We start from the raw sequence: 72,089 nt of genomic DNA on the forward strand, positions 1-72,089 counted from the left end.
TCACAAATCACATATTTTATTTTCAATAAAACTCTATCACACTAGAAAAAGATATAATATTTAAAGAGTTTCTATACAATTTTAACACAAATTTCCTTTTTATATATTTATTAAGAGTTTTTTAATAAAAGGAAATATAATTAGACAAGTATTATTAATATAAAAAATTATTTATTAATTGATCTAAAAAGAGGTTTTAAAAGAGTTTCTATAAAATTCTAACACAAATTACCTATTTATCTATTTATTATGAGTTTTTTAATAAAAGGAAATCTAATTAGACAAGTATTATTAAGATAAAATATTATTTATTAATTAATATAAAAAGAGGTTTGAAAAGAGTTTTTAAAAAACTCTGACATTAATTACCTATTTATCTTTTTATTATGAGTTTTTTAAGAAAAGAAAATCTAATTAGAGAAAAATTATTAATATAAAAAATTATTTATTAATTAATGTAAAAAGCGTTTTTTAAAGAGTTTCTATTAAACTGTAACACAAATTACCTATTTATTTATTTATTATAAATAGATTTCCAGAAAATAAAATAAATTTTATAAGACTACCACAAATTATCTAGTTTATTTTCTTTAAAACTGTATCACGTATAACTTCTTTTTATCTATTTATTATGAGTTTTTTAATTAAGGAAATTTGATTAGAGAACGATATATTTAAAGAAAATAAAATATTTTTTTTTTAAAGAGTTTATATAAAACTCTAATACAAATTACCTATTTATATATTTATTATGAGTTTTTTTAATAAAATATAATATAACTAGACAAGAATTATTAATATAAAAAAATATTTAATAATTGATATAAAAAATAAAATAATTTTTCTAAAACTCTACCACAAATTATCTTTTATTATGAGTTTTTTAATTAAAAAAAATCTAAGTAGAAAAAGGATATATATGTTTAAAGAAAATAAATAATTTATATAAAATTCTACCACAAATTACCTATTTTATTTGCAATGAAACTCTATCACATTAGACAATGATATATTTAAAGTGTTTTTATAAAACTCTAACACAAATTACCAAAACTTTAGCACAAATTAACTATTTTTTTTCTCTTTAAAACTCTATCACGTATAACTTGTATTTATCTATTTATTATGAGTTTTCTAATAAAATAAAATCTAATTAAATAAGGATTTATTTAAAGAAAATAAAACAATTTCTATAACTCTATCACATTAGAGAAGGATATATTTAAAGAAAATATATAATAATATAATAATACATATAAATAAAGTATAAATGTTAAAGAATTTGAACATTTCAGGATTTATTTTTTAATATTAAAAATATTTATTAATTAGTATAAAAAGAGAACTCTATCACATATAAGTATATAACCTTGTATTTATCTATTTATTGTGAATTTTTTAATAAAAGAAAATCTAATTTTACAAAGATATATCTAAATAAATTAAAATAATTTCTATAAAATTATATCACAAATTACCTATTTAAAGAATATAAAATATAACTTAGGGTCTTTCAAAAACCACAAACTCCATATAATAAATTTTTATATCAATTTCAATCTAACGTATGATTAGTGTAATTGAATTTCTATTTTAAAATTTAATTAAAAATTAATATAATTGAATTTCTATTGTAAATTAAAAATTATTCTAAATTTTAAATTACCTAATAAAATTCAAATTACAAATTACCTAATAAAATTCAAATTACCTAAACGAATTTGTTAATTTGCAAAACTCAAATATTTCACTATTAAACTAAAAAAATATTAATTAATAAAAAATAAAATATACATATTTTAGTATTAATATAAAAACATAAAAGAATTTATTAATTTACGAAGCCTTATCACCAATTTCAAAATATTTCAGTATTTATTTATTAATATAAAATAAATATTTATTAATCAATATAAAAAGAGTTACAAAAAATTATAATTTATTTGTAACGTTTATTGTTACAAGGTTTGAATCAACAATTAGAAAAAAAATAAAATAAAGTAAAAACAAAAATTTTATAAATTACAAAACATTCCCCACATGTATCGCACCTGTCTTTCCCTAATTATATATAATCACACCTTCACAGCCTTAGTTCATGCATCTATAGTGCCTGTGTGGCATAAGAAGGTACATCATTCCATCATTGTGACGTTGTACATGCCTATAGAGCCTTCCTCTGAAGGACACCCATGGAGTGTATATAAAAAAGGCAACCCCCAACAATACGGCGTTACACAGCGGCGCAACTAAACAATCAAGCAGAAAGTGCTTTGAGTGAGCAAAGAGAGGTAGAGATGGAGAGCAAAATGAAGAGCAGTAGTAGTAGTGTAAGCTTCTTTCAGATGCCCCTACACTACCCTAGATACACCAAGAAGGACTACCAAGACATGCCGGAGTGGAAGCTTGACAGCCTCCTTGCCGAATATGGCTTATCCGCGCATGGGGACTTGGCATACAAGAGAAAGTTCGCAATGGGTGCCTTCCTCTGGCCCAGCTCCTCCCATTGCACCTCCCAAGATTTTCACTTCTCAAAAGAATGTCTAAATAGCTAGCTAGCAGTTTCGGTTTGAGTATCAAAGAATAGTCTGTTCCATCAATAACAATGTTTGAGGTTCTCTACTTCTATATCTATTAGATCCCTGCAGTACTAAATTATGCATGACATTATATAGATCCTCTAGTACTAAATTATGATTCATTTTATTTATCTTTCAATATTTGTGTTGTTTTTCAATCATAAAAAAAATAAATAAGTAGGAATGAAATTCTCATTTGCACCTCACTTGCATTTTGTTATATATGGCATATCGAGTCATTGCATTTAAAAAAAAAATTAAAGTGAGTGTTTGCATTCACATTCGTATCGTATATTTCTTTCTTTATTCTGGCGCACTTGAGACTCTCGAACCCAGCTCGTCACTCGTCACTCTCCTTTGTAAAGTCATATTATCTGTCATTCTCACTTTACTAAAAGAATAAATAAATAAATAAGTAAGATTTTTATTTATTTTTTTATTTCAAACCTTAATCTCACTTGCACAGAGTTTCTCCACTACTCCCACCTTAATGCCAACAGTTCTTTTGGGTGTTTGATTGACCAGAGCAAACCATGTACCCCTTCTAGCTTCAAATCACCCCCTACCTATATATAGGCCTCTTATCTACACTCTTACAACCTTCTGCATAAGCATCATAATTATTTACACTCTACAAAACCCTTTACTATTCTAAAATCTTCTTTATGCTCTACAGTACATGTCTACAACTCTTCAACATTATAGAATTTTTCAACTCTCTCCAACACTCCAGAATCCTCTCCTGTAACCTCACTGCAAACTTGCGGGCAACGCGAAAACAAATGACCAATTTATTAATCTCCATCTATCATAGAACGATCAAATGAACTTCTAAACATATTCCGAACAGAAAGGGCAATGCAGAAGGCAAAGGCAAAAATTTCATCCTCAAGGAAAACATTATATAACTTTATCCACCATCAAGTTAAACCAAGAAACACTATATAAACATGCTATGCACACTAAGGTTTTTGCCCATAACATTGTTATGTTCACTATATCCACCACTGCATGCACCTGACAACGGGATCCATTGATTCCCCTGCAGCCCCAACTGGTGCTAGATCTAGCACAGAAAAGCTGCTACCACTTATCTTCCTATTCAACAGTTGACTTCTCATCCACTGATGCAGTTGTTTCCAGCAGCTCAGACAACAATCCACTGATGCAGTTGTTTCCAGCCGCTCAGACAACAACAAAGGGCAGTTCTCTTCTAAATATTCTGACTGTATAGCGACTGCAAAAATAGCAGAAAATACTTTATGTTTATGCCCATATTAATCTGAAAAAGTAGCAAATTTGCAAAAATATGGAGATCGGAAGGATCACAATAATATAAGTACTTATGATCATTCAAGAAATTGCTAAAATCCATCCCTAAAATCTTAAACCAGAAGTATTTATCATTCAACGTATTGCTAAAATTGGTCCAAAATTTGTGATGAATGCAACTGTGATAAACTAAACAAAAAAGAGGTGACTACTTATACTGAATCACCATATTCTTCCAGAATAACATAAAATTAAATAAAATGAAAACCATATATTTACAGTATCAAAGATTTTTCAACCCTTTCCAATTCTCTACCAACCAAACAAGCAGTTAAAACTTCATAATTGATGCTGATAATACAACAGCTGTACAAAGATGTATACTCTATTCTACAAAAGGCAGGCCTAGATTTGTGTTTAATCCGAAGTCAAACCAATTCAAATTTACAATCTGTAAAAATCCTAATTTCACAACTGTGACAATTCTAGTCATAATATGATGGCAAAACATTAAAATCAAATTTTAGATATTATCAGGAAGAAACTCCAATATATCAAACTCCATTTAAATAACTATACTCATCCCAAACTCTTAACTACCTAAAACCCCAGGTTTCTCTTTGAGGCATGTAGCAAGGGATGTCAACGGGATGCGTATGGAATGGAGTTCTCCTATTTTAGTAATCCGTTCCACCAAGAAAATCAAATTACCAAACCCGTCTCGCTTTGAAGCGGGAAGGGTTCAAAGTGCCCCGCTATGTATAGTTTAAATAAATACAAACAATCTTAACCATATTTAAGACACAATTTTTTAGAAAAAAAAAAAAATTATAATAAAATATTAAATAATAAATAATAAAATATCTGCTTATATATATATATATATATATTCTTGAAACTAAACCAGGCAAAGTTTGGAGTAAAACAAAATTTGACTTTTGTTATCAAACATGCTCCTAACCCGAGATTAAATGAGGAAATAAATAAATAAATAAATAAAACCTTTCCATTAGGAGAGGGGCGGGGGGTCTTGACATCCTACTTATGGCCATCGTCAACTACCACATACAAAAAAGTCTATATCAAAAGGTTAATTATATATTAGGGTGGTAAAATAGGTCAGAAACCATTAGCCCGCCTATATTCATTTGTTTTTTAATAATTATGGGTGAATCATATTTAATTTAAGAGTCAAGATGGATTGAGTAATTTTTAACTACTTAATTTGAGGGTCAAGATAGGTTAAATATGGTTAATCATATTCAACCCATATTTCACCAATTACATAATAAACACACAACACACATCAATTCTATATCACACTTAACTCATTTCTCTATCTAAAATTCTCTCACTCACAATCCTCTCTCTCTAAATTTTGCCTCTCATCAATTCTCTCTCTAAGTTTCTCGCTCTAGAAATTTCTTCTAAAAAAAAAAAAATTTAAATATTAATTTTTAAAATTTTAAAAATAATAATTTAAATAATCTCAAAAAATTTAAAATAAAAAAAATTAAAACCTTTAGAAAAAAATAATTTAAAAATAAAAAATAATTAAATTTTTTAAAAAAAAAATAAAATTTTTTAAAAAAAAATTAAAATTTTTTTTAGAATAAATAAAATAATTTAAAATTTTAAAAAATAAAAAATAATAATTAATGAATCCACGGGTCATAACTGGTTGACCTTGCCCATTTTCAACCGGTCCATTTTTTATCCGTTCTGAACGGGTTGAAAATGAGTTTTGACCCATGTTGACCTGCCTATTTTTAACCCAACCCAAACCAGGTCCAACCCGCCCATTTGCCACCCCTAATTATACATTTGACTCAAACAATTTTGAAGCATTTATTTATGACATTATCTTTTCTGTTATGGCTAATATTGCATAATTTAAAGGCTTCTACTCTTGTTTAATGTAAAAATGCATATAAAGTATATGTTCCTCTGCTTGATGCAGACCATATTAAGAACATCTCATGCAAAAGCAAATTGAAATAAGGGAAAGACTTGAACTTGGGACCTCATAGATTTAAGTTTTAGGTGACATGCGCATCACATGTTACTTATTAGTTGAACTTAAAAAAATGTATATATTTTTTGCTTACTAATATTATTAATTAAGCAAAAGAACGGAAATAAGCCCGCCGGGCACAAATGTACAAACAGCACAACATAAGCCTGTTAGGATACAACAGATCTATAAGTATGAAAAGCTAGTTATCTCTTAACAGGTATAGTATAAGGAGGAGTTTCAAGCTAGAAAAGTAAATGTTTTAGTTTAGCCTACAACTCAAAGAATTTAAATGAGATGTTCTATAACTGAGATCACTCACAAATTGTTTATTAAATTTATGGCTTAAGCAGCACCAAAATTAATACTAATTATTATCCAGATTGATGGGAATTTTTTTTGGTTATGATAAAATCAATCCATAGGCAAAGCAAATAACAGCTATGAACCAGAAAACATGTACTACTCCATAAGTAAATATAATTTCTGAATTTTCCAATTACTTCTCAAATTAGACAAGAATATGACCGCAGTGCAAGACTTTCTAAACATGAAAAGTTGTATACGCTACGGTGCAATTTTTGCGAAGATCTACCATGATGACTTCCTACCTAGTTAATCTCAAGTCGGTTATTTTGGTTGATTTGAAAATGAGTCTGAATTGGCTGAATTTCACCGAATCAATAGCAATGTGATTGGGGCATCTTCTTTGATGCTATAAATTTAAACTCTTCTAAATTTGGCTGAATGTTTCAAATTAATTGCAGACCAATTTCTGGAACCTTAGGCATAAACTAAGCAAACTTGAAATCAAGGTAAAAGCTTGAAAATGCACCTTGTTTGAAGATGCACTCTTGTCTTGATTTACAATGTCCGCACATTTTATCTGTATCCAACAATGGATGCCAAATTATAATTTACGCAATAATAGCACCAAACAATGGTCCTAAAGAGTCGACAGCAACGATAAAACGACAAAGCACCAACGTCCCTCCAAGAAGACAGCCAAGAAACTGAAGCATTGAAGAGGATGGTAGCAAGCAATAGCTGATGAAGCATGTATGCATATGCAATGGATCAGTGAACAAGGCTTTAGTTATAACCTACTGATTTTGAGAGTTGAGAACAGCCCACTGTAATCAATCCATCATTAACGGTATAACTTCTCCTCCCTCAAATGGGAGGTGAGGGATTCGGTGTCAGGATTCGGTAAATTTTGGTGTTGCAGCAATTTTCAACACTATTATACTTATTTTCAACACTTACTTTTTTTTCAAATAGATATAATGTGTTGAAAAACAGATGTAACATGTTGAAAAATAGATATAACGTGTTGAAAAATGTACAACACCACTAGAGGAGGGGGATAACAAGTTTACAACAGAGAATCCAAACTCGAGGAATTTGAAACCGTAGTGGACAATTTGTGAAATGTGAATGTGCGTAACCTAGAGAACTGCTCCCGACAATAAGCACAGCCTTCTTGCAAATGCCCTCGAAGCCCATTTTTATGTCAACAAAGCTTGGATTATGGATAATCCCTGATGAGCACTGAAAAGTGCGTATTTAAACTCGTTAAGCTTAAGCATTCTAGTACCTTTATCTATCTTACTTTGCCGTTTTAGACTTATTACGTGTTATTTATATTTTCAGGCACTAATCCCAAAATTGAGCTAACTTAGCCAAATAAGAGCTTAATTGAAGCAATCTTGAGATAAACCAAAGGAGGGAGCAAAGTGGAGAAAGAAATGAGCAAAAAGGAATCAAAGTTGTGCAGCTGAAAAGTTCGATCGATCGAACATCTATGATCGATCACAGTACTTCTCGATAGATCTAACATTGGCCTTTGCTGAAATTCCAAGTTCGATCGATCCAACATCACCTTCGATCGATCGAACCCTATTTTGTCCTATTCAAATGATTGATCTTATCCACAGCTGTACGCCTACCAACCACTTTTGTCCTTTTCCCCATAAATATCTTCGAAATATCTCAGCCTTGTCCTTATCCGGAGGAGTCAGACCACTTCGATCGATCCAAGATGCAGTTCGATCGATCGAACCCATCTTCGATCGATCCAAGTTAAGGTTCGATCGATCAAACTTCCTCCAGCGAGAAAAAGTTAAAGTCCAGCTCATTTATTCCGTCCTTCACCCAATCATTGGAGAATATGCCTTGCACGACCACAGCTCATCATAGGGTGTATTTGACCTACCTATATAAGGAATATGATACACTTTTTGGAGGGGAGTCTAGAGTCTCTTGTCACACATTGAAAATCATCTTGGAGGCTATTCTTGGAGAGGAGGAAGGAGGGAAGCTAGAGCACCATTGGAGGAGATCTTCACCAACAAGGAGCAGCCATGGAGTTAGCCCTTGAGGGTTGGATCATCACTACCATGAGTGTCTAGACATCCCTTGGGGCTAGAGTTAGCCCCAAGCATGCTTTCTATACTCTAATCTTATGTATTATTGAGGGATTAGTGTTGTATGATACATCTTGATGTTCATGTATATATAAATCTTGATTATTTCATGATTTGTATGGTTTAATGCTTCCAATTGACTATTCTATTCTGCCCATATGTCTATGTATGCTAGAGTAGGATATTCATGTGCTTATCTCTAGATTTAGTGTTTTTGATGCATGTCTATGTGTATTGATGCTATAGATCTAGAGATTATTTAGATGATATGCTTAATGAATGCTATTTTGGTTCATTTGATGGTTTATGCCTATTCTTGATGGCTTGTGCCTCTCCCCTAGTCTAGATAGCTTTATTTTCATGCTAGTAATGTAGATTTAGTGTAGTGGTAGTATAATGTTAGATGGGAGGACAATCTACTCTTGATGTTTGATGTTCCATGCTTGTGAGTCCAAATGGCATATTCCTCTAATATTGTGTTGCATGTGGATTGTGAGCTTAATGAATGATTAATGACTAGTTATGATATGTTGTATCTTTCACATGTGTTTAGACAATTTATTCCTCTCCCAATAGATAAATTGTGGCCTCTCACATGATGTTTAGATAATGCATGTTTAACTAAGTCATCCTTATGGATTGCTTGGACTATGAGCTTAATGAAAGGTTCAATGACTTGATTTGATATTTTGTTCTCTTCACATGATGTCTAGACAATATATTCCTCTACCAATAGATGTATTGTGGCCTCACACATGTTGATTGAGACAATTTGCACTTGTTGAGTCACCCTTACCAATTGAATGTCTTTTATACACACAACATTGTTGCAACACATTCATTTCCCTCATTAGTCACTTGATTATGGTTTGGAATAGTATTATTTGGTGGTGATCTCTACACCCCAAGACCTTTCCTTCTTACTTACTCTTTATCTTATTACATTTTAATTAATTCTTTTCTAGAAGTAATCAACCAACCCAATTCTCTTTTGCAATCATTTGGTACGCTAGAGTCGAAGTTAAAATTCCAACACGTATAATCCCTTGGGACGATTCCTACTCACTCTTGCTACGTTAGTAGTAGTGTTGGTAGTGGTTTTTATAAATTTAAATTTGACATAAAAGGCTTTTCTTGAACCACACATTCACTACATTCAGTTTGGCGTATTGGAACGGCCGTCGTCAATCCCATAAATCAACAAACAAGTTATGGACACTAAGAGCAGTTCCATTAGTGCTCTGTTTGGCGAAAATGGAGTAGCTTTTGGAGATTGTATGCTCCAATGGAATATGGAAAAAGTAGGCCTCAAATTTAGGCTTTCCATGGAGGTCGCCAGAAAGGGTGATTGGGCTCACTTTTTGTGGGACCATTTTTGTTTTCTTTTATTTTTTAAATTAAGGTTAGAATACTGTACGGGCCTAAAACACTGTTCCTAAGGGCATGTTTAGCTGAAATAAAAGCTAAAACTCAAATTTTTGGCTTACTTTGATCTTTTTTTTTTTTCCTCAAAATAATTGAACCAAAGAGCTGTTAACAGTGCCTTAAAGGCTTTTTTGGGCAAAAAAAATGTTTTAAAAAATTGAAAAAAAGTTTTAATTGAAATTTATTTTAAAATATGATTTTTTTTATTAAAAAAAAAATGTCTCTGTTTTCGCTATAAATTAATAAATCAAATAATATTAGATATTATATTGTTTACAAGATTTCATACATATTGACTAAATAATTTAATCATTGAGTCAATAACGTTATCTAATGAAGATGATGATAAAGAAGATGAAGAATTAGAGTCTGACAAAGGAAAAAATTGTGATGAGGCACCCATTGGAATTTTGAGATTGTAAGAAATGTGAATTGATATTTTGGTAGAACTAGTTGAGATGAATGTAATAATGATAAGATAAACAAATGGTTGTTTATATAATATAAAAAATATAGCCGTTAGGAAAAAGTTAAAAAATAAATTTTATTTTAAAATTTAAAAATATTAAAATATTAATATTTTTTTAGAGCAAAAATTCACCATTGTAGTACATGCGATAGCTAAAATTTGGAGACTCTAAAATGCTGACGTGGTTATGAAAAATGTTGATGTGGCTATTGAAAAATGCTGATGTGACAAATTCGAAGAGCCTAATTTGAAAGAGTCTATTGGAGATGCTCTAAACCATTCAAAATTTTGATTAGAATTTTCTTGCCTACCTTGGGTTGGAAGGCTTGATTAAAATCCTGGTTTGTATGACGTCCGTACCCCTGTTGGAAACAGGCAGATGTAACAACACACACCATTTCAAGCAATGAATCAGTCCTAGCACAGTTTATAATCAGAACAGCATGTAAGATGATAAAAACTATACTCATTTATTCCATAGATTATACAAAACTAGACTTCTGTGCAATATGGCTGTCTTTCTCGTTAATCGGAGTAGTGTTTATCGACATATGATCCCATTATACAAAATACTATTAATATTATTGATGTGATTCTTATTTAACTTGTAGACATATGATGCGACTGTTCAAGCATATGAAAATAAATGTACAATATATGTATATGTTTTCAATATTGAATCAGATTCATTGCACCTTTATCCCAATTTCAGAAAAACTCCTTCCCAGACTGGTCCATGGTATAAAAATAAAAATAAATATACAATATATGATATATGTTTTCTGCATAAATAAATTTGCGACAAGCTCTACAACGCAGTCACATAATTTTTCTTTAGAATGTGGCTAGGATAAGTTAGTTTTGAATTTTTGTGGGTTGTCTAATTTCGTGATTTGCCACTTATTTGCAATTTTTCTAATTTATAGAGATCATTTGCTACTAAAAAAATTTCTAGAATTTTTTTAGCCATAGATAGCTATAAATTGTAACGGTCATTTCTTTTGCAACATTTTCTTTCTTGTAAATACTATCACAAGAGACGGCATATCTTTTACTCTAAAAAAATATATATCTAGAAATTTATTTTTGAAGTTGTTATCAAATATGGGTCGAATTGGAGTTTATGAGAATAAGAAAAAAATAATGACAAGAAAATAAATAGGCACACACAAACGAGATACACCTTTACAAATAAGATTACGTCCACGGGCGATGATGATTCGTATCACTATAAAGAAGAAGATTACAAACTGAAGAACATTTTGGTTTTTCCTCACAATAATGTCTCTTCTCACACCACTCACTCACCAACAAAAAAAATTCACTCAACATTCAAGAAATACCCCAAATAGTATATGGTTTACACAAAGAGAAAACCCACCCAAATACAAACTTCAACTCTCTCTTGAAGATTGTACACAAAAAAAAAAAAAAAAGATTTTCTCACACACACAAAACTAATATACTCTCTTGATCCGAATATTGTCTTACTCTTGGATGCCTCTAGGATGTTTTTCATCTAATGAATACAAGGCTATTTATAGCCAAAAATATACTTGGTGTCCAAGTATATTACAAAGCTTCCTTTGAAATCCAAATAGCACTTGTTGCCCAAGAATTTCAAAGCTTCTTTGGAAGCTAATTTGAAAGCTTCACCATCACATTTCTGTAGTCAATAAATTTTTGTCATGTAATAAATGAATTTTAGATAAATTTCTAACAAAAGTCCTACTCAAACATTTGTTACACAATGTATACATTTGGTCAGAATCCAAGTGGTTCTTGCAAGAAATTTTCTAAACAAATATAACTAAGATTTTTTTTTTTTTTTTTTTTTGAAAATATAATTAAGAAATTGAAACCCAAGATATTAAATAGAAAATTGAGAGAGAATTCCATCACTAAGAGTTGGTATAATTTCCACATCCAATACAGGGATTCTAGACATATCATATACGGAGTATATGACAATGATGTTAAAGACTTTTATGATAATCAACACCGGAATATGCGCATCCCCTTCACTTTTCCGAGCCACGGCGTGGATTGTGGGGTGTCACCTAACCAAGTGGGCTAACTGGTCAAGCTACCATTAACTCGGTGTCCAATTGTCTAGTAAATCAGTTAATGTCATGACAATGAATTAGGTTGGCTTTTTATGCTTAACGCATTAAAATCAAAGAAGAAAACAGTTTCAACTTTAAATTCTTATGATAGCACATGGTGGTGACTTGTATTGTAATGTCTGTAATTTAAAAGAAAAAGAAAAAGAGAAAAGAAAAGAAAAAAATAGGTGGGACCCACTAATGTTTAAGTGGTCATAAGACCACGTTTTTGAAAGCTCTGTAATCTCATTCTCTCTTCTCCCGTCTCTGTCTGTATCTCTCTCGGCTTTTTGTTTTTTTTGTTTTAGTTTACAAATTCAAGTCTTGATTAATCCCTCATCTCTTATCGGATTAAGGTGCCGTTTGAGGCAAAACGAAGCCCACGACGAGCTCTACACATCCATACCATCAATTTCAGTTTTTGTGCACCCTTTGGATTTCGAAATTCAAGACCTATTTCAAGGGTTTTGTGCAATTTTGAGGTAGGGGCTTCTTAATTCACATTTTTCTTGCACCCTTGTGAGTTTTCTACTTTATATGTGATATAGCATGCTTAATTGTATTAGTTGTTGTTTTGAATGCCATGATTAGTACCTATGTGAATATGTGGAAGCTTGTTTTAATGTTGTTATATGAGAAACATGTTGTACCATGAGTTTATGTGTATTGCATTGTTCTTACGCTATAAATGATGTAGGAAAGCATGCTCTAGTGTGTTTTATGATAATCCCTCATTGATTTAACATTAAAGGCATGAGCTATACATGTGAATCATGGGGTTGCATGATGGAAAAATGTTTTGAAATGGAAACGGGGAATTTTGGGGATGTGTTTTTGATGAAATGGTTTTATGCAAACCCGATCGCTGCGGGGTTACCAACGGGCCGGAGGTTAATATAGCCTAGAGGGGATTAGGAAGTCGCCCTAGTGTGGTTGGGCTAGCTGGGCCCCATAATGATGCCGCGGGGTTACCAAGGGTCAGGGACACTAGCCAATCCTCTTCTCGTGTCGCTGCGGGGTCACCAAAGGACGGGCTGTATTAACAGTTTGAAAGTGATGATGTTGAATTTGAAAATGGGGAGCGACATCAACATACATTTGCATCACCAAAGGACGGGCTGTATTAACAGTTTTAAAGTTGGGGAGAATGTAAAGTTTTTGACTTTATCTATATATATAATTAGTAAACAATGACTTTTTCCACTGTGAGGCCTACCTGTGATATAAGGGTCATTACAGACCCATTTAGTTTCCAATTTGCTTTCTCTCTCGGATAGCTTAAGTCTCTCTCTCTCGCTGCTTCTGTCTTTTCCTTTTCTTTTTCTTTTTCAACTTCAATCCTTGATTTCTCTCTCAATTCTTGGCGGATTAAGGTGCCGTTTGAGGCAAAACAAAGCCCACTACGAGCTCTACGCATCCATACGAACAATTCCAGATTTGGTGCCCTCCTTGGAATTCAAAATTCAAGACCCATTTTAAGGGTTTTGTGTAAAATTTGAGGTAGGGACACCTTAATCCACTACCGTCTTGTTCCATTGTGAGTTATACTCCTTTGTTGTGTCAAGCATGCTTAATTAGAAGTTAATTGTATCAATGATTATTTTAAATGTTGTCTAGAGAAATTCATGTGTATGAATGTGAGTTGTTTTATGTGTAAAACATGCTTAAATGTATTTTGTTGTATCTTAATGTGTTAATAATTACTTGGGAGATGTTGAATATGTTGAATGTTTAATTTTATAGTGTAGAATTTTAAATGCCATGACATTGAATGTATAGAACATATATACATCCATGCACATGTCATTGGGAAGTATGAAATGGGAGAATTTGTCTTGAAATGAAAATGGGGGAAATTTTGGGAGAAGAGTTTTGTTAAATAATTTTGATCAACCCGGTCGCTGCGGGGTTACCAACGGGCCGAAGGTTAATATAGCCTAGAAGGGACTAGGGAGTCGCCCTAGCGTGGTTGAGCTATTCTGGCCCCTCGATGACGCTGTGGGGTTACCAAAGGTCTAGGGTCGATAGTCAATCCTCCTCTTGTGTCGCGGCGGGGTTACCAAAGGGCGGGCTGTATTAACATTTGAAAGTGATGGTTTTATGAATGAAAATGGGGAGTGACATTAGCATGCATTGCATTTCATTGCACTGCATGGTTTATAATTGGAATTAACGTGCATATTGTTTTAATTCCCTATATTGCATGATCCCTATTTCCCATTGGCCTATGCTTTGTTTGGATTCACAAGGACATAAGAATTGTGTCTTAAATGTAACCTACTGAGCTTTATGCTCACCCAACTATTTATATTATTTTTTTTCAGGTCTTGAAAATGAACCGGTGGACAACAATCCACCTCAAGCTTGAAAGTTGTTAGAAGGTTGTTTGCTATTTTGTATTTTGACCATTCTATGTATACTCATAGTTGTGGAAATGTAACTAAGTTAATATTCATGGCCTTGTAACTTAAGAACGAATTTATCTTTTGTTTGATGTAAATGAAACTAATGGAATTGTGGTATATATTTTCATGCAATTGTATCATGTAACGTTGTAAGACAGGGACTTTAGATCTTAACTATGTATTTTAGGACTGTAATTATGATAAGTTAGATTAATTGGTGTATGGATGTTCCACCATGAGAGGAACTATGTTGAGGTATAATGAACGGATGAATGGAATGCTGGATTATACTATGTGTTTTGTGTATTGGGACAGGTTGTTGAAGGACCATTTTTAGGGGAGGTTATGCCGATTTTTTTTAAAATTTTGGCATCAGCTTAGGTCGTTCCAAATTTGGTATCAGAGCCCATGGTTCGAAAACCATTAGGACGACGGGTAGAGGCCCACATAGGATTGCGTGGGATGTTGATTTCATTGTGTATTTGACTATTTGCTACTTGTTTATTACTTGAGCAAGCATGCTTAACTGCTTATGTGCTTACGTGCTTAAATGTCTATGGTAAAATGTTTCTTGCATGGTTTTCCATGCTAAGTGTCATTACAGCATCATTTCACGTTGAGTCGTCTATAGTGGACTTTAACGTCTTTTCTCCCGTCTCTGTCTGTATCTCTCTCGGCTTTTTGTTTTTTTTTTTTTAGTTTACAAATTCAAGTCTTGATTAATCCCTCATCTCTTATCGGATTAAGGTGCCGTTTGAGGCAAAACGAAGCCCACGACGAGCTCTACGCATCCATACCATCAATTTCAATTTTTATGCACCATTTGGATTTCGAAATTCAAGACCCATTTCAAGGGTTTTGTGAAATCTTGAGGTAGGGGCTTCCTAATTCACATTTTTCTTGCACCCTTGTGAGTTTTCTACTTTATTTGTGATATAGCATGCTTAATTGTGTTAGTTGTTATTTTGAATGCCATGATTAGTACCTATGTGAATATGTGGAAGCTTGTTTTAATGTTGTTATATGAAAAACATGCTGTACCATGAGTTTATGCGTATTATATTGTTCTTATGCTATAAATGATGTAGGAAAGCATGCTCTAGTGTGTTTTATGATAATCCCTCATTGATTTAACATTAAAGGCATGAGCTATACATGTGAATCATGGGGTTGCATGATGGAAAAATGTTTTGAAATGGAAACGGGGAATTTTGGGGATGTGTTTTTGATGAAATGGTTTTATACAAACCCAGTCGATACGGGGTTACCAATGGGCCGGAGGTTAATATAGCCTAGAGGGGACTAGGAAGTCGCCCTAGTGTGGTTGAGCTAGCTGGACCCCATAATGATGTCGCGGGGTTACCAAGGGTCAGGGACACTAGCCAATCCTTCTCTCGTGTCGCTGCGGGGTCACCAAAGGGCGGGCTGTATTAACAGTTTGAAAGTGATGATCTTAAATTTGAAAATGGGGAGCGACATCGGCATGCATTTGCATCTCCATTGCATCTTGTCATTTGTGTTGAGATTGGTAACCATGTTGTATCCTTCCCCAACGTTGTATGATCCCTATTCCCATTGGTCTATGCTTTGTTTGGATTCACGGGACTTCAAGAGATGCGTCTTAAGCGTCACCTACTGAGCATATTTGCTCACCCTACTATTTATATTACTTTTTCAGGTCTTGGAAATGAACCGGTGGATGACAATCCACCTCAAGTTTGAAATTTGTTAGAAGGTTGTTTACTATTTTGTATTTTAACCATTCTATGTATACTCATAGTTGTGAAAATGTAACTAAATTAGTATTCATGGCCTTGTAACTTAAAAACGAATTTATCTTTTGTTTGATGTAAATGAAACTAATGGAATTATGGTATATATTTCCATGCAATTGTATCATGTAACGTTGTAAGACAGGGACTTTAGATCTTAACCATGTATTTTGGGACTGTAATTATGATAAGTTGATTAATTGGTGTGTGGATGTTCCACCATGAGAGAAACTATGTTGAGGTATAATGAACGGATGAATGGGATGCTGGATTATACTATGTGTTTTGTGTATTGGGACAGGTTGTTAAAGGACCATTTTTAGGGGAGGTTATGCCGAAATTTTTTTAAATTTTGGCATCAGCTTGGGTCGTTACATTTATGTTCTTGAAGTCTCCAGTGTCCTATGCAAATTGTCTTTTAAAATGGTTACCTGTACGCGGCTGCAATATAATAAGATTGTGTGTGTGTGTATATAATATACTCAAGTTTTGTATAGTAGTGGTTGTATATACTGATTGTGGCTAGTTGTTTTAAACTGATGTCTAAATAAGAATTTTAACTTTATTTTTTATAACAAGGTAAAACGTATGTGAATATGTAAGTTCCATTTCAATCTCCTTTTTATCTTTTGTTTTGTTTTTCAGTTTAAAACATCTGTCAATATTAAAAAGGAGATTGAAATGGAACTTACATATTCACATACGTTTTACCTTATTATAAAAAATACTCTGTTGTACATTATTAGAAATATATATAACTTAAAGTATATAATATTATCAATCAATTAAACAAAAATCTCATTTTGTCAATATATACTTTACCCCAAATTTTATTAATTGATTCTCCGATTTGGTTCCAACTTGCAAAATCAAAAAAATCTCTCACACTTTTAAGTTGAAATCAAAAGTGAGTAATGAATAAGTCAGATTCTCAAATACCGTATAAATTACTCAATCTGTCCTAAAATAGTTGTCTGCTTTGGAAATTATACTATTTTGGGACGGATGGAATATATAATCATATTTTTTTATACATATAATATATGTATTTTTTAAAAAAAATCAACATTTAATTTTTTAATGTTGCAATTCATACTTATTTTTATGTAGCTCGAAATATGAGACTGGTAATTGGTTCAAACGTAGTCTTTGCTCATATTTGACGAAGATTGGTGTAAAGGACCTCTGAATTAGAGACTTCACTTTTAAATTATTCTCTTTATACAATTGTACTATTATTTGATAATTGAAAATAATGAAAGATTGATAGTTTAATATGTATTATACATAATGTGTTTCAGTTTTTGCTAGATTATTAATTTGCATTATTATTACATTAAATTTGTATTTGTTTATAAATTAATGTCTAGTTGTTTATTTGAAACTTCTGTAAATTTTGGCTTAAATCTTATTTGTGTTAGGGAAGTTTGATAAAAATAAAAAACCTTCTTTAAATTGCTTTCTTTTTCTTCATTTTTTTTTTAGATATATATATTTGTATGTATAATGAATAGTAAAAAAAAAAATTAAAAAAATGGCTTGAATTAATTTTACAGTTGCTTCAAAGTTTGGCCCCCAACTACAAAATCCTGGCCCCCCGTGTATATAATATATATGAAAGGTTGATGAGATTGGATATAATGTATTAGTAAACATTTCTACGAAGACATGGAAATTAAAACCAAGACTTTTCAAAGGAAATCAGTGAGTCCAGCAATAAGCTCATAGTCATAGGCGTGGTGGAATGATATAGATAGGTGGGTGCGTCTTGTCGATTGCTTAATTTCCATGGATGATGGATTCATGGATTGACCCGGCAGTAGACTTGTTGGAGTCCCCATCATTTACTTCTCTACTGCAACTCCTATCCTTAATTTCCACATACACACACAATCTCTCTCTCTCACTATTTATATATATATATGTATAGACACATACATCAAGTGTTAACTATATCTCCAAACTATCACAGCTTCTTCTCCATGGCTACTAAGAACCATTCTGTTATTGGCTTAGTCCTTGTGGTTGCTCTGCTAGTGGTTAGCCTGAAATCTGCAGGTCTCTCTCACTCTCTCCCTTCCCCCATTTTTGTGGTATCATTGCTCTGAGTTTAGTACTATTGACACCATTTCAGTGGCTTTGCTTTAATGCCAAATTTGTAGGATCATATTTTGGACCTCTTTTTTTTTTTTTTTTTTTAACGAACACTAGATGGCCTTTTGGGTCTTTTTTAGGGTCTGTTTAGTTTAGTTTTCATATAAAGTTTTCTATACGGACTGAACTAAGAATCAGAAAATAGTACAAATATATATTTGGTAGTTAATAGTTTTCTGAAAACCAAGTTAAAAAAAATATCAGTAAAGTAGTCTTTTATAGTTTTATAAATACTGTTTTTTTTGTTTTTTATTTTAGTTTTATACAAGAAAATTTCCACCCGACTTAAGAATTTGAGTATCAGTTGTGCGTAGGTTGGAAAGTTTATGTAAAAGTTTGGGTGGCATGGGTCGGACTTGCATTGCATGTTTTATACCTTAGATTGAGCATGCGTTGACCCTTCCATCACACCAACTTAAACCATTCTAGTTTAGATACAGATTTTAATTTTATCATGCTATATATAGATTTCAAAGATACCTCCAACAAAACACTTGCAACTCTCTGTTTAAAGCATGTTCTAATTGTTTAATTTCACCCCTGTTTAAACATCATGTTCTTTTTTGTTGGAAAATTTCTCAAAACTGAAAAATCAGCAATATTTGTGTGAAAAAAATACAATAAGTTGATGTTTAATGAGTTGAATCCAATGCAGATGCCCAAATAGGAGTTTGTTATGGAATGCTAGGTGATGGACTACCACCCAACCGAGAAGTTGTGGCACTTTACATGCAGAACAACATCCGAAGAATGCGACTCTATGATTCGGACCAAGCTGCTCTTCAAGCACTTGGAGGCTCCAACATTGAGGTCATTTTAGGTGTCCCAAACACCGAGCTTCAAAATCTTGTTTCAAGCCAAGCCAATGCCGATTCATGGGTCCAAAGGAATGTAAAAAGCTATCCTACCGTCATATTCAAGTACATCGCGGTAGGAAATGAAGTCGATCCCAGTTTCCACTGCCATTGACACTACTCTCATTCAAGACTCGTACCCTGCATCCAAAACAATTTTCAAGCCCGATGTTCGATCATTTATTGATCCCATCATTGGGTTCCTAGCGAACAATGGTGCCCCGTTACTTGTTAACTTGTACCCATATTTTGCTTACACAGACAACCCCAGGGACGTTAACCTCGATTATGCTCTTTTTAGAGCACCTTCTGGAGGGTACCCTAATCTTTTTGATGCCCTGTTGGATGCTGTTTATTTTGCACTTGAAAAGGCCGGCGGCGCTTCCCTGAGAATTGTAGTGTCGGAGACCGGTTGGCCTTCAGCTGGTGACGAAGCGGCCACGATTGATAATGCAAGGACTTATAACAACAATTTGATTCAGCATGTCAAGGGAGGCACTCCTAAAAAGCCTGGTGACCCTATAGAGACTTGTGTGTTTGCTATGTTTGATGAGAGTCGAAAGAGCCCAGAATTTGAGAAGCATTGGGGACTTTTTCTTCCAAATAAGCAACCCAAGTACCCAATTAATTTCGAAGACAGCTATTTTCCGACGAAGGTAAGAATGATCTATTTGCAATGTTTGGTGCATTGAGTCACAGTTTTCAAAATAGACAACTATTTTAAAACGGAAAGAGTATTCTCTTTGTAATGTTTGATGCGCCCGCAGGAAAATTTGATATGGGAAAATAGTTTTAGTGTGTGTTCCACTGTATGGAATTGGAGTATTAGAATTAAAATTTAAAACAAGAGGCGATATTCACTAACCACTTTTCTTGGTTTTACCATCTAATTTTAGATGAAATGACAAGTCTAACCCTAACTTTACAGGATCAAAAAAAAAAAAAAGTATCCGAAAAAAAAAATATTATATTAAATAAATTGCCTCTTTTGCTCAGACCATACAAAAAGAAAAGAAAAAGTAACCATCAATTCACAAATAACTAATACTATTATATGTGTGTATGTGTGTGTATATATAGAGAGAGAGAGAGTACCTCAATTGACAAATAACTAATACTAGGGTAATAATCATATATAGAAGGCATATTAGCTCCCTGATAGAGTAAACTATTATAAGCTTATCTAGGATCAATGAGGCTCCATGTTACAGCAATACATTAAGTGCATGTATAAAGCATATACATTGTCATTGCACATATAGAAATTCCATATCGCTTAACATAATTTCTTTGTGATCAATGAAATTACAAGCAGTTTTAATGTCAATGTTACTTGTTTCCAAACACTTAAATTGCCCCAAAACAATCAAGTTGGGCATATATAGTTAAATTGCCCCAAAACAATCGAGTTGGGCATATATAACTGCTTTCATATATCATAAGATAATTCTCTCCCCAAAGAGAGATAGATATATATATATATATATATATATACACACACACACTTATCATGTGGCTATGGAACTTTTATTCTCATTTCGTTGAGCTAAATTAGTACAACCCATCACACTATCACAGCCTTAGTTCATGCATCTATAGTGCCTGTGTGTGTGTGTACGTGTGTGGCATAAGAAGGTACGTCATTCCATCATTGTGACAGTGTACATGCCTATAGAGCCTTCCTCTGAAGGACACCCATGGAGTGTATATAAAAGGCAACCCCCAACAATACGGCATTACACAGCGGCACAACTAAAAAATCAAGCAGAAGTGTTTGAGTGAGCAAGTAGAGGTAGAGATGGAGAGCAAAATGAAGAGCAGAAGTAGTAGTGTAAACTTCTTTCAGATGCCCCTACACTACCCTAGATACACCAAGAAGGACTACCAAGACATGCCGGAGTGGAAGCTTGACAGCCTCCTTGCTGAATATGGCTTATCCACGCATGGGGACTTGGCGTACAAGAGAGAGTTCGCAATGGGTGCCTTCCTCTGGCCCAGCCCCTCCCATTGCACCTCCCAAGATTTTCACTTCTCTTCTCTTGTTAAAAAGAATGTCTAAATAGCTAGCTAGTTTCGGTTTGAGTTTCAAATAATAGTCTCTTCCATCAATAACAATATTTGAGGTTATCTACTTCTATATCTAATATGCATGACATTATATATATATATATATATATTTTCCCGTCAATCCCTCCCCTCCCCTTTTCATCTATTTTTTCATCCCTCCTCCAACCAAACCATAAGGCAAAACCTTGTAATTGCATCATTTCAAGAAATCTTATAGGACCTAATTTTCAAGTTAGGATCCATTTTACGTTACCTTTCTATATTTGTATGAATGAAATTCTTCATTTGCACTCACTTGCATTTTGTGTTAAAAAACAAAAATAAATTACATATGGAAGTCATTGCAATTTTTTTTTTTTTTTTCATATTCATACCATATCTTCTTTCACCTCGATTTCTCTCCTCACTCCTCACTTGTATGTGTTATATGTGTTTACCGAAACATAAAATCTTCGATAAAATCTCCCATTTGTAAAGTCATATTATCTCTCATTCTCACCTTACCAAAAGAATAAATAAATAAATAACTAAAATTTTTATTTATTTACTCACTTCAAAACTTAATATCACTTGCCCAGAGTTTCTCCACTACTCCCATCTTAATGCCAAGAGTTCTTTTGGGGTACCCCTTCTAGCTTACAAATCACACCCCTACCTATATATAGGCCTCTTATCTACACTCTTACAACCTTCTGCATAAGCATCAAAATTATTTACACTCTACAAAACTCTTTACTATTCTAAAATCTTCTTTATGCTCTACACAGTTCTATAACTCTTCAACATTCCAGAATTTTTTAACTCTCTCCAACACTCAACAATCCTCTCCACTCTGCTCATGCCATGCAGAGTCCTCTTCAAGTTCAAACTTGCGGGCCATGCAAAAAACAAATGACCAATTTATTAATCTCCATCTATCATAGAATGATCAAATGAACTTCTAAACACATTCTGAAGAGAGAGGGCAATGCAGAAGGCAAAGGAAAAAAATTCATCCTCAAGGAAAACATTATATAATTTTATCAACCATCAAGTAAAACCAAGAAACACTAATATAAACATGCTACGCACACTAAGTTTTTTGCCCATAACATTGTCATGTTCACTATATCCACCACTGCATGCACCTGACAACGGGATCCATGGATTCCCCTGCAGCCCCAACTGGTGCTAGATCTAGCACAGAAAAGCTGCTACCACTTCTCTTCCTTATCAACAGTTGAATTCTCATCCACTGATGCAGTTGTTTCCAGCAGCTCAGACAACAACTGAGGGCAGTACTCTCCTAAATATTCTGACTGAATAGTGACTGCAAAAATAGCAGAAAACACTTTATGTTTATGCCCACATTAATCGACAAAAGAAAATCTGAAAAAGTAGCAAATTTGCAAAAATATGGAGATCGGAAGGATCACAATAACAAAAGTACTTATCATTCAAGAAATTGCTAAAATCCATCCCAAAAATCTTAAACCATAAGTATTTATCATTCAACATGTTGCTAAAATTGGTCCCAAACATTATGAAGGATGTGGAATTGTTGAGGCATAACTGGGAAAACCAAAATTTGTGATGAATGGAACTGTGATAAACTAAACAAAAAAGAGGCGACTGCTTATACTGAATCAGCATATTCTTCCAGAATAACATAAAATTAAAGAAAATGAAAACCATATATTTACAGTATCAAAGATTTTTCAACCCTTTCCAATTCTCTACCAACCAAACAAGCAGTTAAAACTTCATAATTGATGCTGATAATACAACAGCTATACAAAGATGTCTACTCTATTCTACAAAAGGCAGGCCTAGACTTGTGTTTAATCCGAAGTCAAACCATGTCAAATTTACAATCTGTAAAAAACCTAATTTCACAACTGTGACAATTCTAGTCATAATATGATGGCAAAACATTAAAATCAAATTTTAGATATTATCCGGAAGAAACTCCAATATATCAAACTCCATTTAAATAACCATACTCATCCCAAACTCTTAACTACATAAAACCCCAGGTTTCTCTTTGAGGCTTGTAGCAAGGGATGTCAACAGGATGCGTATGGAATGGAGTGCTCCTATTTTAGTAATCCGTTCCATGAAGAAAAACAAATTACCAAACCCGTCTCGCTTTGAAGTGGGAAGGGCTCAAAGTGCCCCGTTATGTATAGTTTAAATAAATACAAACAATCTTAACCATATTTAAGACAGAATTTTTTAGAAAAAAAAAATTATAATAAAATATCTGCTTATATATATTCTTAAAACTAAACAAGGCAAGTTTGGAGTAAAACAAAATTTGACTCTCATTCTCAAACATGCTCCTAACCCGAGATTAAATGAGGAAATAAATAAATAAAACATTTCCATTAGGAGCGGGGCGGGCGGTCCCATCGGGGGCGGGTCAAATTGACATCCCTACGTATAGCCATCGTCAACTACCACATACAAGAAAGCCTTATACCAGAAGGTTAATTATACATTTGACTCAGACAATTTTGAAGCAGTTATTAATGAGCCTATCTTTTCTGTTATGGCTAATATTGCATAATTTAAAGGCTTCTACTCTTGTTTAATGTAAAAATGCATATTAAAGTCTATGTTCATCTGCTTGATGCAGACCATAAGAAGATATCATGCAAAAGCAAATTGAAATAAGAGAGAGATTTGAACTTGGGACCTCATAGATTTAAGTTTTAGGTGACATGTGCATCACATGTTACTTATTAGTTGAACTTTAAAAAATGTATATATTTTTTGCTTACTAACATTAATTAAGCAAAAGAAGGGAAATAAGCCTGCTGGGCATAAATGTACAAACAGCATAACATAAGCCAATTAGGATACAACAGATCCATAAGTATGAAAAGCTAGTTATCTCTTAACAGGTATAGTATAAGGAGGAGTTTCAAGCTAGAAAAGTAAATGTTTTAGTTTAGCCAACTCAAAGAATTTAAATGAGATGTTCTATAACGGAGATCACTCAGAAATTGTTTATTAAATTTATGGCTTAAGCAACACCAAAATTAATACTAATTATTATCCAGAGTGATGGGTTTTTTTTTGGTTATGATAAAATCAATCCATAGGCAAAGCAAACAATAGCCATGAACCAGAAAACATGAACACTAAAATTAAGTAAATGTAAATGCCTATTACTTCTCAAATGCCATAAGTAAATGTAATTTCTGAATTTTCCAATCACTTCTCAAATTAGACAAGAATATGACCACAGTGCAAGGACTTTCTAAACATGAAAAGTTGCTTCAATTTTATTATAGCAAGAATTTACAATTTAACAAAGTAGACTTGGAACAATTTGGACATCTCTGATGTTCTAGGTATGCACGTGGAAGCATCAAGAGCACTTCTGCATATTACAAAGATAAAACACTAAAATTCACATTACCTGAAGCATTGCACTGTTCCAATTCAACAGACTAGATGAACCTTCCAAGTTTATTGCTGCAAATTTCACACAGATGGCTTTGAGATGTGGACACTGGTGTTGCTCAGCTAGGGAAAGTAGCGTTGTCACTATATCTGCATTGACTTCTTCGCACAATTTTGCTTCACATAATTCTTTCAGCTGATCTAAACAGAATCGGTCAGCGGCAGCCAACAGATGCTGCACCATAATTGTAGATGTGCACATAGAAGCTGATCCCATAATTTCATGTATCTCAGGAAGCTTATCTGAGTATATAAACATGAGTAGAGCCTGCAAAACAGATGAAATAGGCCATTTAAGTCATCTGAGCCTGCTAGTACATAACTAAAAGACATTGGAAGAAATCATATTCACCAATGATACAAGCAATACATATAGGATTTCAGGTGAGACAGCCCAACTAGCCAACATAACTTCACCTCTAGGACCATGAAAACAAGCTAATGCCAAAACAGACAGTGCAGTACGTAGTATCCAGTTGCTTAAACAAGTGCTTACTAGTTTCCATTATTATTATTATTACGTACAATTATTTGCTTTAATTCATGAACCGGCACTTCCTTATGCAGTCAGCTCCTGAAATTACATGAAAAACACTGTTTTTACATTCAATAACACTGACACATAAATTCATCTAAAAAACTAGAATTTGGCCTGTACCTGTTCATATATATTGCTAAATATGCCAGCCTCCAGATTCCAAAATAATCCAATATATGAACAGATTTTTAAAACTACATAACATATAGTACAATGACAAATCTAGAGCGTTGTATTACCACAGAATACCTGTGCAATTAAGAATATCATGAAAAGGAACACAATCCCAAATCACAGTTTTATACAAACATAGGACACTAAGTAGAACTTCCTCTGAACTAATTTAAAACATTAATGAGAATAACAATAACAGCTACAACGACAATTATAAACATATCAAGACGTGTGCCTGTGTTCTCTATCTTTTCTTTTTCTTCAAAAGGTGAATAATGACAAATGATTCAAAGAACAGAACCACATTACCTTGAAGATAGAGGGTTCAATATCCTCCAATACTACTTTATCCACGTTAGAATATCCAATAAATCCATTAAACAGGTCTCTAAATACAGTAGACCGAGCAGCAAGCATCAATTTATTAGCTTTGAAAGTCTCATCACCAATCTGAAAAATTATGTCATAACCAATTTCAGATTCCTGCAAGTCCCCAAGACTCAGGCCCATGTCTGATGGTGGTACAGAAATGCTATACTGTTTAGGTCCGTCAACATGAGTTTTGAGGACTCCCACAGTGCAATGAATGGCAATGCAATCGTCTTTTATGTAATCAGAAGTTTCTAAATTTGCTCTGGAGAAGAAACGGTTGTAACCCCTGAAATTGATGTAATGACATTACAGTGTATTAGTATATGGATTTTTTTTCTAATATAAAAAGGATTAAAATGCACTAAAATAGTCAATACTAAACATGTTCGTGCATTTTAAAAAAATTTAGCACGGGCTTACATATTGTTATCGTATTATATGTGTAAAAAAGATCAAGGCAAAAGAAGCAGTCAAATCATATTCAGCATAACTGATGAAGTTCAATAACATATACAAATTCACCCTAATATTGAGCATGGTGAGTAAGTATTATGTTGAATATAGTCTCAAAATATTTCCAAAACCAAACAAAAACTTGCTCCAACTTATTGCCGACCAGTTAAAGTGGGAGATGTCAGTCTCTACGAATATAATACAAAATCGCTAAATCATCAAAAAAATATTATTAATGCAAAGAAGCAAACTGAGACCAGTTAAAATGGGAGATGTCAGTCTCTACGAATATAATACAAAAACGCTAAATCATCAAAAAAAAGATTATTACTGCAAAGACGCGAACTGAAAGCATATTGTATGAGTACACAATTATTCCTTTTCATAATAATGAGACACAAGCACTTAGCTCATTAAACCCATTCCTCAAATCCTTTCAAAAGTCAAACAAATCTATCCATTTTGTTAAAACTTGAATCTAGATGTAAACCTAAATCCATTCGTTTGAAATCCTTCAATCCAAATAGATTATAAGATTCATCTCTTAAAGTAAACCTCTTTATTTCTACTGAATGGCATTTGCAAGAGAGATCCAAATCCTCTCTAGTCACTACTTCCCCGTTCCCTGCTGTTGGTGAATTTCACTGAATTTTTCTACTATTCATTTACAGGTGAAAGTCAACCATTATAGTAACGAAATTCACCATTCATAGCAGTGAAATTCACCAACACCGGGACCGCAGTAATTTATTTACACATATATATTGACAAACGAACACATGGAATAATTTATTTACAAGACCTAATCCAACACAAACGAACATTAATTATATATATATACACACATATATATTGACAGAACATTAATTACATATAGATACCTACACAAACACGCATACTCATATATATCATCCATATGGATGTATATGTTTGTGCATACATACCACATACTGCGTCTGTGCTTGAGAATATAAGGACCCTTGTCCTGACTATTAACTTTGTGATTTCCTTTCCCACTCTGATCAAACAATGTGAGCTCAAACAGGGCCTCCACATTCGTCGCTTCGCTCTCCAACCTGACGTACATCGAAACGTACATGGAATGCTCCGGTTTCTTCCCATCGGGATAGAACAGAACGTTCCAATCATAGCCTCCCGCCGAAAAACTATCGCTCGATATGTAATTGCCCGGACCCATTCCCTTCAACGACGAATACCCCCTTATCGTGAAATTCTGCGACCCACTCAAAGTCTCGGTTCTCGATTCTGAAGACGAATCCTTGTAATCGTGAACAATCATGATTTCGTGAAATTGATCGATCGGAGTTGAATCAGTGAGGAGAATTAATATGTGTGTGTATGGAAACTCTAGTATGTGAATTGGAAGTTGGATTGAATGGTTGGGGTTTATAAGTGAAGAAAAAGGGGTAAACCTAGTCCGAGGAAATTTGAAGGGGAAAGGAAGGAAAGGAAGTGTGTGGAAAGGGACGGAAAGCAAGTGTGTGGAAACTGATGATTGGTGATTGGTTGTCTCACGATGTTTGTCTAGTCCTACTCCACTAATGACTTAAATGATTAGGGGATGAGGCGATAATTAGGCATCAATTTTAATTCTATCTGTTCTCAGCCAATTAAGTAAATTCGTCGTGGATCCATTATTCCACCAATTAAATCGAATCCGATCAAATTGAATTGAATCCGCGAATTAGATTTTATTTAAATTATTTATTATTATTATTTTTTTATAATTAATATTATTTATTATTTATTTGTCTTTTAACTATAACCCAATAAATAAAATTTTATTTTATTTATATTAATTCGTATATTTAAATAATTATTAATGAATATATCTTTAGAATTCATTAAATTATCATTAACTAATATATTATTTGAAAATATATATATTTTTCACGGATCGAATCGAATTTTTAACAGTTCAATCTGTGATTCATCTATAACTTTTGGATTCAGTTTTTTTAAATCCGTCACCAATCCGTGGGTATGGCAATCACATCCGATTCACAGGGATCGAATTGGATTCGCAATGCGAATCGGATCGGATTTACGGATTATTTGTCTACTCTTACTAATGAGAAGGTTGAGGAAATGAGAGGATTAAGGAGGGATAAATCGGAGAGAGATGGAATAACTTTTTCCTGTTTGATTGGAGTGAAGAGAAGAGAGGGAGGAAGTAACATCCCCCTTTGTGTTTTTTTATCAGCTCAAAACGGACTTGCATTGCAAATAAGTGGTCTTGATAAATTGTTATCTGTAAAAAAAAAATTTGCACAGCTTGTTGTCAAGAGATCTCAATGGATTGTATAATTTGAAATACATATTTAATTAGGGTCTATTGATAAATATAATATAAGTTTTTTATTTTCTTTCATTTTAACCAAACAAATATATATATATATTTGTCACAACATCTATCAATTTTAATATTCATTCTATCTAACTAAACAAAAAGTGAGAGAGACACCTTTCTTCCCTAGGACGCCTTATTCATCTTTTTCTCTTCCTTCCATTCAATTTTTTCATCCGAAAACTAAGTCTTTTTGTGTTTTTTTTTTTCCTTTTTCTAAGAGAATTCTTTTGCATTTGAAATATTACTAATCCAACTCAATTTGTGACGTGATTAGTAAGATTGGTTAATCTTCCGCTTATGAAGTGTAGCTGTCCAGATTATGGAGTTAGAGGTAAGATTGAAATAAATTGAGAATTTTTTTTTTTTTTTTGAGTTGTTATCAGAATTACATAAGATACATAACGTTTGATTACCTTAGACAAACAATTTAAGTTTAAACTCGATTTTAAAACTAATTTACTAATTTAGTACGTGAACCTATATTCAACACATGTAAATTAATGTGAAATCATTGTAAATTAGTATGTCTTCAAGAGCATGGGCCAATCAGCTCAGTCCAACTCATTTGCAATTTAAATTGAAAAAAGCTCATTTGCCATACTTGAAGGTATTTTAAGTTGCTCTTTGAAAAACCTATATCCAGTCCCGTAAAACCTCTTTACATGAATGGCTGCTTAGGAATGAGAAAAGCTATACAGTGGACTTAATAAAAAAGGCAAAACTTGCCTATTGAGTACGTCATTCCTACTCACCACGTAAACATAAACTGCCATAAAAAAATCAAGAAAGTGATAAATAAGAAAATCAGAGAAGATCACTAAATTTATTCTAAAAAAAGTTATTATCCTTATTTATCACTTTCTTGATTTTGTAATTAGAGATTATTTTTGCATTGTGATTACACCACATCAGCGATCACAAGTGAGTAGGCAAATCTTATCCAAAAATAGAAACAGTTAATATGCAACTTCTTTCAGTCAGGAACACTCATAAATCATAGAAATGTATTCTGACATGTAAGACAATTGTTAATAACCAGGAGGAAACATATTATAATAGTTCATTGATAATTACTTACAAACAAAACATCCAAACTTCCTTGTCTAAAAAGGAAAGCTAAAACACAGGCATTTGAAATCCCAGCAATGCAATTGCATTAATATACACCGCTTTTTTTTTTTTTTTCTTCCAAACTTGTAAGATTTCAAAACCAACTGGGCAAAGTACTAGACCCTCACCTTTCCAATTGCATTAATATACACCGCTTCTTTTTTTTTTTTTTTTTTTCCTTCCAAACTTGTAAGGTTTCAAAACCAACTGGGCAAAGTACTAGACCCTCACCTTTCCAAATAGAACTACGTACAGGTCGTTCAGGTAGAAAAACTCGTTAGAGCCTTCTATCTGTTAGACCTGGGTCTCCACGATTGCTGGCCTTGATTGTAAAATGTCTGCGCAGGTCTCTGCGTCCTCGTCGTCGTATTGGTGGGACGACTATCTAGCCTCATGCTCTGAAACTGCTGTTGAACTTGTGACGGTGAGTGTACGTTCCTCTGCACCTGTGGACGAGTCCTGTTGTAGTCGTTGGGGTTTATAGATGGCGTTCTTGTGAAAACAGAAGACAATATGCGCGGCCTGACTAAAGTGGCAATGAGAGAACCGTGATTCTGATTAGCTGAGGTAAGCATACGGTGTGTTGTCTGAAATGCTTCTGATATCCTTGTCATTTGCCCACTGCTAACACTCCTCGCGGTATTAAGTGGCTGCTCAAATGGATCCTCAATCTAACAAGACATTACTAAAAATATCAGCTCAACTAGTTGAGGGGAAAGGGAAAAAAATAAATTAAAAGAAATAGTAGTGGCAGTTGTGGTGGTTAAGAGAGATTACAAATAGAGCGAAAGTTTTGGGCATCCATCTCATATTACTATCTATGTCTTCCCATTGTCCAGTATATGTGCAGATACCATGCTCCGATGCTCTCATACTAGAGAACTGCAAAAGATGTAAAATAATAATAAATTAAATTATTATACAGACTAGCAAACAATAGAAAGTTCTTTTTTGGTCTTCCCTATAATAGAAATTTTATCCCATTATACATGTATTTCCTTTACCCAGCTCTGTCATCTTCATCCATACAAGAAAAAGCACATCCATTGGCATTAACATAAACATCATCACCACAAAAAGCTTAGGCCAAGTAGTATCACCTCTACAGTAATTAATGAGTTTAATTATAGCTGTTGTGATTAGTTTTTCAACCAATCAAAACAGCAACTGTGCAGACACAGTCGCTAGCCGTAGCACTACTCATCAACAACGGATATGCTGAGTCTTGGATACACTAAATATTATTTGAAAAAACATCATCCAAGATATATTTGATAAAGCACTTTGTCAACATAACATAATAAAATATTACTAGTACAAAAAGGGTCTCATGCTTCACGCTTGATAGTCCAAACACATCTAAGTTCTATAAATCATGACAAAATTAATTACCTGTGAAAGGAATGAAATGAAAAGCTCAGACAAAGAACTCCGATTAACAATTCTGGACCTGTCTTCTTTAAACCTAAATATGTTTGCAGCACATGTTTCTTCTATATGTCTCTCTGCATCAGCCCTCACACCTGAAAAGAGAATGTTTAATGCACATTCAACCAGTAACATTATTCAATGTTATTCAGTGTTTCAGATTAAAGGAAACATTATGTGCATTTTCGAATTTAGATAGCCTTTTATTCTATTAAATATAGTCAATGTTTATGACGCACACTAACATTATGGACTTGCAGGGTAATTCTATGTCCAGACATTTCCATTAAAATTGTTGTTTAACGTCGTTTTATTGAATTTAAAATATTTTTTTGGAGGTATACTGGGATTTGGATAGCTTCCCTAATATCAGATCTCATCAAGGTTTACAAAGTATTACCAAAACCATGTTACAGATATCTCTAATAAAACTTTAGGGTGTGGGAAAATTACTTCGGGATTTTTTCGGGTCTTCCCTAACGTCTTCATATAGCAAAACATGTGACATTCGTACTCCACTTATTTGCCCTTCAAAAGTGGAGCATTAGAATACTTTTTTAGATAACTGTGAAATTTGAGAGCTTTGGAAGGTACATTATGTCATTTTTGAGAAAGCTTTTGAAGGACAATTATATCATATCTTTTCTTTGTTTCTTCCTTGGGGGTAAAAAAAGTGCAGTACAAGAGTATAAAAGTGGCATAAGAATTATTTCCCTTTACCAAATCCTATTTTCATTTTGCTTTTCCCAATTGTCAAGCCACAAACGTGTAGCAACGTGGAAATAATTCTCTCAGATCAGTTTAAATTTCCAAAACTATTCCAAGATTTGAGGGTCACCTTGATGAAAAGAACCCTGAGCTCCTAGGATTTGGAAATCCAGCCTCAAACACAGTACAAAACTAGCAAACCACGTTTTCCAATAACTAAATAACAAAATCCAAAGCTAGAGAGGACGGACTTGGACTCTAGAATACACATCAACAAATTTTCTAGGAGCCCCTCCTTATACTAACAGAGGAATGGAAAAAAAAAAAGAAAAAAAAAATCCTTGGACAATTTGATAAGAATTAATTTTATTATTTTTTATAAAATTATTTTGAGGTTTTGATAAATTTAAAATACACTTTTCTGACTTGATAAATAAAAGGTCATGAATACCTGTAAGGCCATCAACCAAGTTTCCAGGATAGATTTCCCTAAGAGGAGGTAAAATTGCAGGTACACAAGTCTGCAAGAAAAGAGGATAATAAACCCAAAATTAAAATAGTGAAGTTCTGGATGCTCCAATTCAGAATTCAAGTATATTTGTACACCCAAGGAAGAAACTATAGTAACAATGTGTATATTTGTACAGACGGAAAACTCTAGAATCACCGTGAAAGAAGACAACCAACAAGACAATATGATTTGGATAGAACAGCTGACCATGTTCATTTGAACATAAAAACACATGAGGGAGAAGTCCCCAAAAAGTTTAAAAATCATTACTTTCACTTATCAAAAAAAAAAAAAAATCATTACTTTCAGCCAGTGAGTCCCTTTCAACCATCTGAGAAGCATAATTTATTCCATCGGACGTATAAAAATGAATCCACCTAATTACTTGCAAATTTTAAAACTTCTGCCAAGAATGGATCCCACCACTAGATACATTTCAGCAGATGACACACCAAATGAAGACTCCCAACTATCCCTAAATTGAAGTACAACAAAACCAATAGCAGTGATACTAATAATTAATAATCACCTGAAAATGGAAGATAACAAGCAAACTAAGGGAGTAGGAATTTAGAGTTCCAAACTTCGGATCATTAATATTATGTGCTTTGGCCCATTCCTTGACCTGCGAGGAAGAATTGATGCATCAGAATAGGCAAAACTTTCACCAAAGTGGCATGTAGTGTTACCCATAATTGCATATAGTGTGTTGCATTAATAACGTGCCAGTAAAACCATATCACGAAAGCGTCCATCGATCAAATTGATCCAATATAATAGTTTGGACTTAATCTGGCCATTCAGATTGTTGATTGAGATATCACAAGAGATATTCTGGTAGCTCTCTAACTTTAAAATGGGAACCCTTGCATTGGGAACAAATTGCAATTTACGCCATCCACCTGCAATCAATGTCATCATTAGATAAAATGTGTGTGTATATATATATATATATATAAAAGGAGAGCAATGGAAAGAAGAATCACACTTCTGTTGTTGAACAATTCATAAAACCTCATCTATGTAAAAAATATATACATTATTTTAGAATATAAAATGAGATACAAAATACAGACTCAAAAAACACTATGCTTCTTTCTGCTAATGATATCGCCCTTTACTTACTACCACGAAGTAATACAATTTCCATAAAAAAAAAAAATTTAAATAAATAAATAAACCTATAAGATAATGCTCACAAGGGTTATTCTGCATCATCAAGGGATTCTACCATTCTATTTTGTTATTTGCAGCCTTCAAAATGCAAGTTCAAATTTTTGGATGGAGTCAACACACAAGGAATCATCAAGAAAAGCTAAATGAAAACTATAAATGAACATAATTGTTTGAATGCGAAAAATACACTCGTGTCTTTTAAAATGCAAATCACGGTGGAATGATCTGTATGTCTAAGAACAACTAAGCAGCCTTACAGATACTTATGTCATAAAATGTGAAAAACAAACAATTGATATCTAATTAATGTGTTCTAAGGTTCCGATCTGTACATATGCTAAATAATGCATGCAGATTAGTGGGAGTCAATGCAATAGCCAGACAAAAAGCACAAAATGATTAAAATTGCGTACTTTTGAATCAAGCTTCACAAGCTTTATATCATTGCAAGACTATTCAATAGAGTTTGTCCCAACCATCATCCATTCTTCTTGGCCATTACTAGGTCCATGCAGTTTGTGTGGTCTGGAACATGGTCTGGAGCATGGTTCCAATCTTTTTATCAATATGAATAATGGTTCAGATTACAAAAGTTGACTTCTGGATATGAACATGTTTGATTTCAGAAATGCCCATCTTATACAACAGGCAGTTTAGATTAAGTTCAAACCAGGTAGCCACAGTAGATTCAATAGCACAAGCCCAGCCTTGATTCAGCTTGGTTATCTTCAAACCATTTCTATCAGCGGAGTAATTTACTGCGTATAAGGTAACTGCTATTAAAATATACAATTTTGCTTATTTATAATGAAAATGATTTGTTTATCAAAAATTTCTAATCCTCTAAGAGATGATTTGTTCCTAAAATGAGCCTTATAGAGTTGGACCTCAGTCCTTAAACACAGGTTGAGCTAAGGAATAGCTCGGATGGTCTTATGCAGCCCATAACATGGAACAACCTTGATTTTGTGGCCCCAAAAACCAGTGGAGAGTTTGAGTTTGACTTAAGTAATTTGGTTAATATGGATGAGCATGTTTGGTTAAAAATTGCCTCACTAGCTTAAGCATCCTCACTCATACTTTTTAGCACTATATAACTCCAATTTTTAACTAAATTTAATAGACCAGAATAATGTACCATTATATTCTGCCTACAAATGCAACCACCCTCGGTTGTTAGAAAAGACATTGCTACAACATAGCTAACTCATTCTTCAATAAGCTGTAGGCATGCTGTCGGAACCCACAGTTCCTCCAAGCTCTAACTGCTTGGTGCTTGAATGGACAACTGACACATAAGGATGTATTAAGTTAAATGATTTGTGCAGCAGAGGCAGGCAATCATAAGAACACAATAATTTAAATGGGTCTATTTGAAGAAACCTCTCTGTTTTAGTGGTAGTATTCTTCTCATTTGTGAATTAGTGATTCCCGGGTAAAAGGACTCGATAGTTGCTACTTATAGGCAAACTACTTAAACAAGACTATCTAAAATGCTCACTATCTTTTCAGTTTTTCTTCTTTTCTTTCTTTTTCTTTTTCTATTTTAAATATGTTCCAGAATGGTTTTCAGTCCCTTTTGTATAGTTTTCATTTTCCATCGAATTATAAGTTTCCTTGTAGATCTCTCTGCATTTAGTGTTCGGGAATCCTATTGTTCCTTTTCTTATATTCCGAAGGACTGCACTTTTTTCTTACACTGCAGTAATTTTCCTTCAAAAGAACAAATAAAGAAAGCAACAACCACGGTTAAAGGAATAAAGATCAAAAGATCGTCATAATAGTGAAAATGGTAAAATGGAATGCATTGCAAATATTAATTTCATATAGCAGTTGTGCAACAAGAAAAGACAAGGAAAAAAAATGGAACTTCAGGAGTTCGTGCTTGAAATACATATAATAGATATGATTCAGAGCAATGCATTAAAAGAGGAAGTAAAAATAAGTAAAGATATCAAAATTACCTTTCCTTCTCAAAGCTTTGAGTACCTCCCCAAGTAAAGTCAGCTTGCGCCTTTTTCCAGCACATGGAATATATGAATTATTAGGTAATTCTATAGATAAATCCAGATCTCCCCATCGTGTGAAGAGAACAGACACAAATGAACCAAATGGCTCCACAGTTGCACCTGCTTGCACCATTCAAATCATAAATCTATATTGTTTAGCATAACTCTATTAACCAATGAAAACAACTCTTCCATATAAGTAAAAAAATAGGAAGTCCTACCGCAGGGGTTGGCGGGGTGTCATTGACAGAATTTAGGGCAATATTAAGCTGAATATGTTAATCCCAAGAAACTATAACAAACTCAGGTACAAGCGTCTGCTTAACAACTTTTCTCCAAAGTTGCATGCCTCTTCGGGTTCCAAAATTGAAATAAGAAAAAAGGAGGAAGAAAAAGTTGGAAGAGTTTCTCTGTTAGCATCTGGTGCCAACAAAAAAAAAAAAAAAAAACTTTACTGTTTTTCTTCTAGTTTCTACCACAATTTTTAATTCCATATTCTCTTGAAATAAAAGTTTCCTCGTGGCTTTTTCCCTCTCTTCAAAATATATTGTTTGCATTGTTAGTTCTCCACTTCTCCATTTGCCTTACCGACTGCATATCCTATCTGTAGCGACTATTTTTCTCCTCATAGACCTTCCCCCATTCACACCTCCAACAAATTCATCTCACAAATTCACAATAAAATATGTAGGGTGTGTGTTTGAATTGTGTGTATTGAGATTTAAATTACCTTTTCTTTTTTCTTTTTTACCATGGAAAGAAACTCACACCCTTGTTTTGTCCCTAAATTTGTTTCAGTATTGAAAAGAGTGCCCTAGAGTCATGAAAAGTCTTGTAATTGTTCAAGATATTTAATAGTGATGCTGGACAAGTAGTGTGGCCAATACCAAACTAATGTGGGACCAGAAAGAAAGCAAGGGGTGAAAAGACAAAAGATGAGATGAGGCTAGAAGAAAGGTGAGAAGACAAACATAGAGGCTAACTTGTTTGATTACACAATAGCCTTTATATAGGCAAAACATAAAGGCTGTGTAAAAATGCCTTTATAAAGGCCTTTATGTTTGGTGGACAACAATATAAAGATTACCATTCCGCCCATATTGTGGTTTGGTGGATGCATATAGCACTCTAATCTTTTCTATATGCATCCACCAAACCACACAGTTGTGAAATGCTCTGTGAGATGTAACCATTCCTTGAGTATTAACTAGTAATACAAATCTGTTGCCAATAAAAAAGAAAAGAATAAAAATAATAAGCCCCTTACCAACCAAAGTTCCTTAAGTGAGCTGGTCTAAGGGTGACTAAGCAGGTGAGGACCACTATAACAAAAAGTAAGAGACACAAGCCTATGAGTGTTAGCATGAGTATCTGAAACTCAGTGCCATGAGGTTTGGCTAGACTATTGGTGAAAGCTCCAGGCCCATGACAAAAAGTTAATCTGTTGTTACAAACATGGTGACATGTGAGAAAATTAACGCATATTTTCCTGACGAAATGAAGTGTAATAAGAAACATAGGAAACTGATAAGAAGTCTTTTTTGCTCCATTCCCACATAAAAATATGTTATATCATACACAACTCTTACAAGGGTTTGTCCTTCTTAACTCGTAGTTCTTCTCACATCACAATAGACAAACATGGTGACATGTGAGAAAATTAACGCATATTTTCCTGATGAAATGAAGTGTAATAAGAAACATAGGAAATTGATAAGAAGTCTTTTTTGCTCCATTCCCACATAAAAATATGTTATATCATACACAACTCTTATAAGGGTTTGTCCTTCTTAACTCGTTGTTTCACATCACAATAGACAAATAAAGAAATCCAGCCACCCCCCTCCCCCCCCCCCCCCCCCCCCCCCCCAACCCCCCCCACACACACACACACAAAATATTCAGTTGGCATACCAGCTATAAATCTGTACAATTGAAGTGAAAGCACAAAACGAGTAACACCAAACAGTAGTAAATTACCTCTTAGACTTTCCACGGATTGAACAACAGCTTGAAGCTCATTAATAATTTCGTATCGTGTCGACCAATCCTCCGGTAATGGATTAATCACATGAAGAATATCTCTTAGAGCAAGTTCCAATGTACTATTGACACTCATATTCGAGAAATAACATTGAATCAGGCTAATGCTGTTAAACATGTCAGAAAGTCAGATGCAGGAATGCCGATAGGAAATATTAGAGAAGGAGATAACAAATGACAGAAATTAATGAAGTTGCACCTAGCAAAAATAATTTCCTATTCCAGAAAATTGGATGTGGTATGAAATACAGTATTGGAACAATTAATGAAATTTAAGCCTCAAAAGACTTTCAGAAAGAAGCAATAACATGAAAGTTGAGACCAACTCACATATTTGAAGATAATACATCAAAAAATAACTTCCTTCTAGCCAATGTATAGCAAGAAATCGACTTTGTTATAAATTATAATATTGCTTAGAAATCTAGAATCAATTGGTTATGAAACATAATTTTGTTCAAAATTTGCCAAGTTTGAAGGTGTGGATATAAAATAGAACATCTTTACTTGACAACAAGAAGGAACAAGACAAAGCAATTATCACTTTCTTTTGCAAGTGTAAACTTGAAAACCTACAGAACAATTTCAGGCATTTATAAAGAACAAGCGAGCCACAGAAAAAGGAGAATTCAGTGATAATATGCTATTTTGATAACACAATTCATCACAATATTGGATGCATTTTGAGATCATATTACAAATATAAGCAGTGATGATACTTTCTTGTGTTTACAGTCTTCTATGTGTACATATGAAATTTCACCTTCAAGTAGTATGAGGTAGACTATCTAAAAATTATATTTATTAAGTAATTAGGGCTATACCAGGAGAAAAAATAGGGACAAGTTCCTAAGCCGAGTCAGCCGACTCAACCAAAACCGTTAGATGCTACGAAGCACAAATACGGATACCGGATACGAATACGACACGATACGGGTATGACTATATGGCAAATCTAAAAAAAAATAGGATACGGGTACAGCAATACAGCAATAAAAAATTAATTAAATTTTATTCATATATATATATATATATATATATATATATATATATATATATTAATTTTTTATCAATTTTTTAAAAATATTCTAAATCTAAATGCAATCATTAATATAACATAGAAGTTCGTTTCACAACACAAAAAACAAGCATTCCTAGTCATCACTTAATACAATTTGAACTTTTCTTAACAATTATACTATGTTATTATTGTTGGAAAAGTTGCATTTTAATGTTCAAACTTATCTAAAATGTGATATGAAATGTCTGAGAAGTGTCGGCTATGCAGGCAAAATACCTAAGAAGTATCTGAGAAGTATCAGATACGTATTAGAAATTAAAAAATATATTTTTAAATTATGGACACGTTTAAGAAGTATCGGACAAATATCCGCAAGTATCCATGGAGTATCGGTATCCGACACGTATCCGATATGGGTACGTTGCTCTCCTAGAAGTATCTGTGCTTCCTAGGTTAGATGTATTAATGTGGGGCTCACATGAATACATCCAACGTCTATGATTGAGTCAATCAAGGAAGTCTGCTGTTATTTTGTCATTCAATATATCTTTTTCCCTATTAAGTACATTGGGTAACTTGGTCCCAGTGTAGAACTACAAAATGTGGCACTTTATAAAGGAAAGTCTGTGTAAACTCAATCAGATCTGGCACCAGTGCTCTATAATTATTTGGTTAGTTTCTTCGTCTAAACCTCCCTATGCAATATGATTCATTCAGCATCATTGCATCAACACTGTAACGAATAATTCGGCATAAAGGCATTCTTCTTTTGCATCACAAAAGCAGTATAGAAACAAATAAAGGTCATAGATGGAACAAATTTAGAGTGACTCATCTTCATCATGAGCCACTCTATATTTCTATTACAAAAATATGAGCTCATAGATGGAAGATTTTACTTATATTCAGTTGACTTATTTTTTGGCTTGTAGCTGAATGAAAAAAATTAGAAAAAAGAGTCATAGTAACTATTTTTACACTAGATTGATCCTATCCTGCGCATATGTTTTAGGTAGTGGTGGTTGAGTATTTATTACCAACAAGAAACAAGACATACAAGGCTCAGACAGAAACCCAAAGGCTACAACATTTCTCCTCAGATCAATAGATAAACAGAGCACCAGCCCCATAGAACACCATCAAGGGTACAATTAAGGCACAAACAAAGACAACTCAACTCAACAAAGCCTATTTCCAAACTATGTGGGATCGGTTACATGAATCATATTTTTCCATTCATCTCTATCCAAGGCCATACCCTCAGTTAAATCATATGTTATCATATATTTCCTTACAAACTCTACCCACATGATCTTTGGTCATTCATTTAGCCTAGCATTGCGCTCAATGTGAACGATATCACTCAATCTAACTGGCACACTTAGTGATCTCATCAAACAATAACCTAAAGGCACAAACAACTCAACTCAACAAAGCTTTTCTTCCAAACTATTTGGAATCAACTACATGAATCCTATTTTTCCATTTGACTCTATCCAGGGCCATACTCTCAGCCAAATCATATGCTATCATACCGTTCCTTTCTACCTCTACCAAAAACTTTATCTTTGGCCATTCCTTCGCTTTGCATTACCCTCATTATGGACTATGTCACTTAATCTAACTTATGCACTTAGTGATCTCCTTTTTTGCACATGTCTGGACCATCTTAATTGATTTTCTCTCATATTATCTCCAATTCGTGCTACTTCAACCATCTCACAAAAGAGTTAATTTCTAAATCTATCCTTTCTTGTCTTACCGCACATTCATCGCAACATTCGGCGCACGTTTCTTAGTTGCCCAACATTCTATCCTATAAAGAGCAACTAATCTAATTGTTGTTTTAAAGAACTTCTCATCTAATCTTAGCAGAATACGCCAGTCAAACAATATACCAGATGCCACTCTTCCATTTAGCCCATCCTCTGATCCAGCCTTAATTCCATGATTAAGACCATCTCCAATTACTTCATTATAAATAATTAAGCCTAATCAATGAAAATGTTCTTTATTTTGTACTTTATGACCCTCAATCTTCACTACATTCTTGTTTTATTTCTAGATTTACCAAAGTTACACCCCATATATTCAAAATTTTATTCCTACTTATCTTAAATCCATTTAATTCTAGAGTTTCCCTCCAAACCTCCAATTTAGCACTTACTCCTCTAGTTTCATCGTTTAAAACAATATTATCGGCAAACAATATACACCACAGAATCTCATCCCAAATGTGTCTCATCGGTTTATCCATAGCTAAGGCAAAAAGAAATGGGCTTAAGGCACAAACAAGACAACACCATAAAAATCATATACACCGCATATGAGGCATTACACATACTGAAATTGGGAGAATAAGGGGATACTCCAGATTTGTATGAAGCATGCATGTTTTTTTATTTCTTTATGAATATCCATAATCATTTCTTATCCTATCAATTTTAGAGGCTCCCATATTAATCTTTTCAAAATGATCCACATCCATATTGAGCAACTTGGAAATCTTTAGAAATGTGATTGAACTATAAATCTAAAAGCATTGTTTGGAGAAAAGCACCATTTTTCCTAGTTAGAGCTTTCAAAGATTACCACAACATGTGCCTTCTACACTGTAGTCGGATGCTAGTAAAAGTTTAGACAGAACTGATTTCTTGTATGTGTAAAAACCGCATACATATATTGCAAGAGCAATCTGCTAGAAGCAAGAACTTACCTCTACTGAGTGTTTCACCACAATTATTCCATGCCAGAAACACAGACTGTACTCCATATTTCCAAGCCCATCAAAATAGAATGTCTGCAGCCCAAGCTCGAAATAGTAAACCTCTTCTTACTAACTCCAGTACCACCAACATTATTCTTGATATCCCATAATCTAGCATTAGTAAAACTAAAGACAATGGATCATGAATAAGTATGAGATTGGCCGGCAAAGAAAACAACAAAAACCCCTTTAATTTGCATCGACCACCTCCATGACTTTTGAAAAAAACTATGCACTCCATCATTTCAGATTAAAATAATCACAATAAAACAAACACAGAAACCCATTAATAAGATAAAATAAAAAGAACAAACAAACTCATATTGAAAATTCATCAAAAATATACATAGATAAATATATGCACCTATATATCTTTTTCAATCAATATACACAACAATACCACTGATAATTGATTGATGGTGACTCGAGAAACCCCAAATTCGAATCGTGATCAGTACCAAACCAACAACTGAACATGTAATCATATATAGTGAACTAACTCAGATCATTATACAAACATATTGAAGCTAAGATTTGTGAGAAGAACATCAAAAGTGACAATATTAAACCACTAGTAGAATCGATGAAGATTAAGAGAGCGACCTCCTTAGTAGGGTTTGATTGTACAGGCAATAACTGTACGGGCACCGACGGAGTACATTTGATTGAACCTCTGCATTTGCTTTCCCCTTTTTATGGGGCGGCTTTGCTTAGAGGAAAGGGTTTACTCTGACACTGTATAAACTTCCCAGTATACATGTATATGTATATATGTGTACGAACGATACGCGGGAAAAAGGAGTAAAATGACGGTCAAGCTTTTGGGTTCGCTAAATATTTACAAGATTGTATCGAGATTAAGCAGAAGAAAGAAAGGGGTTTTTGTGTCTTGGATTGACAAGGAATTTCAGAATATGATGGAAAAGCAAATAGAAAGAGAGCAAATAATTTCAATTTAATATATATATATATATATATTTTCTTTTCTTTTCCCCCTCCTTGCCTTTCCTTTCCTTTCCAACTCTTATGTATATATATATATAAGTCTCGGATGGCACTCTGCAAATTTAAAATGTTAAAAAATTAAAATTCCAAAGACTTACTCTAATACTTTACAATATTCATTAAAAATTAAATAAATATATAAACAAAATCCAAATACTAAACACTTATCAAAAAGGGAAAAGATTGCCATCGTTTTTTTGATGTGCCAAACATTTATTAGAACACTTAAAAGTGAGAGAATGTATTTTATTTATTACTAAAATAAAAAATTTTGTTGGACTCTATTTATTGGCCACAGCTAAAAAATCCTATTGAACATTGTACCACTACTCTATCAATAATTATAAACTCAAAAAATCATGATAACTCCTTAATTAGTAAGAGAAACAGTTCATTATATTTTAAAATAGATAGAGATTTATTTCTTTTAGTTGTTTTACCTTGTTAAAAACTTCAATCGGTATTGGCATGGATGAGGGCATATTTAGATTCCAACTTCCAAACATAGAATAAAAAATTATGGTCAGAAGAAGCAAACCCTTTATTCCCAATGTGATTTATGGAGTCTATAGTCAATGAAGGTTCCTTCCATGAAGGTTTCAAACTTCCACGCTTTGATAAAGTCTTAGGAAAGTTAAAAAAAATAAAACTTTGATAAAGTTAAGTTAGGTAAAGTTAGAGAGAGAGAGAGAGATTGTTTTTATATGTAGTAGTGGTTCAAGGCCGTGAGATAGAAATTCAATTTTGATGAGTGTGGGGGTGAGTCTTACTATATTGAAGTCATGTGATTAGAGTTAATATTATAATTACATAAATTAAACTCGGTAACTGTATATTTCAAATCTTAAATACATATTAATAGTCCTGTGATGAGTGGTGTGGAGTCTATACTTTGGTAATTTTTTTCATTTATTATGTTATCCTAGTGCAAGAGTATATATTTATTCTGAACTATCTGTATTCGCTATTATTTTTTTTATTATTGCAGTGAAATTGCTGCAATTCTTTGGACATAGCACTGGGTGAACCGAGTAAAATCTGTGTGTTATTGTCGTATGTGCATTTGATCTATTTATTGTGTTTTCCGTTTAATTTCGCAATACCTTGTGACCTAATGGTTAGGGAGTATCTCTTATACCTCTCAAAGGAGATGGTATGGGTTTGAATCCCGAAATGGCAAAATAAAGATGTGAGTGAAGTGTGTGTTTACTTATTGTCAACGACAAAAAAAAAAAAAAAAAAAAACAACTCTTATTATTATTATTTTTTAACTCCAGACTCTAAAGTGATTGAAAATAGAAAATCATGCTTTATCATGAAATGGAAATGAAGGTGGAGTCATTGCTTTGTAAAACAAGATGTAGATTTATTTAAATGCAATCAAGGCATGTCGTGTCATCTCTTGCTTTTAATGTGAACACTTACTCTTTTTTCACACCAATTCATATTTTTATTTGGACAATGAGTACTATAATTAAAGGTTTTATAAACTTTAATCAACAACACTTTATGGACCACCCAAGGCTCCTTTACTTGATCAACTTTCCAGTGACCTTAATAGCCAAGGCAAGGTTGAATCTAGTGCCAATTGGCTTTAAGGCTCGAACAATCGAAAAAGTTCAATTCTTTATAATTCGAAAACCTTTTATTTGCTTGAAATTAATTTCATCTTTCAACTTCTTAAATAATTTTGTGATTATTCAAAGCCTTAAAACGAGCGATTGCTTCTTTTCAATTTTCTCAACTTTTGCCTCTCTTTGGTTTGATTATTCAAGGTGTTAATTAATTATAACAGCATGAAGTTCTTTTTGCTAATGTCCCTCCTTAAACCCCGTTTGTCATGCGTTTTGTTTTTGAACTGCTACAGCGTTGATTTTGATAATAAAAGCATGTTTGGTGTGACTTTGTTTTATTTTATACTGTGCTAAAACACTTCGTAAACAGTGGCCCAAAACCAAAACACCAAAAATATATTCTTTTCTTATTTTAGCAACTTGGATTGGTTGAAGCTTTATTCGGTTTGGATTAGAATCAATCAAATTCTAATCGGTCTTGTACAAATTGGATTGGTTGAAGATTTATTCGCTTTGGCTTTAGCTTCGATTTTCGTAAAATCATTAGAATCGATTTAGTTTTGATTACATTTCTAAGCCGAATCAATCCGATCAGTGCACTCTTAAGCTCAATTGTGTGTGGGTTTTTTCAATAAGTCTTTTTAAGAAAACTCAGTTAAAAAAATAGAAAAAAGTTAAATTCAGAAAACGTACTAAAACTCTTTTGTATCTTCATTAACTTGAAACCTCTGTTCAGATTGTGTTCGATAGTCTTGGGTTAGATTATGGCTTTTGCGTTGTCAAAGCATGTGAAGGCTCGAATTCTCACACCCCAAATTTTTAACACAAAGATTATTTGTCTTGTATGTAAAATTTGATGTATAAGTTCAACCAATTCTCAACATGCATCCATTATAACATATAACTATAATAAATCTCCATCGTCCAACCTATTAAACATGAATGTATACAAACATAAATCAAATCCATAAATAGAGGTGAAATTCCCTCTAACATAACCAAACATCTATGACCACTGAATTAACTCGATAAAGTTTCATAAAACATTAACTTTATTACAATAATCATAATAAAAGAAAACCGAGCTAAAATAAATCAATGCGCAACGAGCTAAAATCCGTCCCCGTCATGTGTCTCCATCACGTTCCTACTCTACGAGCACCTGAAATGTGATAATGGGGTGAGCTTACAAGCTCAGCAAAAAATGCTAAACACAATCATCGTTCAGCAAGCTAACCTTACCTTGTATTCCCATATATATAAGCAACTCAATAAATGCATTAATTAAATATGCATAACCCAGTTAATTATGAACTCTACAATAACCATTATTTTATTTTTTTAATAAATTTATATATCTCACATGATCCCCGGGCTCCCATCCAATAAAGTGGTGTGAATCGTATAATCCCTGACTACCGAAAACCCACGTGTGGCTGAATTGTACGTCTACTCCCCAGATAATCCCTAATCACGTCTACACAATAAGGGCTCATTAGACCCATGGCCATAATAAAAGGGTAGTGCACTCCCAAATAGGCAGGTCCCTAACCATACCCAAAAGTCATCATAGGGTCAGTCCCTGACTACCCCTCCAACTAATCCAAACTCATCCATTAATTATTAATTATGGTGAATTATGAAAGATATCATTAATTAATAATTAAAATTAATAATTAATACACCCAAATATCATTTTTATTTAAAAACAGAACCCTAAAGATCCAACTAGTGAGAGTACAAAATTTCTGGACATAGCCTAACATTAGATAAAATACCCTGCAAAATTTCAGAATTTATCTCTTAATAGTTTTTCCGTACTCTCCCTTTTAGTGTTGAGAAATAATATTTTTTTCAAGGTTTAATCTGGTAACTTACCCAATAACATTTAAAATCTGGATTTTAAATAAAACTAGATTCATTATACAAAAATATAATATTCTGGAAAATTTAATAATTTTTGAAATGTTTAAAATATTTTTCCTTAATTATTCGAAGTTAAAACTAATAAGAAATAAGAATTTTTTAAAAAATACTTCTAATTCAGTTGGACCCGAGTGTAGCTCCCCAGATTGGGCCTGGTGGTTGACTAAAATTAGATTCTACATGGGCCTAACTCTTCCTCATATGCCATGTAATACCCCTAATTTTAAAAAGGATAGTCTCGGCATTTTACTTTTTGTTTCATTATATTTTTGTGTGACTTTTTGCTTATTTGGTAATCGTTTCGTTGTTTTAATTAATTCTTTGATTTAATTGTTTAATTAGGTGTTTAAATTTCATTTATTTGTTTTAATGGTTTAAATACGTGTTAAATTGCATTAATTGATTTACGTTAGTGAGTATTAATTTTGGGTGTGTAAATTAGTTTAACTAATTATGTTAAGATATTTATTTATGTAATTAGATTAAATTAGTAACAATGTTTAATGTATTAAACTACTTGTTAGCAGGGGTTTAATTAAACAGTAGGGTTTTCTAAGAAGGTTTGTATAGTAAGTCGCCGTATGTTACAACTTAGATAGTTTCATAGGCCAACTAAGATTGGAATTAGGGCTTAGTCTCTAATTATACATGGATTAGGGTTATTGTTATAAACTTATAAATATAAGCAATACGGTGGTTTAGGGTTTTAAAAAAATAAGCCAAATTCTGTAAAACAGAGAGACAGTGAGATACAGAGAATTACAGAGGGAGATAAAAGAGAGGAAGGCTAGGGTTTTGGGCTTAAGCTAAGACTGAATCAAGGAGGGAAGTTTGGTGTGTGCTACTGGACTGAACTAAGAGCAGCAAAGGTCGTCGTTTAACACAACCGACGTTGCCGGAGTTGATAGAGACGACAGTCAGAGATTTTAATCCAAAGTCTCAAAGGCAAGTTTCTGTTCTATTCTTTCCCATGAATCTGTGTTCTGTGCATGCTTAGGTGGACTCCAGGGTTTAAAAGAATGCTTAAACAATCTTTTATGCACGTGTGATTGATAATTAATCTCGTTGAATGAAATTGATATACAAAATTCTTAAAGGTTCTGTTAGTTGGTTCTCTCTGTTTATGCGTTTAAGCTTTGCTTATTTGAGATCAATGATGCATATGGATGCCTTATAATTAATCTGGAATGTTAATTGAATATTAGAACAAGAATCTAAAACAATACAGAGGTTGGAAAATCACCTGAGTCGAAGAAGGCGAGGGGAAAACGGACAACGGCTGCTAAGGGAGGGAGAGCAGGCTCCCAAAGCCTTAGAGCCGACTCCCAAAGAGGTAGAGCCGGCTCTAGATGCATTGGAGCCGGCTCTAAGAGCCCTAGAGCAGGCTCTAGGTAAATTAGAGCAGGCTCCCAATTTTGGGAGAGCCTGTTCTCTCCTTAAACGCACTGAAACAGTTTTTTTTGGGTCTGTTTGGCTGAGATTGGATTTTCTAAAGCTGTTTAAAAGCTACTGAATGGTGTAAATCATTGCTAGAGACTTATAAAAATGTTAGGAAGCATGTTTACATTTAGATATTGAGGATGGAATTAACAAAAGGTTAAACGAAGAACCGTATGTGGAAGATTGGATAATTAATTTATCTTGCTTACTGTTTTAGCAATTTGATTTCTCTGCATGATTTTAAATTATGAATCATGTTTTTAGTTGTGTTATAAACATATAGTAATTTAAATATGTGTATGCTTAGATGGATTTAACTGATGTATTAAACCTGCTATATATTGCATCAATTATGGTACTGTTTGGAAAAGTAAATTGTGTAGTCTTACTTTGTCAATTTACAGGACTGGAATTGGGATTCTAAATCTTTTATTTGATGCATAATTTAGTTATACACAAGTAAAACTGTATTTATGGTTATTTTGGGAAGTGGTTGATAAATATTTATACTGTTTTTGTTAATTATATTAGTTGGAGGACAGTATGCACCTGTATGGGACGGTGGCATACTAGGTATGGATTAGTTCAACACTAAGTCCTACCTAAAATAGATTAAGGTATGGATTAACTATAAAGGTTAAGTCCAATTCCTATTAGTGTCAGGTCAGTAAATAACTGAATGACATAATTTGGTTTCTGGGATGGATTATTATACATATATCAAACCACTATACTAGATGGGTGATAGTTTGTATTAGGAGGACACGGACTTTATATATATATGATATGATACCATGGAATGAGCTTGAGTCTCAAGACCATGGTTAGGGTGCGTATATCGCCTAGGATGGATAGTTGGATAGTAGTTGTTGTTCTCAGTAGGTCTAGATACACATGACCACATTATGTGCGATTTGTATGGTATCTCTACTCAGGCTGAGACAGACCAACTGGACTAGTGAGCGTCCTATAGTGTGTACTTATACATATGTGGACTACTCTAGATATTGTTGAGTCTATCTAGGATATATCTGCGTATCGGATTCTTGTTTGGATCGTAGTAGAATAAGACTTGCATGTGGGCCTGACCCACTCTCATATTTTACAGGTGCTCGTCAGTTCCAGGGTTAGAGCTTGATCATGCAGAGCAGATACGGACTTTCATTCTTCCGACTACGTAGGACTACTATCTTATTTCGCTTTGGATTTGGATTAAAGTTTTATTTCCTTTCCAGTTGGAGATTTTATTATTAATAGGGGTCCATTTGAGAGATTGCCGAGTTGTTAACTTTATGAGGTTATTTTGGAGCTTTGGATTTTAATAATTATATTTTGAGGATTTTCAATTAAAATTCGTTTCCGCCATTTATTATTTATTTCTTATTATTTCAATTTGTATTATGTGTTCATTAAATATTAATTGTTTGATATTCCTTCGGGTTTGAGCCTGGGCCTGATCAACCCATGTCTCGGATCCGAGAGGTATCACATACCAAGCCCTACAGTGACACTATAGAAAAACCCAAAAAAAATTGAATTCCTCCTTCCCAAGTACGTCCAGATCCAACCAGTATTCATAATTCATTCCAACTTCTAATTGACCCAAAGTTCTATATTAAAGTTAATCAAGTTCATGACCATTGTTTCTGTTTACAGAATATAACTATATTATTTCAAAATAAAATTCAATTCAATCAATGCATGAATAATTTCAACAAGAATAAGTTCCTCCCATCCTCTTTATCAAATTCTCATTTAATCATATATTCATATATATCTATATATTATATTTATACATACATAACAAACCAATTTTACATGTTGCAATATATCATTCAAATACACCATATATATATATATATATACACACACACACACACACATACACGTATGCATGCCTATCACCTATAACGAATTTTACAACAACACTGTCACGTTTGATTTCATACTTAAACATAAACAAAACAACAATCACCAAATAAATATTCTAACAGTTTAATTATTTAAATTCTAATAATCTATTAGGCATGACGTTGCCAATCTATTTTCAATTAAAATCTCATTAAAATACTATTAATCCTTAACACCAGATATAATGATTAATCAGAACACTTAATAAACAAAGTCACAAATATATATAAGTGTACAAAGCAAGATTAACTTGCCTAGGGTATAATTAATTCTTCCTTCCTACGCGAGTTCACGCTTATCGTTCCTTCCCTCGGCTACTGCAGAAAGTCACGATGTCAGATCACTCTCTGGTCTCCTTCCTCTCCCGTTATCGTGCTAATATTTTTTAAAAAAAATATAACGCAGTGAAAAGTTATAGAGCTATAAGGAGTCGGGTGAGATAATATAGCTATTTAATTTTTTAAAAAAATTTAAATTATTTAACCAACTCTATCTCAATATCTCGTTTAAATTCAAACAGAGATAACAATCAAATTAAATTAAATTAATATATATACACGGGTCTTACATTTTACCCTCCTGGAGAGAAATTTCGTCCTCGAAATTTGCGTACCTTATTCGAATAGATGTGGGTATTTTCCCTTCATTTCTAACTCTAGCTCCCAAGTAGTCTCTCTCTCATCCTGATGATTCCACTACACCTTCACTAAAGGTATCTCTGCCCGCCTCAACTGTTTCACCATACTGTCATCAATGCGAACAGGTGTCTCAACATAGGTTGCATTAGGACGAATCTGGATCTCTGTGCAGTCAATGGCCTGAGTTTCATCCCTCAAGCACCTCCTCAACATGGAGACATGGAAAACATCATGAACAGCAGATAATCTGGGTGGTAAAGCCAATCTATACGCCACCTCCCCAATCCTCTCTGTGATCTCAAAAGGTCCAATGAATCGAGGAGCTAGCTTCCCTTTCTTTCTACCAAATCTCATAAGCCCCTTCATTGGTGATACTTTCAAGAACACCAAGTCACCCACACTAAACTCCAAAACGCGACGGCGTCTATCTGCATAACTCTTCTGTCGACTCTGAGCTATGCGAAGTGGATCTCGAATGATGGCAACCTTCTCTGTAGTCTCTTGTACCAACTCTGGCCCTAACAAACTACCATCACCAACTTCGGCCCCAATATACAAGTGAACGACAAGGTCTACCATAAAGTGCCTCATACGGTGCCATGCCGATACTAGCCTGATAGCTGTTATTATAAGCGAACTCAACCAGTGAAATGTGATCTTCCCAATTACCCCGAAAATCTAGCGCACAAGCACGGAGTATATCCTCCAACACCTGAATGACCCTCTCGGACTAGCCATCGGTCTGAGGATGAAAAGCAGTACTCAAACTTAAAGGAGTACCAAAAGCTGCATGGAAACTACTTCAAAATCGAGATGAAAAACGAGGATCACGATCTGAAACAATAGACACCGGCACTCCATGAAGCTTAACTATGTCTCTGATGTAGATCTTACACAATTCCTTTACAGTATCAGTAGCTCGAATGGGTAGAAAATGAGCTGATTTTGTCAATCGGTCCACTATTACCCACATTGTATCATGGTTATGTATTGATCTCGGTAACCTTACAACAAAATCCATCGTCACATGCTCCCATTTCCACTTAGGCACAGGCAAAGGCTGTAATAGTCCTGCTGGTCTCTGGTGCTTAGCCTTCACTCGCTGACAAGTGAGACATCTAGATACAAACTCTGCCATATCATGTTTCATGCCTTCCCACCAGAACTGCCTCTTAAGAACATGATACATCTTAGTGCCACCTGGGTACACTGTGTACCTAGAGTGGTGTACCTCCTCTAAAATCTCTCTCTTGAGATCTACTAAGTCTGGAACACATAGCCTACTTCGAAATCTCATACCACCATCGGCTCCATACGTCCAGTCGACATTACATTCATCATTAACAGCCTCAACTGCTTTGGTCTGTAACCTGTCATCCTGAGTCTGAGAATGAATGATCTGGCTGATCAAAGTAGGTTGTACAGTCAAACTACAAAGAAGAGCCCCTGTACTCTGAGAACTCGGCATGATAGAAAACTCTGCCAATGCCTCTAACATCATCCACTCCTGAATCATCATAAAGGCAACTAATCCTCTCAGTTTCCGACTCAAGGCATCTGCTACCACATTCGCCTTTCCAGGATGATACTAAAGGGTCATATCAAAATCCTTCATCTTCTCTATCCACCTCCGTTGCCTTATATTCAACTCCTTCTGAGTGTAGAGGTACTTGAAGCTTTTGTGATCAGAGAATAACTCAAATTCCTCGCCATACAAGTAATGCCTCCACACTTTCAATGCAAGAACCACTGTTGCCAATTCCAAGTCATGTGTAGGATAATTTTGCTCATGTGGCTTAAGCTGCCTAGAGGCAACGCTACCACCTTATCATCTTGCATCAAAACATAGCCAAGACCCTGATGTGATACATCTGTGTAAATCACAAATCTCTCACCATTAACAGGAATGGTAAGAACTGGTGCCGATGTCAATCTCATCTTCAGCTCCTCAAATGCCTGCTCACAGCGGTGGTCCCAAACAAACTTCACATCCTTCCGAGTCAAACGGGTCAAAGGTGCAGCAATCTTGGAGAAACCCTGAATGAAGTGCTTGTAGTATCCTGCTAGTCCCAAGAAGCTACGAATCTCAGTGACAATAGTAGGTCGTTTCCAACTCATCACAGCCTCCACCTTGGCAGAATCTACTGAAACTCCATTCTTAGAGATCACATGCCCCAAAAACTGAAACTGCTCCTGCCAAAAGTCACACTTCTCAAACTTAGCATAAAGCTGATGCTCACGCAAAGTCTGAAGTGTAATGCTCAAGTGTCTCTCATGCTCCTCCTTAGTCTTGGAATATATCAGGATGTCATCAACAAATACCACAACAAACTGATCCAAGTAAGGTCGAAACACTCTGTTCATCAAATCCATAAAAGCTGTTGGAGCGTTGGTCAACCCAAAAGGCATGACTGAGAACTCATAGAGGCCATAACGAGCCCTGAAGGCAGTCTTAGGAATATCCTCCTCCCTAATCCTCAGCTGATGGTACCCAGTCCTCATGTCAATCTTAGAGAACAACTGCGCCCCTCTGAGTTGATCAAACAAATCATCAATGCTTGGCAATGGGTACTTATTCTTAATAGTGACCTTATTCAGCGCACGGTAATCAACACATAAACGGAGTGACCCATCCTTCTTCTTAACAAATAAAACATGTGCTCCCCAAGGTGATGTGCTAGGTCGAATAAACCCCCGATCTTGCAATTCTTGAGTCTACTTCTTTAACTCACTCAATTCAACTGGCACCATTCTGTAGGGTGCTCTAGAGATAGGTGAAATACCAGGAGTGAGGTCGATGTAGAAATCCACTGCCCTCTTAGGAGGTAAACCCGGAATAGCTTGAAACACATCTGCATACTCTGACACTGTAGACAACTGCTCTATAGTCATACATTGCTCAACCACCTCAATGTGGGCGAGAAATCCCATAGTCATGGTGCCCTCGAACTTCCCACACTTATATCGAGAAGGTAATTGTCCTAGAACTGAGAATACAATAATCCTCTCATGACAGTCCAATTGAGCATGATATCTAGCCAACCAATCCATACCTACTATAGCGTCAAAGTCTCTCATACGTAATACGATCAAATCAATAGGGTACTCCAACTCCCCAATTGTAACAGGACAAGCACGACATATTCTATCAAGTGCCGTTGCGCTTCTGAGTGGAGTTGTAATAAATAGGGCATTACTCATATGTCTAGGTTCTAATCCCAGTGTGTCCACAAATGATAGTGTAATAAAAGAATATGAAGAACCTGAATCAAATAGTACTCTAGCTATACTGCCGTAAATAGTAAGTGTACCTTCCACTACTGCTGGTGCACGGTCTTGTCTCCCATCTGGAACAACTGCATAAACCCTTGCACCTCCTTGCTGCTGTGGTGCCTGACCTCTTTGCTGGTTATTCTTGTGAGGCTTAGGACAATTACAAGCCAAATGTCCTTGCTCACGACAATTGCAGCAATGCCCGCTAAACTGATATGGCTGTGCATCATGAGGTGTGGCTAGTACTAAAGCTATGGATTCCTCACTTTCACCAACTCTCTGTCATTTCCCTGCTCGCCAATCTTGTCTGCCTCTCTGCTAAGATTGACCCTGCCAGTTTTTCTGAGTCTGATGCTGTTGACCTCTCTGATTCTGTTGAAAGTTGCTCTGATTCTGTTGAAAACTGCTAGCCCCTTTACTTTTCTGTTCTGTCCTACGCTCCTTCTGTTTCTGAAAGGCAATGTTATTATTCTCCTCTATCGCTATGGCACATTCCACCACTTTAGCATAAGTGTCATAATGATGACCCACCACAAACTTCTTTACATGAGAGATCAACCCTCGCTCAAACTTTCTAACCTTGTGTAACTCATTCGCAACAATGTGAGGAGCGAATCGGGATAGCTTTGTAAACTTCCTCACGTACTCACTGACTGACATATCATTATTCTGTTCCAGCTGCATGAACTCAGCTGCCTTCTTCTCCTTCACTGATTGTGGAAAGTATTTATCGTTGAACCGAGTTTTAAAATCATCCCAGGTCATAGCTGTAATGTCCACAACCATCCTGGTCTTTGACTGTGATACCCTTTGGATTCGAGACACGAGTTGATCAGGCCCAGACCCAAACCCGAGGGATATCGAACAATTAAAGTATTTTAAATCGAACACGGAATACAAAAATGATTTAAGAAATAAATATAATAAGCTGAAAGAAACTAAAAGACAATCCTTGTATCATAATTAATCAAATCCGATAATCCAAAACTCCATAAATTTGCAACTCGGGAATCCATCCATTGGACCCCTTATTAAAATTCTCAAACCAAAACTGAAATAATAGATATAAAATCCAAAGCTAACATAGAAAAGATTCCTACATAATCGGAGGAATGAATATCTGTATCTGCTCTGCACGTCCAAGCTCTAACCATGGAACTGACGAATACCTGAAAAATAAAGGAGTGGGTCAGGCCCACATGCAAGTCCTGATTTACTACAATCCAAACAGTAATCCGATACGCAGATACATCCTAGGAAGACTCAACAATATCTAGAGCAGTCCATATTTAGTACACACTATAAGATGCTCGCTAGTCCAGTAGGCATGTCTCAGCCTGAATAGAAGGCAACATGCAAATACGCACCCTAAGGTGGGCATGAGTACCTAGACTTACCACCTATGTCCAGTTATCCATTCTAGGCGATATACGCGCCCTAACCATGGTCATGACACTCAAGGTCATACCACGACACCATATAATATATATAAAAATTCCGTACTCCTCCTAATACAAAATACCATTCATCTGTGTAGTGGTTTGATATATGTATAACAAATCCATCCTGAAATCATAATAGGTCATTCAATTTATTTGATTGACATGACACAAGTAGGTGATGAACTTAACCTTTATGGTTAATCCATACCTTAATCCAAATTAGGTAGGACTTAATGTTTTGAACTAATCCATTCCCAATATAGGTAGGTCTTAGTGTTTTGAACTAAGTCATCTCTAATATGACACCGTCCCATACCGGTTCATATATATCCATCTAAGTAGGACTTAACCTTGTTATGGTTAATCCAACTCATTCCAAATTAGGTAGGATTTAGTGCTTGAACTAATTCATACCTATTATGTCACCGTCCCATACCGGTACATACAATCCTCCAGCTAACATAGTTGACAATACAATATTAAATAGTTATCAACCATACTCCAAGTTATGCGCAAGATATATGAATCCATATACATAAATATTAAGCATTCAATACAAGGCCTAAAAACCATATCCAATGTTGTAAACTGTTATAATATATGCAAACATTTACATCCTCCAACAAGATCCATGAATTGTTACAATTTAATACAATTTAAGTACCAATTAAGTCCAACCTAAGTACAGTTGATTATAAATAAATCACCATACCTAAAAAACTGAGGAAACATGATTATATATATCATTGAATCATATAATAAAAATCTACTAAATTCCAGTGCACAAAACTAGCAAAACGGTGTGCATCATTTAAGTTTTTCTTAAACTTTATATTGCTCCTTCAATTAATCCATTTATAGATTAATGTTCCTCTATACTAAGTTTAGGTCTAAAACAGTTCCATCCAATATTTAAAACAGTTTAAACACAATAGAAATACTCAGAATAGTCAAAACGACGCACAAAAACCCAGTTTGCAATCTACCGTTTTTCTTTAGATTTATTTTGCTCCATTCCTTAGCTCAATCATGGATTAATGTTTTCCATATTAGATTAAGTCTATTATAATCCCAACACATCAATTAAAATAGTTTAAAAGAGATGCCATACACTGTACAACTCAAACTACGCACAGAAAAATCAAAAAACAACATACTGTGGGAGTTCTGGACTAGAGCAGGCTCAAAACAAAGTAGTGCCTTCTCTTTTATGGATTGAACCGGCTCTATGGGTCTAAGAGCCTGCTCTAAATAGCCAAGAGCCGGCTCTAAGGATTTGAGCTGGCTCTTTCCTTTTTTGGAGCCTGCTCTTGCTCCCTTGCATGCCGTTGTCCGTTCCTGCTTTATCTTTTTCAACTCCGGTGTTTACTTAGACCCTCTGTGATGTTTTTAATCCTTGTTCTAGGCTCCAACTCAGTCCTAGGTTCATCTTAAATCTCTTAGATCCAATCCCAACATGTATAGGATCTAATTTTTAAAGCCACGAACACAGAACCTCTGCTAGAAATTTTTAAGCAAGTTTTTACAGATTTAATTCCAGTTAATTTTGTGCAATTAAATATTGTTCTATGGACTTGTTTTAGAGTTCAAACTCAGTCCCAGAATAATTACGAGGCATCCAATTATAATACTGAGCTCAATTAGAATAATGCTTAATTGTAAACACAGAAGGAACAGATTACAGAATTTCAATGATTATAAAAAACAGTTAATACAATAAGATCAAATAAATTCATATATGCATGGAAGACATGTAATTATGTTTGTTTCAATCTGTTTTAGCCTTTAATAAAACCCTGGAGTCTAACTAGGCATGCACAGAACACGAATTAAAGGGAAAGAGAAGAACAGAGACTTGCCTCGCAGTTTTAGATTTTGAAACTATAAACCAACGTCTTTGGATTTTTCGTCAACTCCTAGGCTACCGTTCAACACCTCCGGTGCTCTTGGTTCAACCCAGAAGCACTCCACTCCTTCCACCTTAAGCCTCTCTGTAAATTACTCAAGCTCCCTCTCTGTTTCTCTACCCTCACAACTCTCTGTATGACTCTGTTACGTGAATATGGTTAACAAAACCCTTAGCAAACCTATACTTATGTATTTATAGGTTTTAACAAAACCCTTGGCAGACCTATACTTATGTATTTATAGGTTTTAATTGAAACCCTAATTTAAATCCTAAACCAACTATATGTCGGCTCCAATCCTAAACACAATTTAATTAAAAGCAGAAAGAAACCCTAATGAAACCACATAACACCGAAACACGAAATATTTCATATAAACACAATTTTGAAACAGTCATATAATTTCAATTAAAAACATGTCAGTTAATAAAATAAATAAAATACATAAGTAATAAACAAATAATACAAGAAACTAAACAATTAAACACAATTTAACTAAATAAACAATTAAAATAAATAATCAATTAAATAATTAAAATGCATTTAAAATAATTAAATTCCAAAATTTCAGGACTGTCCTTTTTAAAATTAGGGGTATTACATTGACTGCCACCACTGGCGCGCCTCACCAGATAAAAGAAAAGCTCCAATCTTCCTTTTCTGCACTTCAGTGCAATCCATCATCTCAAAGTATTTTTCCATATCTTTAATCCACTTCTCAGCATCAAATGGATCGGTAGCTCTAACAAATTCAACAGCCCCTAATTTGCGTATATCTCTGATAAATCCAATCATAGGATTCGGAGCATGAGATGCATCCTCCAACTAAACATTATCATGGTCAACACCACCACGACCGACACCTCCCTGACCTCTGCCTCTAGCAGGTCGTCCTTTACCTCTTCCAGCTTCTGACATCTTATTTTCAATAAAGAATGTCAATGATAAGTCTCACAAGTAATTTATACTTTAAACTAGAGCATGGTAAGAGTGCAGATAATTCGTATAAGTATATACTCCTATTGTTACTGTCACTTCTTTTAGTCAGGTAATTCTTAACCTAGGCTCTGATACCAAACTGTCACACTCCAAATTTTTAACACAAAGACTCTTTGTCTTGTATGTAAAATTTGATGTATAACTTCCACCAATTTTCAACATGCATCCATTATAACATATAACTATAATGAATCTCCATCATCCAATCTATTAAACATAAGTGTCTGACAAACATAAATCAAATCCATAAATAGAGGTGAAATTCCCTCTAACATAACCAAACATCTATGACCACTGAATTAACTCGATAAAGTTTCATAAAACATTAACTTTATTACAATAATCATAATAAAATAAAACCGAGCTAAAATAAATCAATGTGCAACGAGCTAAAATCCGTCCCCGTCACATGTCTCCATCACGTTCCTACTCTACGAGCACCTGAAATGTGATAATGGGGTGAGCTCACAAGCTCAGCAAGAAATGCTAAACACAATCATCGTTCAACAAGCTAACCTTACCTTGTATTCCCATGTATATAAGCAACTCAATAAATACATTAGTTAAATATGCATAACCCAGTTAATTATGAACTCTACAATAACCATTATTTATTTTTTTTAATAAATTCACATATCTCACATGAGCCCTGGGCTTCCATCCAATAAAGTGGTGTGAATCGTATAGTCCCTGACTACCGAAAACACATGTGTGGCTGGATTGTACGTCTACTCCCCAGATGATCCCTGATCACGTCCACATGGCTCATTTGACCCATGGCCATAATAAAAGGGTAGTACACTTCCAAATAGGTAGGTCCCTGACCATACCCAAAAGTCATCATAGGGTCAGTCCTTGACTACCCCTCCGACTAATCCAAACTCATCCATTAATTATTAATTATGGTGAATTATGAAAGATATCATTAATTAATAATTCAAATTAATAATTAATACATCCAAATACCATTTTAATTTAAAAATAGAACCCTAAAGATCCAACTAGTAAGAGTACAAAATTTCTGGACATAGCCTAACATTAGATAAAATACCGTGCAAAATTTCAGAATTTAACTCTTAATAGTTTTTCCGTACTCTCCCTTTTAGTGTTGAGAAATAATATTTTTTTCAAGGTTTAATTTGGTAACTTACCCAATAACATTTAAAATTTGGATTTTAAACAAAACTAGATTTATTATACAAAAATATAATATTCTGGAATATTTAATAATTTTTGAAATGTTTAAAATATTTTTCCTTAATTATTCTAAGTTAAAACTAATAAGAAATAAGAATTTTTAAAAAAATACTTCTAATTCAGTTGGACCTGAGTGTAGCTCCCCAGATTGAGCTTGGTGGTTGACTAAAATTAGATTCTACATGGGCCTGACTCTTCCTCACATACCATACCAAGGCCTACAGTGATACTGTAGAAGAACCCAAAAAAAATTGAATTCCTCCTTCCCAAGTACGCCCAGATCCAACCAGTACTCATAAATCATTCCAACTTCTAATTGACCCAAAATTCTATATTAAAGTTAATCAAGTTCATGACCATTGTTTCTGTTTACAGAATATAACTATATTATTTCAAAATAAAATTCGATTCAATCAATGCATGAATAATTTCGACAAGAATAAGTTCCTCCTTATCAGATTCTCATTTAATCATATATTCATATATATATCTATAGATTATATTTATACAGACATAACAAACCAATTTTACATGTTACAATATATCATTCAAATACACCACACACACACACACACACGTATGCATGCCTACCGCCTATAACGAATTTTACAACAACTCTGTCACGTTTGATTTCATACGTAAACATAAACAATACAACAATCACCAAATAAATATTCTAACAGTTTAATTATTTAAGTTCTAATAATCTATTAAGCATGACGTTGCCAATCTATTTTCAATTAAAATCTCATTAAAATACTATTAATCCGTAACACCAGATATAATAATTAATCAGAACACTTGATAAACAAAGTCACAAATATATATAAGTATACAAAGCAAGATTAACTTGCCTGGGATATAATTAATGCTTCCCGCTTATCGTTCCTTCCCTCGGCTATTGCAGAAAGTCACGATGTCAAATCACTCTCTGGTCTCCTTCCTCTCCCATTATCGTGCTAATATTTTTTTAAAAAAATATAACGCAATGAAGAGTTATAGAGATATAAAGAGTCAGGTGAGATAATATAACGATTTAAGTTTTTTTAAAAATTTAAATTATTTAACCAACTCTATCTCAATATCCCGTTTAAATTCAAACAAAGATAACAATCAAATTAAATTAAATTAATAAATATATGTATATGATATATATATATATATATATATATATATATATATATATATATATATATTTTACACGGGTCTTACACTCGAATTCAATGGGCTGTACAGTTCATTATAAATCTCTGTTTATCCAAATGGGCTTGAGCATTGATGGGTCAATAAGTCTTTTTAAGAACTCTATCATATGCAAATCAACCATTTATACCAATCCAATATACGCCGTGGTATAAGCTCACCCGTGGTTATAATCACACAAATATCCTTTAATAAAAATATTAAGAAAATTTAAATTTTTTTAAAAATTATTTTTATTTAATTTTTTTTAAAAATATAAAATTAAGAAAATATTGAAATTGTTCTAATGTATTTTTATTTTTATTATAAACACAAGTTCTTGAAAATACAAGTAACCTACGTTGTTGTTTTTTTTTTTATAAAAATATAATCTATGTAAATGTTTTTTCGTTAATAATTTATAAAACTACACTGGTGTAAAACGATAATGTCAAATGAGTTATTTGTATTAATTTTAAGTGTATATTATCATGACTTTACTGAGATTTGGACAAATTACATACATGTAGAGCATTTGTCAATTATTATTTTGATATCCCCTGATATTTGACGCGTATGCTCAACAACGCCCCTGTCGTTAATGAAAATTTAGAAAGTAACTAAGTTGCCCTTTTACTTGTGTTAAAAGACCTCAATAACCTTATATTTTGACTGAAAATTACAAAAATACTATGAAATATCATTGAAATGCATAGTATCAATTTTAATACCAATTTTATATTATTAAATTTTACAAATATATATATATATATATATATATATATATATATATATATTTATTAATAACATTTGATTAGGTTTCTTTTTAGGGTTTGATCAGGTTAATTTATTTATTTTTCAAATATATATCTGTATGCAGGGTAAAATAGTGTTTACAAGATGAGGGAAAAATAAAAGGGTATTAGAGTCTTTTGATTTGACATATTTCTTTGTATTAAATTATTAATTTAGGGTATGAAAATGGTCAATGTAATTTAACCAAATCTCGTGGGAGTAAATGTAATTTATTCTAATTTTAATGCTATCATTGAAAAATAATTCTTAAAAATGACATATTTTTTATTAAAGTCTTATATAATTTTTAATTCCCTAAAAACAATATAAATGTACATTTATTTAAATATAAATACAAAAGTTCAAATTTTCATCCAACGCCTACCTTGAACAACTGTGACGTTATTACTGTAACGGGTGGGCGCTTGCCCATTTACCCAAAAGCTCTGTTAGGTAAGGCTGCATACCCACCCATTTATACCCAATCTCTTTCCCATCCGATTCTGATGTGGGACAAAATGACCCTTGTTACATTCTCCCCCACCCAAACTCGCAATGCCCTCGTTGCGGTTGGGCCACCCTGCCTACCCGGGTGGACTCACCCGGACGCCTTCCGGGCCGGGTGCTTGGCGTGACACCGGATCAAGGACTGGGTTTGGCTCTGATACCAACTGTAACGGGTGGGCGCTTGCCCATTTACCCAAAAGCTCGAACTGTTAGGTAAGGCTGCATACCCACCCATTTATACCCAATCTCTTTCCCATCCGATTCCGATGTGGGACAAAATGACCCTTGTTACAACTACCTATTACAATCTCATCTCTGACACTGTTTTTGTTCTTAAGACAAGTTGATTACAAGTGAGATTTTTACTATTTATATAGTTATCCTCCTTTCTAATAAACGGATAAACGGTTCCTCTCTAAAGTTTTTTATCGTTACAAAACTCTTTAATCTTCTAAAATATTCTTTAATATATAAATTATTCTTATAAAAATTTTACTGTAATATTTAAGAATAATTTCTCGCTTTACGACCCTTTACAATTCTCTTTACAAATATAGAAATTTTTAAAATTTAATTCTTTACATATATTGTGCAAGTCCAAACATAACGCAATCTTGTTATATATTGACCTTAATGTTGCATTTAGAAGTATGAAATCAACAAATTTGATATTAGAAAAAAATTAATTCAAAATTTTAACTAATTTTTTTTTCCAATTCAAAATCTAATAGTTGATTTTGTACTTTCAAACTGATCAAAAGATTGAGCTTTTGCAAGTTTAATTCTTTAAAACTCAAAAACCTTTCCATAAATAGTTTTCGTAATTATTTGAATTGTTAAAACAGGGATGTATTAATGTTATAAAAAAAACTGATGGTCTGATAGAGAGTGATAGGCATGAAAATAATGATAAATAGACAACTCTTAAAATAAAAAAAATAAAAAATAAAAAATAAAAAACTAATAGTCTGATAGCTTTAAAAAAATGATGGGACAATGTTTTTTTGTCTTTCCGGTACATCCAAATTGTTTTGTAACTCATAACAGGGAAATAAAAGTAAAAAAAGAAAATAAAGTAATTCAAATATTCAATTGAACCTCTTTTTCTTTTTCTTTTTCCTGAAAACATTGTTCAAGAAAATAGTCAATTTCAAGAACATACTAGCATTATGTTTGGTTGGAGATAATGATTGAATAAAGATGCATGAAACTTTTATTGTTGATTTGAGGGAAGGGAAGAGAGGGAGGAAGCATCCTTATTTCTTCTTCTTCTTCTTCTTTTTATATTTTTTTTATCCGTCCAATTTTGGACGGAAAGGAGGAGAGAAAAAATGAATAACTATTTGCACATATGTAATTTCCAACCTTTTTTTAAAAAAAAAAAATCAAGAAAAAATGAATAACTACCTACATATATGCATTTTCCAATTTTAACCTTTTAAAAAAAAATCAAATGGATTTCTACCTTTTTTATTTTATACAGCGAAGGTATATTGATAAAAGTATATAAAAATTTATTTCCCTTTTTTCTAACTAAACAAAAAAATATATATCAGTCATAAAAATGGAGACACATTTCCTTCCTTAGGAATTAGTCCTCAGTGCTCTCTCCCCATCCATTTTTCCATTCCTTCAACCAGACGGAGCATAAAACTGTTCTCCATTTTTATTATAAACTTAAAAAATGCCTAATTATTAAAAAAAAAAAATCACGAGTCTTTGAAGGACCTTGGAAAACTCAAAAGATAGTTTTGGGTCAAACAGATTGTGCCCTTTTAGTTTCCAGAGCATTGAAAGGCTTAAATTTAATGGGCTTTAAAGTCCATATAATTCACTGTTTGAACTGCATGACAGTAAATGACCATTTAAAAATATACCCAAATGGGCTTTTGAGCATTGTTGGGTCAATAAGCCTTTTTAACATATTTTGTAAAATACTCTATAAGCCTTTTTATCTCTATCGAGAACACAACTTATATATTATTACACTAGATCTTTGGTAGATTCTCCAAGGTGATGAATTCATCTATCAACTTTCTTCCATTTTTCTTGACATCAAGAAAGTTTTAAAAATCATGTTTTTAATTATTATTCTCAACAAAAAAAACTGTTTTCAGAATTACAAACCAAACAAATCCTACATTCCCGTATTATTTCTAAAGTGAGAATAATTTTCTTTTCTACCAATCTTTGCCACCAAAGGTAAAGCGAAGAAATCTTAATAATAATTGTGATTATTGGAAATTTCGATAGAATAAATCTTAATTATTGTGAATATCGTGGAAATTCTATCGTAAAGGTGGATGTATATACACTAGTATATATATATATGTATATAATGTTCTTGTATAAAAGAATACTTGTGGAATCTGATGCTCTGGTATTTGGAATTTCAAATGCTCATTCCTCCTGTGTGCTTACAGCTTTGTCCATGTATAGGGGGTATTGTGAAGAATGTTTGTCCACAAAAAAGAATAAAATGGAATTTTTGCTCCCTGTTTCAGTTTAAACCAATAGTATTTGTGGTGATAATTTACTGTACCAATCTTTTTCTGCATAACATCTCTCTCCTACAATTCTGTTTGCTTTTTAATTATACCTTTTTTTTTTTTTTGGTCTTACTGGTGCCAACTGGGAAGCATTGTGGATATGGTTTGTTAGACTAGGGTCATACCATAATTGTTAGGACCTGGTTCTTATTCTATTCCTCTTAATTGGAGACTTAATAGCAGTTATGGTCCCTTTGTTTCGACACAGGCGATTGTTGTATTGGTTGTGGTGTTAGGGATTCGAACGAATATTGATGTAAGTTGGTTGAATTAGCCCCTTCATAAATATATGTAATGGTATCAAACTTTTAAAAATGATTATGAACTGAACGATTTATCGCATATCGACCGGCAAACCATACACACTATATATATATATATGTGTGTGTGTGTGCAGTCATTTAATTTTAGTATTTTTTATATCATTTGTCACAACCCGTCCACCCTATGTAGATAGGGTCCGCCCATGCTTTTCAAAACTCGAATCATCCAAAACAATTTCTCTCCTGGCCAGATGTGGAACCTCACACCACAGATGTGTCAATTTATCGAACTTTGATATGAATCCAAACCGATAATTAAGATATAGATTGGAACATTCACTCGATCCGATAATCTATTAGGAATCCAAAATTGATAATATATTAACTAAACAAATCAAATGTGGATTACAGTCGATCCGGTCCGATAATAAAGATCCGATATAATATACTTATATTATAAATATATACTCTAATGCAAAAATATATAATATTTTTGTATATTATTAAAATATTTTTTTATCATTATTTTTTTTCTTTTTCTTTCTTCTCTATTTTGCCTCTCGTTTAACATTAATTTTTTTTAATAAAAAATATATAATTTTTAGATCGAATTATTGAATTGAATATGCAATCTATTTACATACCTACATACACTATGCTAGAATTAGAGAAGTTGGTTGACGGCAATACTTGTACCATCTAATTAGGTTACCTGGTTCGAACCTAAATATTTAAACTATAGCAATCAAGCAAATGAGCAATTAGCATCGTACCAACAATGTTATATTTTTATTTGTCAATTGTATGTTCCAATAATGTTGGAGGGACAACTTGATTGAATCTGGAATATAAAATGGTTTTGCTCTGTTGATCGATAATAGTAATACAATTAATATTCGGAATAATAATAGTGCCTCCCAATAAACGTTGGTGCGTCGTGGCACAAGACCTAACCATACCTAATTATTAAAAATTATTCGATCTTATCGAAGATAAAAAGCATGGATTTAACGTGGCCTGTTACTAAATTTTAAAACTGAAGGCAAAATATATCGAGAAGCTGTTGTTTTCATTACTCAGCGAACTTGGACTAAAATAAAAACATAAAATAAATCAAATTCATTTTAATAAAGTCAGTAGTAACAACTAACAATTGTTTATTATTCTTCCTTATTTATTTGAAAAATTAATTTTCATACATAAATAAAATCTCTTCCTTAATCTCATAAAATTTGTTCACGTTGAAAGCTGTGATTCACAATAATTTTCAACGGAAATATGTTTTGTCATGTTTTACGAGACAGAGCTAGTACCATATATAGAATTTTTTTTTGATGATGTGGGAACCCTCGCAACTACTCATCCTTTGAATTTATAATTATCAAATAAATTTCTGACTACACGACTCTACAGTGTAAACAATATTTTAAATTAAGATAATAAAAGAAGTGGGAAGCCTCTAACATTGACCGATGCAAGCCAAAGCCTCACCTTGCCAACTCATTGCTACCGCACTTTCCATGCTTTCCAAAACTAGTGATTTCAATTTTTGGCCTCCTAGTTTGTTGACTTGGGTGGTTCCATACAATGGAAAAAGAGTAATGTTACCCATAGATATACGGCTGTCGGAAAAAAGTTTTGGATTAAGCATACGGAAGAGAAGGAAATGAGTATCACCTTCAAGGTAGGCCTAATTCGTTGGATGTCAATCAGATCAGATTGTTAAACCCATAAATAAATGGTGGATTTAATAATATAAAATTTGTAATTTACTGATTAAGTTGTTAAAAATTTAATCTTATCTGTGAGATTTAATATATATATATATATATATATATATATATATATATTCTAAGAATGTATTAGTTAATGTTTTTTTTAAATTTTAAATTGAATTTAGTTAATGATCATTTAATGGTTTTTGATAATGTATTAGTTGATTAGCATTTAAATATATGTATTAATGTTGATAAATTAATATTTTATTATTCTGCGAACGTTAAAATATAACAATACCAGACTATTTAAGAAAATCTCAATCCATAGACCTGATAAATTTTAATAGTTGAAACCGGATCGTATTAGAATTAATACCTAATCAAATATGTGGTCACCCAAGGGACCATTAGTACAAAAACATGGACACTAATAATTTATCTATCAAAAGTTTAAATGTGATAACATTCTCACTTATTTTCTTCATTTTTTATTGAAAAAAAAAAAAAAACCTTTGTATAAACAGAAACACCAATAAAATTCATTTTTTATTATTCATTCTTAAAATAGCAGTCATTGTCGGACGGTATTTGAATGATTCAAGATTTTATTAAATACATGCCTCGTTGTAATAGAGTGACACCTAATCCAAAATGTGCTGGTTCTTGTGTAAAAGAACTCAATTAAACATTTAATGTTAGGTTCTGTAACACAAAATGATCCTCAAACCCAATTGTCATCCACCTCCGGTCCTCCACGTATGTATAACATTGTTGTTTTGTACCATAAAAATACAATCAGACCCTACAATATCCCACTTATTAAGGGTTACGCATATGTTATGGAACTCACGTTACATTATATGATGGCATATGCAATTGTACAATTGCATTAACCCTATCAGTTCTGAATATATATATGTGTGTGTTAAGGAACTCTTAAAACTATAAAAATAAAATAAATAATATTCCGTAAGTCCATTACCATACCATTTTCTTCCATTGAAATGATGATATAATTCTAAACATTCAACAAATGCAAACATTAGAATGAAGCTGAGAACGAAATATGCACCTCCTTTTTCATTCCTTTTCTTTTTGAAGGATATGCCGGATGGCTACAAACAACGCTGATATATGTAAAATTTCTGAAACTAATAAATTAAACAAAACTAAAATTAAAAAAAGAAAGAAAAAAAAAAAGAAAAGGGAATGTGACCATCCCATCGGCAACTACAAGTCCCGCCTCAAATCGACGACGACGACACTCACGTTATCAGCGCTGTTCCTGGCCAACGCCAACTTCGCCAGCAGAATCGAGGCGTCCGAGCAAGCCTTATCGGAACTCTCACCTCCGGCAGCCGCTCCGAGGTCGCAACCAGGGGACTGCGGCGGCGACGGTGGCTTCTGAGACCGCAGGCACATGCGCGCCACGTTACACGCGGTGTCGTTCGACACCACGTCCCACAGCCCGTCGCTCGCCAGTATCAGGCACTCGTCCTCCGCCGTCCGCTCCGTTACTGTTACCTCCGGTTCCGGTATCACGTACGGCTTCAAATAACTATCACCTGATCACACAAACAAAAAACGATTTCTTAAAAAATGGCTCTGTATATGATTGAACCGATTTGTATGGTATGATAAGCAATTTAAAGCATACCTATTGCTCTGGACATTGCTAAGACTCCAAGAACCCTAGCACCATCCCAGTATATAACACGACCACCAGCATTTTGTATTCGAACAAGCTCGTCAGGTCGATCAGGCTGTGATTCAAATTCAAAAATCAAAAACTGAGTCAATAACAGGTCTGGATCGATCTCGAAGTAATCAAAGCTTGCACTATGTATTGCAAGTTCAAATTGAAGATCAGTGTGTATTTGTGAAATTTTATTACCTTGTGATCGGAGGAGAGTGGAATTGCGACGCCGTTCCGGCAAAGCACGGCACGAGAATCGCCGCAGTTAGAGACGACGATCTTTTTAGGCGTCACGACGGCGACAACCGCCGTGGATCCGACGGCGTCGCACTGCGGAGTTTGAAGCTCGCACCTGCAATTCGAGGTTGAAGGACCGGCAGTTCTGCACCATTCAGTGACCTCGTTGTCCATGTGCGAGAAGCTCTTCTCCATCATATCCTTCCATGAAACTTCTTCGCTGCCTTCAAGCTCGTCTTTCACTATTTCGTGCAATCGATCTCTGCACTTCATCGCCACCTACAAACATTCAAATGAAATCAAAATCAATACGAATTCGTACACACTTTGTACGGAAATTTAGGGTGATGTAAAAGAAAAAAAGAAAACTTACATGGGAGCAACCGTGGCCATCGTAAACGCCGAAGAAATGAAAATTCCGGCTAGAAAACGACGGATGGATCGCGACAGCGTCTTCCATGTCCCTCCTCCTTCCACACACAGACTTCATCCCAAACTTCGGACACACCGGAACTACCTCCCGTTCATTTGTCACAGACGGCGTCGGAGGCGTCGACAGATTCAGAGACGTTGTCTCTGAATATTCTCCATTCTCAACCACTTCCTTTCCCTTAGTGTTACAGTTCTGAACAGCGTTTTCGCACTCACGCGACGGCGCCGGCGGAACAAAAACCTCCAGCTTCTGACGTTTCCGACAGTTCTTCGGCGGCGGCACGGGCACATCGGCGACGAACTTGAACTGGTGAATCTCCATTCTTCGCCTCCTCGCCTTCCGCGAACTCGCCTCAACCACTGGCGTTGAGGTCTCAGTATCACTAATAACTCCACAACACATCCCAGCCATCACCAAAACCAAAACCCAGAATCGATCTAACAAACAAACAAAGCCTTAAAACCGTAAAATTAGAATTCCGATTCAAAGAAGCTCAAAATTGAAACCCTAGGATTAGGAAAGGACGAAATAAGAGATACAAGAGATCTTAGGCACGCTCAATAGGACCCTCTGAATGGAAGCTTTTTTAGCTGTGATGGGGAGACCACATTATACATAGTAGAGGGGTGAGGTCAGAACGGGCTGCCCGTCACCGTCACGGGCAGCATCCGACATGTCCAGTTGGTGTGACGTAGAACGCTGAATACTAGATGGGTGATCTGAACCGTCCATTGATATCTTATGGGTTTCTCTCTCTTGCTGTTAAGAGGACACGTGTGGAGGCATTTCGCTATGGTTGACGTGGTCCAATGGGAGATGCACACGCATGAATAGAACGGCCTTACTTTACTGACACGCATGTGGTCCTGGGACGACCTGCCTGTTATTCGGTTCTCTAGTCTCACCCGATTTTTATATTCTGGTTTGTGAACTGTCGCAGAGGATATCACCACGTGGCGGGATCGTATAATGTTGATTCGTGGTTGATTTTCATCATCACACGCGTTGCTACGTGTGGTGTAACAAGACCATTTCGATTTTTGGGATTTTTTACTTCATGACTCGTGTCTTTTTTAAATAAATAAATAAAATTTAAAATAAAAACATCAAAGATATTTACAAAATAAATTACTCCTTATGTTACAACTTACAAGTGTCTAGAATCTAGAGTGGAGAACAACCCATTAAAAAATTTAAAACAAATTAAAAATATAATATATTTACATTTTTTAAGCTTGCAATCGTGTTACATTCCTAACTTATTTTTATTATGTGATATTAGATTATAATTTAATTGCAATCCAGCCCAAATATTAATATGTAAAAATTGAAATCTGTTCTATTCTGAAAACTGTTTTTTCTCATAACAAAACTAAAAAAATATAAAAATAAGTGTAGAAATTTGTCTGAACACAATTTTATTCAAATGTAAATAGGAGAGGACCCATGTTTATTTAGTTTTAATTGCTTAGACTGGTTTTTATTTTTATTTTCATAGAGCTAAAAAAAGAAAAAAAAATGTTGCATAGAAATTTATTTGAACAAAATTTTCTAAAATTTTAGTTAAAGTAATTATTTGTATTTTCTGACTTTTGTGACCTCGCAGTACCATTGTTGAATTTATTATTATAATTTTTATAAGTCAATGCCCAATAATTCTATTTATTGTCGAAGAAAAATGGTAAAAACGCCACGCGCTTGGTAGGCGGAAGTGGGGATGGAAGAATTGGCAAAATGGTAATACGGAGTAAAAGCGATGGAAAGCGTCTACGTAACAGGGGAAACAGGGGAAGAAGTGGACATGTGTGGGACCACACGTCAACGTCGATGGACGCTTTGCAGAATATCTGAGGCTTGGTTTAGCGATCGCTCAACACGCGTCCATTACCTACGTGGAGCTGAAGCAGCAACTCTCGTACGTCGCACCATCCATCCACGTTTTGAGCACTTGTTTACGATTTCAATTTTAATTGCCGTCCGTAACGTATTCATTCTCCCCAAACACAAAAAATAACATACACCTCTCATGGACTTTTGTCTGTACTAATAATTGTTGGCACCCCTTTTTATTCAATACCATTCTCTAAAGTCACTGGTTTCACCTGTTTAGACATTTGTTGAGAAATTTTTACAGTTTTAGGCCAAGTCACAACACCAGTAATTAGTTATGTGCTCATATCTGATTGTCCGGATCATAGAATAATTTCTTGAAATAAATTATGGTCTTGAGTTATGTATATATAAATAATATGCCAATGCCTAACAAATATTGAAGGACAATAGGATAATATCCTCATCTTTTACCTGGCTCAATGAAATATAAAATTTCTCATTTTTTTATTAAACAAGTAAAAAAAATAAAAAACCATAAAGAAGGCTCAAATATATATATATATATATATATATATATATATATATTTTCTAGAGTTCAACGGTTCTCTCTTCCCAGCACCAACCTTTAAGCCTCTCTCTTCATTATATTCTTCCTCTCAAGTTTTTAGTCCCGGATATCATCATTCAATATATTTGAAAGATGTATGATCTATTGTTTTTTTTACGCATTTAGGATTCTTTTTCTAGAAAAGCGCTTTCCATGAATTGTAAAGAAACTCACCTTAGAGGCCAATGATCAGCTTGCCACTTTAATAGTTCGTGGAAAGCCCTTTTATAGAAAAAGAATCCTAAATATATTTTTAAAAAAAATAGATCATACATCCTTCAAATATTCTTGACAATTGAATAATGACGTACAGGACTAGAAACTTGAGAGGAAGAAAATGGTGGAAAGAGAGTGCTGAAGGTGGGTGCCAGAAAGAGAGAGAAACAAACGTTGAACCCTAGAGAAAAATAAATAAATAAATCTAAAACTGAACCCTGGTTTATTTTCTCTTTTTTTTTTATAATTTTTTTAGACTATTTAACAAAAGATGACGTATTTTATTTTTACTGGACCATATAAGAAGTGAGGATATTGTAATTTCTCACTAGTTAAGACCTACGTAAGGTCCAATATTCAAATTTAGTACTCAAATTTAATAAAAGTTGTATAATTTTTTGAGGCCCGTTCTTTCACAGTATATATATATATATATTCCTGATTAAATATCCATGAAATGAGCAGACTTGAACATATTTTCCAATATATTTAAAGAATAACTACTTTTAATTATGTGGCTTATTTGTTGTTTTAGGTGTTCGGAGAGTAAGAGGTTTAGTAAAACTTTAACAGTGTTTTAACTGTCATTCCATATTTGGTGTGAGTGAATGAAATCAAATGAAGCAGGAATGAAATGTTTTTGTTTCTATTCTTTATTTAGTAACTAATTTTAAAGTTGAAATGTTGATTCCTGACAATTTTCCGAGAATGGTGGTTCCTATTAATTCATTCCACTTTCCAACTAAAGGATTGGCCATTCCATTTCCACTAAAAAAAAATAAATAAATAAATTGAATTAAAAAACATTTGAAGAAACGTTAAAACATGGCTAACTAGCTATGTTCTTCCCCTCTCTCTTCATCGGAGAACTCACCGCCGATTTTGACTAGCAAGATTACGGTACCATCACCAGTGTTAAAGATCAGGTTCCCTCCAGACACGTCGATTTTGGATTGATTTACGAGGGAGAGATCAGGTTTCCTCCAGACGATACATTGATTTTGAACTTAGGGTTTGTGCAAATTTTGTGAAGGAATTTAGATTGATTTGTATGGCTTCGTGGACCGC

At 33.8% G+C, this 72,089-nt stretch overlaps 3 protein-coding genes and 1 pseudogene across 8 annotated transcripts; 1 reads left to right on the forward strand and 3 right to left on the reverse strand.

Annotated features, from left to right (window-relative positions):
- The first annotated feature begins 18,355 nt into the window (after window positions 1-18,355).
- On the forward strand, window positions 18,356-21,272 carry LOC132270899 (glucan endo-1,3-beta-glucosidase, basic isoform-like; annotated as a pseudogene).
- Window positions 21,273-22,427: 1,155 nt separating this feature from the next.
- On the reverse strand, window positions 22,428-28,047 carry LOC132270898 (BTB/POZ and MATH domain-containing protein 3-like). Its single transcript, XM_059772107.1, has 4 exons — window positions 27,474-28,047; window positions 26,014-26,362; window positions 24,949-25,260; window positions 22,428-22,851 (listed from the first exon to the last, which is right to left on the reverse strand). The coding sequence occupies exons 1-4, from the start codon at window positions 27,827-27,829 to the stop codon at window positions 22,828-22,830; spliced, it is 1,041 nt and encodes a 346-aa protein (XP_059628090.1). The 5' UTR covers window positions 27,830-28,047; the 3' UTR covers window positions 22,428-22,827.
- A 2,118-nt stretch (window positions 28,048-30,165) lies between these two features.
- LOC132270900 (protein HESO1) lies at window positions 30,166-42,581 on the reverse strand. 6 transcript variants are annotated; one of them, XM_059772111.1, is made up of 11 exons: window positions 42,277-42,580; window positions 42,038-42,142; window positions 41,623-41,799; window positions 37,823-37,992; window positions 35,798-35,962; window positions 33,384-33,559; window positions 33,187-33,282; window positions 32,598-32,667; window positions 31,403-31,533; window positions 30,788-30,892; window positions 30,166-30,681 (listed from the first exon to the last, which is right to left on the reverse strand). In XM_059772111.1, exons 4-11 carry the CDS (start codon window positions 37,959-37,961, stop codon window positions 30,298-30,300), a joined length of 1,266 nt encoding a protein of 421 aa, XP_059628094.1. In that variant the 5' UTR covers window positions 37,962-37,992; window positions 41,623-41,799; window positions 42,038-42,142; window positions 42,277-42,580; the 3' UTR covers window positions 30,166-30,297. The 6 variants fall into 6 exon arrangements, with proteins under 6 accessions (XP_059628094.1, XP_059628095.1, XP_059628092.1 ...); XM_059772112.1 differs by lacking the exon at window positions 42,038-42,142 and having other exon boundaries at window positions 41,623-41,706; XM_059772109.1 differs by lacking the exon at window positions 42,038-42,142 and having other exon boundaries at window positions 41,623-41,784.
- A 24,472-nt stretch (window positions 42,582-67,053) lies between these two features.
- On the reverse strand, window positions 67,054-68,964 carry LOC132270901 (protein phosphatase 2C 37-like). Its single transcript, XM_059772114.1, has 4 exons — window positions 68,306-68,964; window positions 67,894-68,211; window positions 67,657-67,762; window positions 67,054-67,564 (listed from the first exon to the last, which is right to left on the reverse strand). Exons 1-4 carry the CDS (start codon window positions 68,774-68,776, stop codon window positions 67,230-67,232), a joined length of 1,230 nt encoding a protein of 409 aa, XP_059628097.1. The 5' UTR covers window positions 68,777-68,964; the 3' UTR covers window positions 67,054-67,229.
- Window positions 68,965-72,089: the final 3,125 nt, after the last annotated feature.

The sequence above is a fragment of the Cornus florida genome, unplaced genomic scaffold (genome assembly GCF_030987335.1).
Source record: "Cornus florida cultivar Cherokee Brave unplaced genomic scaffold, ASM3098733v1 CherokeeBrave_3.0.0_Hap2_Chr08, whole genome shotgun sequence".
Classification (NCBI taxonomy): Eukaryota; Viridiplantae; Streptophyta; class Magnoliopsida; order Cornales; family Cornaceae; genus Cornus; species Cornus florida.

What these genes read in the sequence shown, in the direction of transcription:
- LOC132270898 (XM_059772107.1), bottom strand. Translation starts at nt 27,829, where the DNA reads ATGATTGTTCACGATTACAAGGATTCGTCTTCAGAATCGAGAACCGAG. An exon ending in AAGCACAGACGCAGTATGTG is followed by an intron (nt 26,363 to 27,473) that starts GTATGTATGCAC and finishes CATCAATTTCAG; the next exon opens with GGGTTACAACCGTTTCTTCT. An exon ending in GGAACAGTGCAATGCTTCAG is followed by an intron (nt 22,852 to 24,948) that starts GTAATGTGAATT and finishes CTATTTTTGCAG; the next exon opens with TCACTATTCAGTCAGAATAT.
- LOC132270900 (XM_059772113.1), bottom strand. Translation starts at nt 37,961, where the DNA reads ATGAGTGTCAATAGTACATTGGAACTTGCTCTAAGAGATATTCTTCAT. An exon ending in TTGTTATCTTCCATTTTCAG is followed by an intron (nt 32,668 to 33,186) that starts GTGATTATTAAT and finishes CTTTTCTTGCAG; the next exon opens with ACTTGTGTACCTGCAATTTT. An exon ending in CTTGGTTGATGGCCTTACAG is followed by an intron (nt 31,534 to 32,597) that starts GTATTCATGACC and finishes TTCTCTTTTCAG; the next exon opens with GTGTGAGGGCTGATGCAGAG.
- LOC132270901 (XM_059772114.1), bottom strand. Translation starts at nt 68,776, where the DNA reads ATGGCTGGGATGTGTTGTGGAGTTATTAGTGATACTGAGACCTCAACG. An exon ending in ATGGCCACGGTTGCTCCCAT is followed by an intron (nt 68,212 to 68,305) that starts GTAAGTTTTCTT and finishes GAATGTTTGTAG; the next exon opens with GTGGCGATGAAGTGCAGAGA. An exon ending in AGCAATGTCCAGAGCAATAG is followed by an intron (nt 67,565 to 67,656) that starts GTATGCTTTAAA and finishes TTGTGTGATCAG; the next exon opens with GTGATAGTTATTTGAAGCCG.